The sequence below is a fragment of the Chenopodium quinoa genome, unplaced genomic scaffold (genome assembly GCF_001683475.1).
Source record: "Chenopodium quinoa cultivar QQ74 unplaced genomic scaffold, ASM168347v1, whole genome shotgun sequence".
Taxonomy (NCBI): domain Eukaryota; kingdom Viridiplantae; phylum Streptophyta; class Magnoliopsida; order Caryophyllales; family Amaranthaceae; genus Chenopodium; species Chenopodium quinoa.
In genome coordinates, this window is record NW_018745533.1 from 386,514 (window position 1) to 458,602 (window position 72,089).

At 34.4% G+C, this 72,089-nt stretch overlaps 4 protein-coding genes across 6 annotated transcripts; 3 read left to right on the forward strand and 1 right to left on the reverse strand.

Annotated features, from left to right (window-relative positions):
• The first annotated feature begins 10,696 nt into the window (after positions 1–10,696).
• On the forward strand, positions 10,697–19,178 carry LOC110715741 (protein Brevis radix-like 4). The gene is made up of 6 exons (XM_021894348.1): positions 10,697–11,128; positions 11,213–11,378; positions 11,465–11,904; positions 16,199–16,346; positions 17,062–17,471; positions 18,639–19,178. Exons 2-6 carry the CDS (start codon positions 11,244–11,246, stop codon positions 18,715–18,717), a joined length of 1,212 nt encoding a protein of 403 aa, XP_021750040.1. The 5' UTR covers positions 10,697–11,128; positions 11,213–11,243; the 3' UTR covers positions 18,718–19,178.
• A 6,671-nt stretch (positions 19,179–25,849) lies between these two features.
• Positions 25,850–33,605, forward strand: LOC110715761 (omega-amidase, chloroplastic-like). Of its 3 annotated transcripts, XM_021894369.1 has the most exons (10): positions 25,853–26,255; positions 27,757–27,873; positions 28,459–28,683; positions 28,786–28,879; positions 29,952–30,026; positions 30,976–31,054; positions 32,106–32,121; positions 32,516–32,596; positions 32,709–32,791; positions 33,025–33,605. In XM_021894369.1, exons 1-10 carry the CDS (start codon positions 26,016–26,018, stop codon positions 33,110–33,112), a joined length of 1,098 nt encoding a protein of 365 aa, XP_021750061.1. In that variant the 5' UTR covers positions 25,853–26,015; the 3' UTR covers positions 33,113–33,605. The 3 variants fall into 3 exon arrangements, 2 of the variants coding, with proteins under 2 accessions (XP_021750062.1, XP_021750061.1); XR_002510343.1 differs by lacking the exons at positions 32,709–32,791; positions 33,025–33,605 and having other exon boundaries at positions 25,850–26,255; positions 31,169–32,121; XM_021894370.1 differs by lacking the exons at positions 32,516–32,596; positions 32,709–32,791; positions 33,025–33,605 and having other exon boundaries at positions 25,850–26,255; positions 31,169–32,424.
• A 2,061-nt stretch (positions 33,606–35,666) lies between these two features.
• Positions 35,667–38,765, forward strand: LOC110715829 (protein BIG GRAIN 1-like B). Its single transcript, XM_021894442.1, has one exon. The coding sequence runs from the start codon at positions 37,011–37,013 to the stop codon at positions 38,274–38,276; it is 1,266 nt and encodes a 421-aa protein (XP_021750134.1). The 5' UTR covers positions 35,667–37,010; the 3' UTR covers positions 38,277–38,765.
• Positions 38,766–57,827: 19,062 nt separating this feature from the next.
• On the reverse strand, positions 57,828–58,781 carry LOC110715870. The gene has a single exon (XM_021894492.1). It carries the CDS (start codon positions 58,779–58,781, stop codon positions 57,828–57,830), a length of 954 nt encoding a protein of 317 aa, XP_021750184.1.
• Between the last annotated feature and the right edge of the window lie 13,308 nt (positions 58,782–72,089).

A 72,089-nucleotide genomic window follows, 5' to 3' on the forward strand; every position in this document is an offset into this window, starting at 1 on the left:
GGAAAGTCTAGTGTTGCGGATAAGTTTTAATTTCTTTTCTCTTCTCTCTGTTTTTGAAAACTTATTTTAAAGAAAACAGTCAATCCAGTTTGGTTGGTCCATGATATGGGTCCAATAATAATGTAGTTGGATGGGGCTTGCCAAGACCTTTCCAACGATATATTATAAGTCCAATTCCGATGAATATTGAGGAAGTTATGGCCAATTTACTAAACTAGGCCCGTTTTGAGCCTTATGTGCGGCCCAATGATCTTGAGGAGGGCCTAATATGATTTATCATTCCAATTAGGAATGGTTTTAGTTTTCTAGATTCTTCTAGAAGGTTCTTTTCATTCCTAATTCAATTAGCATTGATAAATTGACTTTTGTTGACTTTTTAGAGTTTTAATTAAAATCAAATAGCATTTTCGAGGAAATTATATGATTTTATCCTCCAGTACGGCAAACTTATCTGATTTTCGAAAACGCGTTAAAAACAGGCTTGGCGCCTGACTCCAGGCATTGGCGCCTGGCGCTAGTGTTGGTGGCAGGCGCTAGTTAGCCAAGGTTTGCGGCAGCTCTGTTTTTTATGCGTCAGACTCTGTTTTGTTTATTTTATCTTTTTTGGCTGATTTTCTCTATAAATAACGTATTAAAAACTCCGTTTTCATTCACCAATTCTCATCAACAATCAGTTTTAATTAATATTCACCTACAATCAGTTTTCATTCATCATCAATTCTCTCTCATTCTCTTCTATAATCATCCATCTCTTTCTTTCTCAAACCTTGCTTTTACATACAAAATTGCGCATCCACACGATCTAGAAACACCTAGCCATATTCGAAGTTGCCTTCACCCTAGACGTGAAAGGTTTAATTTCTGAGGGTTTGGTCCCAAATCTCTCTTTCAATTATTTAATTTAATTGTTTTGATTATTATTTTCCTTGAAGTTACTAACATGTGTATTTTGTTATTAGAAAGAGGTACGAGGCACCAAAGTAAGTACTTTAATGGTTTTAATTGATATTATGATGTAGAAACCATGTTTATATTGCTATTATGATATTCCTAGTATCATGTCTAAGGTAAATTTAATATTAAATATGATTGTTACGATGCTTTCTATTTTCTTCCTAATATTTATGATTGTTAGTATCATGTTAGGGTTAAAGATTTGACTTTTATTGCTTAGTGACATGCTAGGGTTTGTTATTAATCTTGTTAGTATCATGCCTAGGATCTTGCTGTTATTATGCTTTAATATTAACATGATTATGATTATAATTATTATAATTTATGATGATTATGAATATTATGAATATTATTATTTTGATGATTATTATTATTATTATTATTATGATTATTGTTATTATTATTCATGATATTGATTATTATTATGTTGCTTGATATTTATTGTTATTGTTAAAGGGAATTTGTACTTGTAATCACGCTTAATAAGATAATAAATAATCTTGTTTAGGGTTAATTGTGATTATAATTCAAGTGATCGCCAATAATAGATTTGTTTGTGCATTAATATTCAATCAACATAGATAAACAGGTTTAGGGTTAATCCTATTGATTGTATGTTAGTCAGAAAGCGCACATGAATATGATCTGAACAAAGTAGAGGCCTATTATTAGGGCAGGTTCAATCTCTTTTAGGTTGGATTTGTACCTTCATCCCTGAACCCTTATTTGGCTCTAGACCTTATGGAGTTGACAATCTCTTGGATCGTTAAGGGGTGTAACCTTCACCCTGTGAACGGTTTACAAGTTCCTAAAACTTGTTGGCGACTCTTTTGCTCTATCTTCTTCCCTTTTGGACGCCACCGTACTTTAGTGTATAATCACAGTGGGGTTCAAGCTAGGGGTTTAACGCTTGAAATCTATTCCCCACACCAACACAACTACACAAGTCACAACTCTATCACTTTCATTAATGGACCGATGACCGATTATACAGTATTACAGTATATTATATAGTTCACAGAGCTACCAGAAATTATCAGCATATAATAACAATAATGTCAAAAATAAAAAATAATAATAATATTTCAATCTTAAAAAATTATTATTATGATATTATCAAAAAATTATACTAAAAAAACATTTTGTGATGTTCAAATAGAATGATATCTTGTACATCTCTATACAAAGTATTCTATTCTTTTTTTTGTACTTATGATTTAGGTATCTTGGGTCTCCTGTGAATGACGTTGACAGGATTATCCTATTCTCTTTTACAGCCCTAAATATGTAGTGTGTAGAGTATATTGTTTCTTTGTAATTCTGGTACATATTTCTTGTGCCTCCAGAAAATCTGTAAAATATATACCGGGGAGTGTAGCATTACTACGGAACTTATCTAAATGTTGCAATTGAACAAAATCAAATCTATGCAAAGGAATTTTATTATTATCTGCAACGCCCTTGACAGTTGTATTTTGAAAAAATTGTATCATTATCTTGTTATCGCTCACAACACGATATTCATTCTTGTTAGGTACAACAGAAAAATATCGAATTGTGTAAACTTTGCCTTCAACCAGTTTAGAACGAAATTGTTGGACAAATTTTCCTTTGATTGAAGCATGGGCATATTCACCCTACATATGCAAAAAATATTGTAAGTTAAAATAATATGTAAGTTACACAATAAATTTTCAAAAAAGAATTATATATTATTATTAAAAATAAAATTAAAGGCATACCTCTTCGTCAATTAAAACCATGTCCAAACTAATCAAATTATTATGTTTCCGAAAGTTCAATATATCAAAAAGCCTTGATACACGTACTTTAATTTTCCAATCATTTTTGGAAGAATTAAGTTCTCGAATCAACGAAGTAGACCTAAGAAAACAATGCAATGAAAAAAAATACGGAATAGTTAAAAATAATATTATTTGTGAATACACCCATCTTGCACTGTATTGGTAATAAGAATGGTTTGAGAACACATTTTTACAATTATTTTAACTTTTTACTTTTAATCAAATAACATAGTTGACCCCAAAAGAAAAACACATAGGATGATAGGAATAAGGAAAGCACGCCTCTCTTTTTAAACTTCACTTTACAATGCATCTCTATTTTGATCTAGAAGTAATTGAAAAGGCAGCGGTACAACATTAATCAAACATTAGGTTGTGATCTATAGACTTAATTTACCATCAATTAGCATATAGGCAAGCTGGAAAACATTGATAAATAGCAAAATAGTAAATCTTGGATGACAACAACAATGATGATAAAAACAGAAGACTTGAAAAAGTGTAGTGATGCCTTTTTCATCCCACGTACTTCCCCATGCAACCTCATCATATTCATTGTTAATTCATAAAAAAACTTGAGTTTAAGGAATTAGAGTACATTTTCTTAAACCACAATGTAAAGTCGTAAATTGCTTTGTATGAAGTATTGTGTGATTCTTTGGTGGTGCGTGGATTAAATTAATGCCTATTTATAATAATAAAAAATTATAAGCTAATTAAAACAATTAATATCTTTTTCCTAACTTAAATTTTATCATTTTTTTAAAAAATTAATCATTATTATCTTTTTCCTAATTAGTTATAGAGACGCACAAAATAAGAAGTCCATAAACAATTTAACGAAAAAATTGTTTGTTGATGCACATTAATTTATCGACTTTGATGATGCAAATATGTGTCAATGTGTGTGTTATGCTTGATAATTTAAGTATATTTTTTTAAAATTATGATAAACATTAATATGCACGTAGGATCAATTTGATGAATTGGATTGTTATTTTTAATCTTGACTTTTATAATTTTAATATTTTAATATTTTTTAAACCTATTTAATTATGATAAACATTAATATGCACGTAGGATCAATTTGATGAATTGGATTATTATTTTTCATCTTGACTTTTATAATTTTAATATTTTAATATTTTTTAACCTATTTAATTATGATAAACATTAATATGCACGTAGGATCAATTTGATGAATTGGATTGTTATTTTTCATCTTGACTTTTATAATTTTAATATTTTAATATTTTTTAAACCTATGTGGCACACATTAAATATCAATCCTACATCGCACATTTATGTGGCGCTCTATAATTTTTTTTAAAATAACAAAATCCTATGTGGCTCTATAAAAACGCGGGGAAAAACTCCCCTTTATATATATATATTAGAATATTGTCAGATATTAAAATATTAGTGTCATGTATAAAAATATTATTGTCAGGTATTTGAATATTACTGTCATGTATTAGAATATTATTGTCAGATATTAAAACATTAGTGTTATGTATAAGAATATTATTGCCAGTTATTAGAATATTACTGTCATGTATTTGGTGTTGCGGGCCTCGCGATCGGGTTTAGTTAGCCCGCGCCTTTTTGTTGGACTTTTGTTATTGAGCCCGGTCTCACGTGAGTCCGGTCTCACACAAAACCTTTTGTTGTCAGGAATTAGAGATGAGAAGTATGAAAAAGAACTTCGAGGAGAGAGGAAAGAGGAAACTCAGAGAGTCAGAAGGGTGCTCACTACTCACTGAGTCACGGGTGAGAGTTAGCCACAAATTTGAAAAAAAAAGAAAAAAAAATAAAGTGCAACGTCAGCGTTTGCACGAGCCATTCCCACGTTGGACTATTGTTCATAAGGGGCATAGGTGAGACTTAATCTAAAAAATCCAATGCTTATATATACAATTTACCTTATGACATCTTGTAGCCATTGCTGAAAAGTTGTGATTTTGCTTATCAATTGCAGAAGGTGATTGCAGAAGGTGAGGAAGTCGGAGAAACCACATAGAAGATCGACACACAATCACTACTAGAAAACAGCCAAATAACGACGAAAAATTTCCGTCGGAAACACCCTGTTTTCCGTCGAAAAACTCATTTCCAACGGAAATTCCGTCGGAACTAGTTGTCGGAAAACCTTTTGTAGGAAAATGGGTCTTTTCGACGGAATTTTCGACGGAATTCAGTTCGCCGGAAAATATTTTCAGGCCCGAGAAAGTCTGTCGCAAGTTTTCGACGGACTGAATTCTGTCGGTATGTTGCGACGGAAATTCCGTCCGAAAATTATTTTAAAAAACAAAAAAAAAGCCTCACCAGCAACCACCCCGCAACACCAGACCCCACTGCACACCGACACCAACCACCACCACACAGTAGCCCCTATCCCACCTTCAAACACCACCATCGACACCCATACTAGCCCCTATCCCGCCATCAAACACCACCACCGACACCCAGACCATCCCCTATCCCACCATCAAACACCACCACCGACACCCAGACCAGCCCCTATCCCACCATCAAACACCACCACCAACACCCACACCAGCCACTAATCCACCTTTAAACACCGCCACCGACACCCACACTAGCCCCTTCCCACCTTCAAACACCACCACCGACATCACCACACCAAAAATAAACCCTAAAAACACAAAACTTAGCAAAAAACCGAAAATAACCCCAATAATCGAAAATCAACCCAAAAATACGAAAATTGAGACAATAAAATCGAAAAACACCACACAAATAAATCAAAACCAATAGATCTACATATTTAACAAGAATTTCATAAAGAAAATAAAAAAAAAACGATAATTAAACTACAAAAATTAAAGAAAATATATAATTATACAATTATCTAATAAAATTTATAAATTAGCATTACAATTACATAAAAAATTAACTAGATCTATGCGCATGTGGTCGTCGTTCTTCTTTGGTCGCCGGTGTTATTGTAGTCTTTGTTGTTGTTGCTTGGTGGTTATGGTGGTGTTGTTGCTTGGTGGTTATGGTGTTGTTGTTGGTGGCGGTGGTAGGGGTTGAAAGAGGAGAGGAGGGATGAGGAGAGGAAAAGAGGAGGGATGAGGAGAGAGAAAGAGAAAAAAGAGAAGACGAGAGAAGGGGCGGCTAGAGGGGATGAGGAGAGAGAAAGAGAAGAAAGGAAAGGAGGAAGGTTGAGGAGAGAGAAAGAAGAGGAAAGAAAAGTGAGGGAAAAAAGGGGAGGATAGAAGAGGGTTAGGGTTAGAAATTACATAAATATTTTTTTTTCCTTTTTTTTAAAGTACATGTTCTGACGGATTTATCCGTCGGAAATGACCTTCTCCGACGGAATATTCCGTCGGAATGTCCAATTATTCCAACGGATTTATTTTCCGTCGGAAATTTCCGACGAAATTTTTTAATTCGTCGGAATTATCAGACGGAAATTAAATCCGTCGAAAATATCTATTTTTCCGACGGATTTTCAGGTCCGTCGGAACTGATCCGTCGTTATTTGACCTGATTCTTGTAGTGAATGATGTGTCAACTTCATCATACGAGGAGAAGCAAAAATCTGAAAAAAAAAATTGGGGCAAAAAAATCAAGTCAGCATCATCATCGAGTGAAAAAGAAAAAAATTGGGGAAACAAAATTTGGGGAAAAAAAAGGGAAAGAAAATGAATTCAGAGGAGAAGAATGCATACAAAATTTGGGGGGAAAAAACAGAAAAGTAAATTCAGAGGAGAAGAATGCATGTCTCCATACCAAAGAAGTAATGCTGACGTTGACAAAGACAAACAACAAAACGGTACATGTCCCCTCCAATACGCAACATAAGCAAAGTAACAACTAACATTGCCACATCAAAAAGTCATCACACATGTCACTCATACATGTGAGCACTATTCATAAGGGGAACAAGTGAAACATTTTAAGGGTTGTAAATGTGTTAATTATGTGCAATATATATATAAATTCACGTAATTTGTTAATGAACTAATTTCATGTAATTTGTAATTGGTTGTTGTAATAAGTAGCTAAGGTCGAATTCACATTGAGATGTCTATTCAATCCGTTTATCTATCATAAATAATTCAATTAATCAATTAAATAGAGTAATTGGTAAGCTTACATTCGGGTGTTAATGCTTTTATTTCAGCTAAATGTTTGTTCAAATTCTTCATTCAACTTTCAAATCCTTAAAATAAACTACTTAATCATTAAATAAATAACTTAACTTAGATTTAAGAAAAATAAAACTCATAATTTATTGATTAATTGAATTGTTTATGATAAATCTAAGAATTTAACCCAAAAATCATATGGGTTGAGAAACTATATATAATTCAATAGAAAACTATGCTAATAATAATACAATGGAGTATTTATAATATTATTCTAAATTCTAATATCAAAATAAATTATTAAGATAAGACAATAAAATTAAAATTTCAATAGTCATCTAATGATTTGATTATACTCATCCATCACTTGATAGATTTTCAATGGCTAGATCATAAATCATACTCTACCAAAATAATTTTAGTACAAGTAAATAATAAAAAGATTAATTAGTGTTATAAAAAATAAAACTAAAATTTAAGGTCTCTTCACGGGCAAGCCCGACCCGTTTAATAAGCGGGCATGAAAAAAGTATCAAGGCCACATAAAAGGGTTCGGGTTTGCTACATAAAGCCCATTAAATATAAAAAATAAGCATAGGCTTAGCCCGCTACCAACTCAAGCTTGCAAATGATCACCTCTACCTTATACCAACCCCCTAAGGCCCTAAGTATAGAAATTAAGGGATAAGAGGAGTTTTAATTCTTGTCCCATTATCCTTTCTAATTCCAAAACCTATCCCTATAAACAAACATGGAATTATTATATCCATTTCCCAAAATCCCTATCCCTCTAAGGCTCTAAACAAATAGGTTTTCTATTTTCTTACTGTTGTGACCAATGATTCATTGATCCTATCCTATTTTTCATTCCCTATCTAACCTTATTTTTTTTATTCTTCATTCTCATATAATATCATGGGCCAATTCCTAATTATATGGGCCAAATCAATGAAGTATTGCAACCAACATAGGATGAAATTGGATCCTAAACTAAGTTAGAGCATTTACAATATATAGTTACATTCTTTGTAGTTTTGGGTTGCCACATCATTATTTTCCAAACTACATCATTTAAATTATAACATTCACAATAACAAACTACTCTGTACTACCTTTTGACAAAAAAGAAATGCAAAAAAGAAATCACATGATCTAGGATAAGTGAGGCTATATAGTTTCACTAATGCTAAAACCTTTGTACGTAGCTCCATAATGATGTACTACTAGCTCCAACTACATACTACCTCCATTAATAGTTATGTGCAACTTTGAGAGGGTTTGCGGTTCACGAAGCAAAATTTGATAATGGTGATTAATGTATTCTAGGGGTATGTAATTAAGGTGGAGAGAGAATGTTTAGATAATTAATCAACCATCCACTGCCACCACCAAGATCAGCCAACACCGTCCACTGCCACCACCAACACCAGCCAACATTCCAACACCACCAACACCGCCTTCACCAACACCACCATCGAGGCACCGCCTTCACCAACACCACCACTGCCTTCAATGCCGGCTTCACCACCACCACTACCAACCCCCACGAAACCACCACCACTACTAACCCCACGATTCCCATCTATGCAAAACCCACCAGTCCCACGACCCACCAGCCCATAGATCCGACGGAAACCACACCATCATTCTCACGAAATCACCCCCAGCCCCACGAAACCACCACAAAACCCCCCGCGAAACCACCACCAGCCCATCCGACGAAAACCACCACCACCATTCTCATGAAAACCCCACAAACCACCACAAAACCACCACCAGACCCACGAAACCCCCATGAAACCACCACCACTATTCTCACGAAACCACCACCAGCCCCACAAAACCCCCATGAAACCACCACCACCATTCTCACGAAACCCCCATGAAACCACCACCACCATTCTCACGAAACCCCCCTATAGATCCGACGGAAACCCACTAAGAAATCATCACCACGAATTCAAAAAACCCATCACGAATTCAATTTCTTGAAAGTTGAAGAGAGAGAGAGAGAAAATTTTAAAAGATAAAGAGAAATAATGATATGGAAAGAGGAGAGAGAAAGTATGGGGGAAGATGAAGATGAATGAAGATGAAGGTGGTTTTGGGTTTCTTGAGTTGAAGATGAAGAGTTGATGAATTAAATTGGGTTGGTTGGGGTAAAAATTGGGTGAGAAATTAGTGTATAATTAAATCTGATTATAGTTAGTAAATTGCGTTTTAATTTTTCGGCTATTTCACTAAATGCCACTGAACAATTTAAAAATTCACCAAATGTCATCGGACTTTTCAGAATTCACCAAATGCCACCCAGTTTTATAAAAATTCACAAAGTGCCATTATTGTCTAATGGAGTTAACTCCGTTAATAACTAGGGCTTAATCATGACACATGTGGACACGTGTCAGTCAGCTATTGGTTTTAAAAAAAGTAAATAAAATTAAAAAAAAATTAAAAAAAACTCTAAATCTTAACCCAAACCAGCCCCCACTACCATAACCACCACCCAAAGCCAACCAACAACCCAAAGACAACCGCCGGAATCCCCTAACCTCCCGTCGAAATCCGCTGGAACCCCCTAACCTCCCTCTTGAACCCATTGACCCCACCAAAGCCACTAACTCCACTTAATCCCCCTTTCCTCCTCCCGATAAATCACCCCATCCACCGCAAGTCTGCAACCGTCTCACGCAATGTCCAGTTTCCCACAATTCCGCACTGCCCGACGACTCTAGCACCTTGACGACGACCTACAGAACTTTGCCTTCCCGACACCCCCGCTGTGATCCCCACCCCAGCCCCGAACCACCTCACGCACCAACACGACGCATCACCATAGCCACCGAAATCGACCAATGGAAACCCAAAATTGAACTCGACTATGGAAACCCTTCACCCTCAAACGGTCGAAATCGACCATGGAAATCCAGAATGGTCGATTTCGTCGTTTCAAGAGTGGAGGATATGAGTGGTTTTGCGCGGTGGTCATGCTGTTGTCAAAGCTCGTGCTCGCTGTTGGTTTTTAGGGTTGAGGCAGTTTGTGTGGGTGGTTTTGGGGGTCGGCGGTGGGTTCGGTGGGGGTGTTAAAGGGCCGACCGGCCGGTATTTGGTGGTTAATGTGGTGGCCGGCCATTTTCCGGCAAGATAAGGGGAGTAACTAGGGTTTGGCGGTGGTGGGGGTGGCTAGGAAAATTTTGGGGTTTTTGTTTTTAATTTTTTGTTTTTTTTTTTAATTTTTATGAATTAAGATAAATTGACCAATTATATCATGACATGTGTCATGATTAACCCCTAATGACTAACGGAGTTAACGGCCGTTGGTCATTAATGGCACTAAGTGAATTTTTATAAAACTGGGTGGCATTTGGTGAATTTTGAAAAGTCCGATGGCATTTGGTGAATTTTTAAAGTGCTCAGTAGCATTTGGTGAAATAGCCGTTAATTTTTAAAATGAGGATAAAATTGACATTTGACTATTTTTTTTTAATAAAAGAGGAAAGAAATTTTTTAGTTGCACGTAATGTTTAGCGGACAAAAATAGTAAAAGTTGCACAAAATAATTAACGGAGGTAGTATTATATTTAAAAATTACAAACAAGGACTTATCATAATTATTGTGGATGCTTTTAGCATAACCCAATTTCAAACTCAAACAACACAAAACTAAACCAACCAAAAAGTCCATGAAGGACCATGACCATGAGTCCATGACCCTTTATGATAGAGGATTGGGCCTTTCTTACATAAACAAAATTAAGAGTATCAAATCCATAAATCCATTAAATTGTCACTACTCCCTACTTCATGATTGAAATTGCTACAAATCTAGTCAAATTATATGGACCCAAAAATAAAATAAAAAAAAAAGTACCCGCCAACAAAAATTCCTATTCACATTCACACCTATTCATCCTCGTGGTAAAGGTAAAAATTAAAAAAAAGAAAATCATATAAATAAATAAAAAAAGGCGCAAAAGAAAAAAAATAAAAATAATTAAAGAATAAAAAGAGTGGGAGCCAAAATTAAAGAAGATGCGAACTCCATTAAACCAACGTGCCCTGCACTGTCCACTTCTTCTCCTTCTTTCTTTTATTTTCATCTCTTTTTTCTTCTTCTTCCTTAATTATTGTTCTTAATCTTAATTAATTTATGTTTTTTGGGTTAATTAATTTCATTCTTTACTCAATCATCCTCATCATTATCATTTTAGTTGCCAAAATAAATTCAATAACCAATTGAATTTCACAAAGGTATATTTTCTTCATTTTCCTTTTTTTTTTTTTGATTTTTTTGTGTTTGATGAAGAAATTAAACCCCATAATTTAATTTTACAGAATAGAGAAAACCCAGAAAAAAAAAACGAAAATGTTGACGTGCATAGCTCGTCCAAAGCATCAACAAGGTCATCATAACTCAGTTAGTCATCATCATCAACACGACGATCCTGACTCAATTCACACTCCTAACAGTAAACAAGCCATTAAAACCTTAACTTCTCAGGTAATTCCAAACATATTATTTTTCCCATTTTTAATGTAATTTTATTTTGACATAATAATAATTTGATTTTTTTATTATTCATGTAGATCAAAGGAATAGCATTGAAGGCATCAGGAGCATACAAATGCAACCCATGTTCACACCCGAACTCAACCGGTGCACCCGGGTCAGGTCCGGGTCAACTCAAGAAATACGCCGAATCAGAAACCGGGTCGGGTTCCGGGTCTGGGTCAGAGAAGTTAAAGCCACCAAGGGCGTTTAAGAGGACATTGAGTGCAAACTCGTCGTCTTCGGCGGCGACGCCGAGGTGGGGGAAAGAGATGGAAGCTCGGTTGAAGGGGTTGTCGGTTGGCGGCGAGGTAACGCCGGTAATGTCGGTGTCAGCGAGTGGGCGGCGGGTTGACCCGGTTGTGTTGGTCGAGGAAGATGAACCCAAAGAGTGGGTGGCTCAGGTGGAGCCTGGGGTGTTGATCACATTTGTTTCTTTGCCACGTGGCGGGAATGATCTTAAGCGTATTCGATTCAAGTGAGTTTAATTTCTTCTTTAATTTACTACCTCCATTTTATAATATTTGCAAAGATTACACATTTACATTACATCTTTACAAATAATATAAAACGGAGGTAGTACTTTTTATTGTTTTGATTGCATTTTTGTGACGGTCGTGTTTGATTTTGAATACAAGTTACAAATGGGGGTGGTGGAGTTGGGGATATTTGAACCTGTGACCTATTCGTATTATACACGGGTTTATGTGTTGAGCTATTAACCACTCAGTCAAGATATCATTAGTTTATTAGTTTTGGTGATTTTCATTACGGAGTATTTATATATACCACGTACATTTGCTTTGATTAAGAATTTGTTAAATAAAGTGGAGAATGTATCTTATTTGGCTGATATAAATACAACAAACATAAGTTAGTTGGTTGTTGCTGAAATTGGATAAAGAGAGGAAACAAAAGTCTTATTAGAATTGTCTTTGAATTAAAAAAAGTCTTAAATAATTATGTTTCAATTATAGTATTAATTCGGGGCATTTTTAAATTCAAACATGATACATCATCGAGTGATTCAAGTCTTGTGAAAAGGACTAATCTCCATTTCAACCATTGGAGTTTCGCTCTCTCTCTCTCTCTTTTTTTTTTTTTTATATATATATTTTATTATTATGGAGTATAAGAAATTTGATTGTCGCTTATTTGAACTTTGTTTTTTTATTTCTCCTTACAAAAATAAGGTGTGTAGAACAAACCCAGGTGTCGATTAAAATATTTACAGAACAATAGTCTTGAACAATGAAACCTTTACATTAATGACTGATACGAGCATTGATTAATGTTTTGTTAAGATTACTTAAGTAAGTAATTAAAGTCCATAATGGATTTTGATTTTACCTAGAAATTGGTTGGTAAAATAGGCTGTGTTTGGTTTCACTGATTGTTGGTACACTATTATACTCCCATATATTGCGGGTTCCTTAATGTGAAATGGACCGTTGCTATGATTTTTATATGAAAAAGCTTAGTACTGTAATACTCTTACATTTGATGATTAGTTTGATCATAGAGTATCTACATTTAGCATATAAAGCTTATAGAATAAAGAATTGGTATTGGTTGCTTGTACACTAAACTACTAAAGCGATTGTGTTTCTTTGATCATTGATGAGATCATAGAAAAAAAAATGTTTGGTGTAGACTATGCATATTTTAATAATGTATAATACTTATCTATTACCTAATTCATGGTCAATAATGTTGTACTGTTCTTTAATGAAATTTATTATCTTGAGCAAATCTTACGGAGATATAATAGAGAATTCCGGTGATACAAGATAGGTAGTACTCTGATCCATATATTTAGCGTTACAATTGATAACGACACTTGTTAAAAAAACCAAGATATGAGGTAATGAGACTAATGACTTTGTTATGGTTGCCTTGCAATAGGAAATAATTGTAAGTAACCATAACCATAACAATAACCATAACCATAACTTCAAAGTTTGCGGTTGCATTGTCTTTAGAATCTTATGTCTCACTTTTTTGTGCTATGATTTGTTACTCTTAGCTTGCTTTTAAATGTTGACTTATGATTATGATTTTTTTTTTTTTTTTTCTATAACACTATTTGATCTAAAGGGGTAAAAATAGGAAAATTTTGCCCTCCAATTGAGAAAAGCTTGGGAATTTGTTGATAAAAGAGGGGGAAATGGATAATCCTTTTCCATTTAGATGAACAAATTACGCTTAGTTTCTAAAAGGAGTAAACTATGTTTCTTAGTTTCAAAAGGGAGGAAAAAAATGTCAAATCACTTTCATTCATAATGTCATTTAGATTATACAAAGTATGTTATTTAGGTTGAAAAGAAGAAAAGTTGAAATTGACGGATATTCGGAACATTTTTGGTCATGTCCTCTTTACTAGTGCACTACGGTATACAATTGAGTTGCAACTATGGGGTATTCTTTGTATTGATTATTGAGTATAAGGTTTAAGGATTCATTGTGCTTTTGTGTCTTATCATTAATCATTCACAAAGTGTTATAGTTAATTCAAAAGGGTAATTCACATTATCCACATATATTAATTCCTTGCTCTTTGATCAAAATGAAGTAAAAACATAGAGAAAGTGAAGATGCTTTATTTAGAAGAAATTAGAGTTCTTTATTTGGGTTAGTGTACCCATTTACCCTTTAATAACAAAACTTGCTTGATTACAATTCTTTATTTGGGTTAGTGTACCCATTTACCCTTTAATAACAAAACTTGTTTGATTACAAGAGAGATTAAAATTTAAAATCACTTTTTTGACTAATGGTATTCCTGTCCCAAACAAAGCCTTAAGATTTAGGAGACAATTCTGTCTTGTATAAATGATTAATGACAACTTACAGTAAAATCTACTCTTTTGCCCTATAATAAAGTTAAAATAAAAAATAGTAATTCAACAACAAAATTAAAAAAAAAAAAATAGGTCCAAAAAGATGAATTAATTGTAGGACTGTTTGCTTAGTGGGCCAATTTGATTTTGTGTTGCATGAACTTTTATTATGCACAATGTCGATATGTCGGATGTGGGGTCACTCTCTTTTCTTTCTTTCTTTTTTTTTTTGGGTTTTCAAAGCTTCTTTCACGCCAAGGTTGAGTTTATCTTTGTCAGTTTGTACTAATTTTTCTGTCCTTTTATCATGCAAAGTACCATAAAATAAAGCCATGAAAATATGACATATAACACCCCTAAAATCCATTTTCTTGTAAATCATGGGTGCGCATGGTCATGGTTACATTGGACGTATGTTATAGAATTTGTCATGAATATATGATTGAGGGATATATAATTGGCATTATGTTCTATTCTTGGCTTTGACTATTATTGTTCTACACATGTACGTGTTTAAGTGTTGGGTCCCGACCGACCGTCTTGTTGTTGTCATTAGTATAATTTTCAATTTTGTGTGTGAATCAAATGTCTTTTGTGACTATTATTGTCTATACGGCTTACGTTAAGAGTGTTAAGTGGTGTGGCATTGTATTTAAATAAAATAAAAGGATAATAGAAAGAAGTTGGGGTGATAGAGTAGTGACATACTGACATCTTTCTCCACCTCATAATTCAAAAAAACATCACGGGGCACATTTGCCCCTTTCTTCCCTCCGTAGGTGGTCCTTAAGCCTTACCAAATAAAAATTGTTGCCTTACATCTTTATTCATTGACTCAGTTAATTTATGTTGTTCATACTCCTTTCCATTCATATTACAATTATGGTAAAAGATAATTAGCGGGTGGCTATGGGCCCGAGACAAATTATGGAGCAAAATTTTTTAAAAGAATGTGGATATCATAACTTCATAACCTAGTCTGGTAGCCATCAATCATCCCAATTATCAAGTTGAGAAAACCATTTAACTCTTATAATCACAACAAATTAACTACTGTAGATGGCCAAAGCAAAATATTGTAAAAAGTTGTCATATTTAGAAGACTTGATTAGATTTGTTTGGCATCTATTGATTAAAAAAATTATCAATGTTATCACTATTGGGAAATTATATTGTTTCCCATGCCCAGATGTCATGGCTGGGGCCATTAATCCCTTGAAATAAGGACAATATGACTTTGTCAAAAGTTGTTAGGTGATCATTTTAGTGGACTAAACCATTACTAGTGAAAAGATTATATTCATGATTGCTTCTAAATTATGGCACTAAGCATGTGTAAAAAGTGATGTAAAATTGTAATAATTTACTTAACAGTTACTTGTAACTATATTACTGTAGTAGAATATTTTCCAACCTGTGGTGCAGGGTTCAATTCTCACTAAAGAAAGAAAGGGATTGGGGCTTTGGGCTTGCGATTTATGTTACTCAGTCTTGGGTACTCGTGTTAGATATGAGTAGTGTCATAATATGCTACTTCATGGAAAAAAAAAAAACCCGCGTTTTGTGTCTGAAGTGAAGAGTTTAGTGTCCATACGTGTAACAGTGTCAAGGGTCTGATACAAGTATTGAAGTATGTCCCTAAGGTGAATAGAACAGTCCAAGTAAATGAGTACCATTGCTTGCTATAGGCTTTGCTCCATGCTCATTTCACCAAATAAATAATGTATTATGAAACTTTAATCCTTGCATTTGGGTAAGCCACTACTTACCGTGGAATGAATGGTGGGGATTCATCGGTGTAATTCCAGAAGTCATAGTAACATTATTAGTTACCTGAGCCAATCCAATATTATTGTTTTTGTTTATGCTTTCATATTTCACGGTTTCTAACTATGAACTCATGAATTCTTATTCTTTGTGTTCTTTGATTAGCCGAGATATGTTCAACAAATGGCAAGCCCAAAAATGGTGGACAGATAACTACGAGAAGATCATGGAACTGTACAATGTCCAAAGACTTAGTCGTAATGCATTTCCACTTCCAACTCCCCCAAGATCAGAAGATGAGAATAGCTCTATGGTATGCCATCCCACTCTCTGCTGTTATAGTATAATATCATGTCATTGTTGCTATACAAAGTATTAGGAGTTGCATGATTTCAGATGTTTACGAGCTGTTGGTACAAAGATGGGGAAAATTGAATAACAAGTGATGTATGTTTTCTTAGATGCATTATGGACTTATATTAACCACATCCTTGATTTATGGCTATACTTATATATGGAAACAGCATTTTAGAGAAACATAATTGCAAAGGTACTTTTAAGCAAAAGAAACCCCTAAAGTAGAAAAGTAAGGTTACTATAGCTAATTATCCCCCCCCCCCCTTTCCCCAAAATTTGACAAACTTGTAGCTCCCAATTTCCTTTTGCTTGGCATTCTTGTCTTTTTTGTTTCCGCGACTCTTTTTTTTCTCCATTTCTCACCTCCCACACACACACACACACATAAATAAATAAATAAATAAATAAAATTGTTCATCAAATCAGTGATTTGAATTGAAATATATATTACAATTGTCTTCTTCTTCTTTGATCATCACCTTTTATAAAAGTACTATACTACTATGAGCCTAAATGTCACAAATAAATTAACAAGGTGGTTTAATTTTGCTATGGCACTTTTTTCAAACAAAGTGAACATCAGTTAGCAAAAACACTTGACATAGTAAATGATAAGTAGATATTAATATGTTCACTTGCCAATATTTTGACATCTACTTTTATTTTAACAGAACTCAAAAATGATGGAGTCATCAATTGGGGACAGTCCTGTTACACCACCGTTAAGCAAAGAAAGCCTACCACGCAACCTATACCGTGGAATGAACATGGGTATGGGATACTCATCCTCAGATTCTTTCGAGCAACACTCAAAGCAATCACGCCAATACGAATCAAGTGGCCTCGCCTCAACACCTAAACACTCCAACATCAGTGGAGTTACAGCTAAGACAGAACTATCTTCTATGGATGAGTCATTAAGATCGACCTCTTCCAGAGAAGGAGATCGATCTGGAGAATTGTCAATCAGCAATGCCAGTGACATGGAGTCTGAGTGGGTAGAAGAGGATGAGCCAGGAGTTTACATCACTATTAGAGCGTTGCCTGGGGGGCGAAGGGAGCTTAGACGCGTTAGATTCAGGTAAACATTTTCAACTTGCATTATATGCTTCCTAATTTATTAAAAATTTATACAGTAATTTTACTTCTAGGGAAAATGAGTAAAGTTATAGCATAAACACCAAGCTCTTCATTTTAGTTCTCCATGCTTAGTAGCAATACTTTTTCGTGGTTACTTAAGTCTGAACCCAAAACAATTTTGATCAGCGGATTATTTTATTGTGAAATTGGCTAAAAGGCTGAAGCATAACTAATCATTCAACCTTGTTACAAATGAGATGAGTTTCTTGGAAGTCCCCTTATTTTTTCTTTTTTTTTTTTAAACATACTCCAAGAATGCTAGAATGTGAGTGTAGTTTGTCTCTTCCGAAACACTGATTGTTTCTAAAGTTTGCAGTCACTAAATCATTGAGATGGTGTTATAAATCGGGTGACCTCCTTATTTCCTGAGGTAGTTGAGAGCCATGAATTTAGTGTCATTGGATAGGCACTTATATCTTGTGTTTTTAGTTGACATTGAAAGAAAATGATAGTACACATAAACATGGCAGTCCCACATTATAAATGCGATGTCCAAATAAATATAAGCCTCAACGGAAATGGAAAAAGACGATAGAAGAAAACTTAAGCTCACATGGACCACATCATATATGTCTGATATCTGCCTCTTACTTTGGAAAGTTCAAGTTAAAACTCATTGGTGCAATCAATCTATGGATGTCTAAAGCTGGAAAGTGAGTTTTCATTAGGAAAGTGAGGATTTCTTCTTGCGAAATTCTCCCATTAGTGTTTAACCATTGAAAAGGAAATGCTAGATCTACCCATCCAAGATCTTAAAGATGGCTTGTGGATCATAATGGACGAAATGCAAATGTCATAAACTATATGGGTTTCTGATTTATTGTGAAGTAGCTTATATAGTGTGATTCAACATGATATCGAATTGGGTGAGTGTCTTTTTAAAGGCATTTACACATTAGGGTAATAGTGCTATACATTTATCCCTGAAATTATTGAAACAAACCCTTTCATTCGTTTTATCTACATTTTGGCATAGAAGTAGCGATATTTTGTTTTGTAGGATCGGATTTGTGTAGATTCTGCTTAATTCTAGCTTTTCTGTGCACTCCAATTCTTGGAATATATTTATGTGAATTTGTGATTAAACTGAATTTTTCATGCAATGCAGTCGAGAAAAATTTGGAGAGATGCATGCTAGAGTTTGGTGGGAAGAAAATAGAGCTCGTATACACGAACAATACTTGTGATCAGAAAGAACAAGTGGGAGGAACTGTGAGTATTGATGGATGAATTGAAGAAGCAAGTCGTGTCTAGAGTACATTCTTTATATGTTACTACCTCAGTATAAATACCTAAAGGATGCCTTACTGCCTTATTAGATAAATTGCTATGAAGATCAAGGTGTATGCTGCATTTATTTAAATTCAGAAGTTCAGAAGGCATTCCATTCGCCGTTTTTTCAATTTTTGGTTCTTTTTGTTTCTTCTTGTTTTGGTGACATATGATGTATCAACTGGTATAAGGTAATACTAGTGAGTAAAGTTTAGAGGGCTTAGACCTTGAGTGTTGACAAGCTGATGTGAAAAACAGGCAAAATCATGTCAATGGCAAGTTCTTCCAAGGCATAAAGGGAAGGAGATGTAATTTCAATTTGGTATATCAAATTTTACAAGGAAACCCAGTAAATAGAAAGTTTGCTCCCTTTCAATTCCTACACACTTGATATCAAGGAAAAATTCACCAGAGGAATTCTTGTTATGTTTCAACTCGGAAAAAACAAGTTCAAGTCAAGATTGTTTTAAATAAGGGCTACTCAAGTATAATTCAATCATTTGAAATTTCAACGAGTTCGTAAAATTTCAATTAGGCGTGGAGCAACACTAGTTCCAAATTATCGGAGTAATCGGACAATGTATAAGAGGTGCCAAAGTGATCATTTATTCACCACAACATATATTGTACATAGTTATGAAGTCTTAATCAGGTGTCAATAATGTCACCACAACATTCAGCATGTAGCAAATTAAAATGTGGAGTTGAGAGATTATTGGCAAAAAGACAAATGCATTAGCCACGAGTAAATAAATTGATCAGAAGCCATAAGTTGGAAAAAGGCCTAATGTTTAATAACGGGAAAAAAAAAAAAAAACATGTATACTCCATGCATGACTAAGATTTCGAATGAGTTGTGGGTTGATGCAGAGGTTGACATAGTAGTACATGGTTTACTACGTATGAATGAATCAAGTCAAGAAGTGAAGTGTTGATAAGATCATCATATTTATCGACAAAGGAGAACTACGTAACATCCACATTGGAGGGAAAAAATAAGCTCCCCATTTGACAAAATATGAAAATGGGGACCTTTCCACCAATGTTACTGCTTTGCGAAGCCAGGAATTGAAATATGGGGAGACCAAGATTTATTAAGTAAAATAGCATAGGTCTTTGCCTTAATGGTTAAAGTGAAGGATTAACACCACACCTGTTGTGACAAGAGGTTACTTTTATCCACTCTAACCACTAAGCCATACACTAAAAAGTTAGATTTAAATCCACCTTTATTGTATATATCTATGTGCCAGCATTTAACATAAAAAGGCCACTAGTAGGGCCAGGGGAGGCCGGGCCTCCACCAGCCCTCCCTTGGCTCCGCCCTTGCACCAAAAGTTGAAAAAATCCACTCACTGCATGTATCTTTTTCAATTTTTTTAAAAAATAAAAAATTGAACAATGCAAAGCATTTCAATGGCACTTGCAATGGTAACATGATTCTTTTTGTCAAACAATAGTAATTAAAGCGGAATAGAACATACACTTGGTTACAGACCTAATGACACTTCTTGGAGACCGCAACAATGAGAAATAATTAGAACATATACTTGGTTACAGACATGTAGTTTTACTTACAACCAAGTTTGTTTTATTATGTTTCTTGTAAAAAAAGCACAAACTCATTGAATAAAAGCACATAACATTTGATTTAAAGCACAAAAATTACGAGTATTATATATATAGAAGTACATTAATAATAAATGATGCACAGAGACAACAATTGGAAACAAAAAATAGTACGGAGTAGTACTATAAAAAACATAAACATCATTATTATAAGGATCATGCTAATGAGCTGTCGAGGCGTTGAATAAATATTTCCTAAAATGGTATTAATTTAGGAGTGCATGCCAAAATCACTCGTTGATCGGTATAGTTAATATTCATTTTAATTTGATAATTCTACTTTTATTTATTTTATCCCATGCTTTCGAAACATTCGTTAGCTTTTGTGGATTCGTTATTTGATAATTCTACTTTGCTACTAGCTGTTAGGCTCGCTCGAAGATTTGGTTTCAAGAAGGTGATCTTAGAATCAGATAATCTATCTCTCATTTCTAAGCTTTCGAAAGCTGCCATCCACTTGACTGAGTTGGACTCTTTATTGGAAGATATTTTCTCTATCACCTCTTCTTTTGGGGATTTGTTAAACATCGCCCACAAATTACTACATAAAGCCCACAAAATTCACTTGGTTTCCCAAAATTGCCCCTGACCTTAAAAAAAAAAACACTCACACTCTCATCACTCACACTCTCATTGCTCATCTTCTTTCAACCTCTCTAAAAAAAAAAAATTCAAAATAACGGCAATGTCGAGGCGGCAAGGCAAGGAAGTGGCGGCGGCGGCGGAGGGAAGGATGTCCCAAGGTGGAAAGGTATATTTTGTTTAAAAAAAAAAAAAGGGGAAAACCGCCGTGAACGCGGTGGGGCGCCCTAGCTGGACGCCCAGCCGGCGGTGGTGGCGCCAGATGCAGACGCCGCCACCAGTTGGCTGGCGCCTGGGCTGGACGCCACCGCCACGGTTGTGGCGTTTAGTCTAAGCGCCGCAACCGTGGCAGTGGCGTCCAGCCCAAACGCCAGCCAACTGGTGGCGGCGTCTGCATCTGGCGCCACCACCGCCGGCTGGGCGTCCAGCCAGGGCGCCCCCCCCATTTTTTTTTTTTTTTTTTTAATTTTTTTAAAAAATTGTTTTTAATTTTTTTTTTTTTTTTTTTTTTTTGTAATATAATTTTGAATTGTTTTTATATTTTGTTGTTTATTTTTATAAATTTTTTCAATTTCGTTGTATTTTTTCTACGTTTATATTTTGTTTACTATTATTTGTTTGTTTTTAGTGTATTTGATTTGCGATGATGATTATTTATCGTATAAATTTTTGTATGTTTATATATTTTAAAATTTTGTGTAGGGTCGTCATGGTGGGGGAAGAATATAGAGCTTCTTAGTAGAAGTTATTCAGTGGAGAGGTCGGGGCATAGACATGTCACATCCCGTGGTATTTCGGCCTCAGTTCGTAGAGAACGGGTCCACCGTCGGGATGAGGATGACGATGACGATGATGATGCTGAGGAGGGTGACCAGGAGGAGGAGCAGGAGGAGGGCGCAGATGAGGATGAGGATGTGGACGATGGCAGTGGACCGTATGATGATTACGGTCCATTCAGTCAGAGGGTTGATGACATGTACGAGACGCATATGGTGGAGGTGCGTAAGGGTAGGGGTGGTAGGTTTGTTAGTAGATCTGGCACATCATCTGCGTCCACTGTCTCTGGGGCAAGCAGGAAACGGTCGAAGGCGGGTAATGATTCTTGGGTTGTTAGGAGTGAGGTGCCCGGTGGGCCTGTTGACGGGAGTGTGATTCCTAGCTTTCTAGGACACATAGCTGCCCGTATTTGGGAGGACCAGGAGAGGCCTTCAGTTACGGGGTTGTTGAAATGTCATACCCGGGAAAAGACTTGTAGTTTTTTGCGTACATGGGCTGAGGCCTGGCCGGCGGAGAGCGAGATGTTCGAGCGACTGGAGGGCACTGGGGTGAAGCACGTTCCTGCCACCATGCACGATAAGATTGACAGTACGATAAGAAACTCTCTCTTGAGAAGGACAGCATGAGTGCAACAGGGAGAGCTGTTGTTGATAGTCTGGAACAGACCCTTGCGCAGTGGGAGTCGTCGTCGAGGAGGGATTACTGATGGTTATTGTATTTTATTTATAGAGCATTATGTTGGACATTATGTTGTAAAATTGTAACATTTTAGATTGTTCTTTTAGCTTCCAACTTAAACATATTATCAGTGCTGTTTTTAAATTTTGATATAACCGTTCGTGGATCCGCGCAACTTACCCATGCAACATATAGAATGCAGTAAGCAATACAATATAAAATATTAATGTTCTCATTAAAAGAGCAACGTACAAATAAGATTACAAATAAAGAATGTAAACAAGAAAAACTAAAATGCAGCTAGGGTGTTCCATTCGTGGATCCGGTCATTATATAGCGCATCCCAACCCTCTACGCTCGCTGTGCGAATGTTGTACCACCGAGGTATAATCGGTGGCACCGGAAAATCGGTTGACATGTCTAGTCGGATGAAATGTCTGTATGACGACCCAAGAAACGCAATAGCTAGCTCTCTGACCGGTGTGGTGACAGTATCACGCGACCGCCAAGGGAGAACCGTGGTACAAGGATAATAAGCTTGACTATGCACTCCCAGGCCGAAATGCATGACTGCGCATTTGTAAATGTTTGCAACGGCAAACAGATCTAGGGGCGCGTCAAAATAATGATTTTCGCCGCAAGGTCCACCTCCCCACCGGATACGCCGGAGAGCGCCATCCAAGTCATCCTGGTACACATGACGATAAACATTTCGGTTAGAGGCAATTTCGCTGTACATCAACTCACGCACCAAACCGTAGTTCTCTTCGCCCATTTGAAAAACATCAGCCACGACCCGGAATCCGCAGTTACCATCTCCGATTACATCCCTGATGATTGCATGACCAATCAGAAAGTTCTGGTTCGTTGGAGCCATCCCAACCATCTCAACCAGAGGGAACTTGTACTTGTTTGTCTTGTACGTTGAGTCGATCAAAATCACAAATGGCCAAGACTTGATCATATCAGCACAATCAGGATGCACAAGGAAAAGATGAGCCACCTCTGCTGTATCTTCATCAGAATCAAACCAGAACAGGTAACCACGTGATTGTGCCTGGTGTAGCAGCTGCTGTATAGGGTTCCTTCCCTCTGACCGTTCAAACCTGAGTTGCTGTCTGACGTTGTAGATGTGTCTTCGGTTTGGATGGTCTTCTGGAAATTTCTCTAACACAGATGCTAATATTTTAGCAGGCTTCACTTGAGCATCACTCATTTCTTTCACAACTAGTTTCACAGCAGGACTTAAGCCGCTCAGTTGTCGATGACCCTCTTCATATACTATCATCTCATGGTTGTGATACCCCCATTTAGAGTAACCTATCACTTCCCAACCGTCACGACTCCGTAGTTGTCGAACCTTTACTCTGAACTCACACCCACAACCTTTCCGCTTTGTGTCAAACCGAGTGGCTGTACGAAAATCTCTTTCTTCTCTTTTGCGATAACGGTCACATCTCAAAATGCGATCCATTCTACCATCCCGTTGAGATTTATGAGTTGCTACTACCAAGCAAAATCCAGCTGCAATTGCAACCTGTTTTGCCCAATCAATCGCCTGTTGAGCTTCTTCGAATGGACCATCATGTCCAAATATCTCACTGTAATCATTTCCGTCTCCACCATATTCCTGCATCAATTATATATTACAATAAATACATTTAACGGATAATACATTTAATTTCTATATTTCCACATAATTAACACAAAAAAAAACATAATTATATATAATCAAACTTAATTTTTATAAAAACCCAATTCGAATTTTCAAACTAAATTTAAAAATATACCATTTCGAATTTTCAAATTTAATTTTAAAAAAACCTATTTCGAATTTTCAAATTTAATTTACAAAAAACCCATTTCGAATTTTTTTAAAAAATCATTTTCGATTTTTTATTTTCACAAAAAAATTAAATAAAAAACAACAACAAAATCAAAAAGGAAAAAATAAAATTTAATTATTAAAGGTGGTGTCTGCCAGGGCTGCCACACCCACTGGACTGGCGCCTGGCAGGGCCGCCTCACCCAGTGGAGTGGCGTTTGCCCAGGACGCCAGTCTGGTGGTCTGGGCGTCTGGGCTGGACGCCACTCTGGTGGTCTGGGCGTCTAGCCTGGACGCCACTCTGGTGGTTCTGGCGTCCGGCTTGGACGTCCAGGCTACGGTTTGGGCGTCCACCCTAGGCGCCGTAGCCACTACGACGGTAAACCGTGAATTTTAGCGGTCACTTACCTCGTTTTCCGTCGACGACGAGGTACCTCCGGCGTCCCCCGCATCTCCGGCCTGCCATCCGGTCTCCCCCGACGAGCCAATACGGCTCCACATTTTTTACACCGAGATTATCTCAATTTTAGCAAAAGGGCATAATGGTCAAATCATAACATATTTGTGGGCTTTATATGGTAATTTGTGGGCGATGTTTAGCGTTTCACTTCTTTTGACCTTGTGATTTGGAATTATGTAAAAATGGATGGTAATTTTGTTGTACATCACCTTGCTAAGTTAATTTCGTTTGGTGTGGAGCAAGTGTGGGTTAACTATTGTCAGGTTAATCCGTATGTTTTGTCGGATGTTTAATCCCTTGATTAATTAATATAATGTTCAGTTGGTTTAAAAAAAATTAAAAATAAATAAAAATAAAGTGGATTGCTAAACATTTATAAAAATAAATAATAATAATAATAATAATAATAATAATAATGATAATAATAATAAGACTTACCGTTGTGTTCTTTGCTATCGATTGGGTGTTCCATTGTTCTCCGTTTCAACACCGTGTTCTACTTGCTCAAGGGTTTTTGATGGAGATATTTATGGGGATCATGCAGTATCTTGTGCTGGGATAGTAGGTATTAAACATCGGCACAACGTTGTTTGTGACACCCTTGTTGATATTTGTTTTCGGTCTGGGATTTCTGCTCGAAAGGAGGTCAACGTTGGGTTGACTGGTGGGAACGAGGGGGCGCTACGACCAGCATATATGTTGCTTTATTCCTGGGATAGAGGACGTGATGTATGTGTCGACTTGACAGGGTCTTCACCTTTGACACATTCGGGGTTGTCTAACTTCGTTCCTGGTCGTGTTGTGTCGGCGGCGGCTCAGCGGAAGCGGGACAAGTATGGGGCACGTTGCAGGGCTAATGGCTATGGTTTTCTTCCTTTCTCCTTTTCTTCATTAGGGGAATTAGACAAGGATGCTATTGCATTGCTGAAGCGGGTTCAGGCGTTCGCTAAGACTCAGGATATTGGTGCTCGTGCAGCTGCTCACATCTTTAGTAGGATCGGGTTCGCTATAGCTAGAGGGGTGGGAGCCCAGATTGTATCTCGGTTCCTTACCAATTTCTTGTAAATTGATTGAATTTGTAGGTTTTTTAATTTTGTAATAATAATAATAATAATAAGTATTACCGGTGCATGATAAAAGCAAAATACGATGTTGTTTAACTTAACTCTTGTCTGCTTGTCAACAACTCAATCACTTTCTCAGTTGTAATATCTAAACATCAAACTCAATCACTTCCCTAACATTCAGAAGAAAAAAAAAACATGGCTAATTATTCCCAAATTCAACCATTAACAAAAACTCCAAATTCACTGCAAAATCTGAAGCACAATTCCAGAAATCTCTCATTTTTATCATCTCAAACTATTGCTGTCAAATTTCGCAATCCCAATTACTCAAACATCACTAATTCACCTTTTTCCACCACAATTTCCGCCATTTCCACTGCTCACCAATCTAGGGTTCCTCCCGCACTTCCATTGCCACCTCCTCCGATCACCAAGGTCACTTATTCTCTCTCTCTCTCTCTCTTTCGAATATTATCAATTAATCTATTTTTTTTTAAGAATTGTGGTTTGATTAATCATTAATTTATACTTGTAATTTTGTTTTGTTTTTCTTGCATTGTTCAATTTTTAATTTAGATGTAATGATGACTTCTTTATGTTGTGATTAGGGTTTGGAGTTGGCAATTTATTTATTATTTCAACTCTTAAATTCTACATTTTTTTGGGTAACATTTTAAATTTAATACATTGATGTTCTACATTTTCATTGCGAAAGGATAGCAATATTTAGCTGGTGTTGAGCTACTTGATTAGCTTGGTGTGGTTCTTTTATGAGTTGAAAGTAATCATGCTTTTAGATTCATTGCTACTCGGTTAGATTGGTGTGATTCTTATGCGAGTTGAAAGTAATCGTGCTTTTTAATTCAGTATTAGTCCATTGTTTGGTGTGGTTCTTATGCTATCCTTGTAACTCATTAAATAGTTAGATATACTATTTTCCCTTGAACTTGATATTGTTGCTGTTGGATGTTATAAGGAAAGGTTTTTTTTTTTTTTTTTTTTTTTATTAATCCTCTTAGTAGTTGAAGACTAAAACAAATAAAACAGTACAAAGATAATTCTGTTGAGAATAAGGGATCGTCAATAGTACTATACGACTCATTAGTAGTACCTTTGATATTGTTAGTATTACCATTGAGGTCTTTAGTATTACCATTTATGAGTAAGTCGTTAGTAGTACCACTTAGGTATGAATTTGTTTAAAAACTAGTTGTTTGAGATTAGGGTATTATATTACCTTTTATCCTCGAGGTCAATATCAGGGATAGTTTGGTAATCTAACAATGGCATATAATGGGTTGATTTGTCAACGATTGTGTTTATGCTATTTAAGGACTTTTGTAATCCTTATTAGCCCATGAATAATATCTTGAGAAGCCTGTCCATTATTTGGTTTGTCCTTAGGGACGAAAGGTGATATAGCTTGAGCCAAGCGTGGTTTTATGATGGTTAAACTAATCAAAATTTGAAGTTCATCAACAGCTAATTGAATGAAGCTAAAGTAAGATGGGGTTTTATGTAGTGGCTCAAAGTAGCACAAATATTTTGTTGTACGTTGTCCTTGAAAATTCCTACGGAGTAGTTTATAACTTTGCAATGGCCAGTGCTAAGGTGCATAGACATTATACCTCTTGAGCAACTTCCAAAACCCATCCAATGAAATGGTCACTCTCCATGTACCTATTAGTGTCTTTTCTTTTTCTTTCGGGTTTCTATAATTGGAGACATTCAGACCTCTAAGTTTGGCCTGATAAACAATTTTTCTTTCTAGTTAATTTTTGACCCCCTTTCATTGGTGTTGATATTCAAGGCATCTTGTATCAATCATTTTATTTTTTTTTATTTTTTATTTTATTTTATAGTATTTTATATTTTGTTTTGGTGGCATTTTGGCACTATTTACTGTGTTCTTGAATCACTATTTCCATGTGTGCAGTTCAAGATTGCTCTTTGCCAATTGTCAGTTACATCTGACAAATTGAGGAATATATCACATGCTCGTGAAGCAATTGAGGAGGCTGCAAACAAGGGTGCTCAGCTTGTTCTTCTGCCTGTAAGCATACATGTTATAATTGCCTAATTGGGTACTTGGGTTTGGATGGTTGGTCTTGTTATTGTATTTTTTTTCTCTTTTAATGGGTCTTAGTTTCCTTGACAACCATGCATGGGATTGTCATTTTATGGAGCTGTTTCTATGTTGTCTTTGTGTGAGTGCATATTTGCTTTAGTCATGTTGTTCACTTATCCAAGTAGTAGTATAATTGGAGTCTTGATTATGTATTAGTTGGCTAAGTTATGGTTTTTGTCTAGTTCTATACTTCTATGTATTAATAATAGTAAAACTGTAAAAGGATTATCTCCCTTGCAACATAATCTATGTAATTTGGTAAGGTTTTCAGTATGCTTGGGTTGGACTTGCATACCTTATGCTTAATTGTTTGTGAATGTAGTTTAGGGTGAAATCTGGTGAGGTTTTCAGTATGCTTGTCTTGGACTTGCATAATTTTGATTATGCTTGATTGTTTGTGGGTGCAGTTATGGGCGATATCGTCCTGATGCTTATTAGACTCTCGTCTATTAAAATTTACGTGGATAATTTTATAAAACACGTTTTGCTTTCTTTATGCAATCATCTCAGGAAATATGGAACAGTCCCTATTCAAATGACAGCTTTCCAGTTTATGCCGAAGATATTGAATTAGGTGGTGATGCATCTCCCTCCGCAGCAATGCTTTCTGAAGTTTCGAGAAACCTTAAAATTACGATAGTTGGTGGTTCCATACCAGAGAGAAGAGGTGATCGGCTTTATAATACATGCTGTATTTTTGGGACTGATGGGAAGCTAAAAGCTAAACACAGGAAGGCATGTGTCTAATCTACTGTAGGTGTGGAGACTCTCTTTGCATTGTACTATATGATGGTTTTTATATTAGGTTTCCTAACATCACTGTGATCACTTTTGCAGATACATCTTTTTGACATTGACATTCCAGGGAAGATGACTTTTAAAGAATCAAAGACACTTACCGCTGGAGAGAATCCTACCATAGTTGACACAGGTTTCTGTCTTTTTTGTTCTTCGATGACTAGGCCATCTAGATATTTATTGCTCTTTAGTTGCTTGTAAAATATTGGGGTTGTTGATAGCTGGGCATAGTAATATGATCAAGAAAATTTTCTTGTAAATTCAGTAATGTGATCAACCCTTTTCATTGTAAAATTTATTTTCCCCTTCACTATATTGTTTTTTTTTTTTTTTTTTAAATTTATTTATTTATTTATTTATTTACTTTGAAGGTAATGGTCTATCAAGATTTGGACATCCCTTTTCCTCTTATTTTTAGTTCCCTTCACATTTTGGTTCCTTTTAATGTTTTTGGGACAGCTTTTGTGAATTTATTCATTTACTACTGATTCAAGTCTAGTGTATTTTTCTTCAAAGGGCCGGTTTTTCATTGTCAATTTTCTTAATAAAACTATTTTCTGGAATTGCTCAAATCAATAATAGTTTTCTGTGTGAGTATTGCTTTAGGAGTCAGATTTTTCTGCTAGATCACTGTGGTTGCAGATGATTTGGGTTCTTTCACCATGTTTTCTTATCATAATATAGCATCACTCTGTGTATGCAAAATGCTGAAATTCCATATGACTTCTGAATACACTCATGCTTGATGCGTTATAGCCTTTTAGGAAATTCAATTTGTCAAAAGCTTCAATTTGAAATACTCTGAATTCATGAATCTACTTTGTTTAAAGACACTCGTGTATCTTTTCCTTTCAAGCCACGTCTTCCAGAGTCTTAAGACAGATAATTGGGTTTTCTGAATACCTCTTACTTGCTATGTTAGTTTAATACTGCATTGTTGTTCTACGTATATCTGTTGATTTAAAGAAGTCAACCCCCTGCGGGCACACACACACACAAATAAACAGAGACTTTAGTATGGCTAAGGACTGCTTCATGTCATAAACTATTAGAGGTGCTTGGTATACTTTTGTTATGATTGATCAATGATTTAGTAGAATACTAATAATAGTCCGATCTTATATGTGAAAGAAATTACTTGTAATCCACTTTTTGGTTCTTTGTTAATGTTTTGTTTTAGGCTGATAAGTAAATTTTCTGTACAGATGTTGGGCGCATCGGCATTGGTATCTGTTATGATATCCGCTTTCAAGAATTAGCGGCAATTTATGCAGCAAGAGGTTTGTTTTTACTTTTGTTTTATCATTTGTTAATTCTTAATGTGTATAAAACTTATCAAAGAATGTAATGGAACTTTAGCTTTTGAAAAATCATGATTTTTGGGAAGTCCAAATAATATTCAGTATATATAAATGTATAACGGAGTATTCCTTAGAATTTTCAATTTTTTAATTGGGGATTCCAGTGAGTGCAGTCATCTTTTTTAATGCCATTGCAAGTTAGCAATGTGCAGCTTAGAAGGATTTTGTGTAGTATTTGTGGGGATCAGTGTGACTGGGTAGCCTTTAGATGTAATCAATGGAGAGAAGCGCCAGAATATTTCGTAATACAAGCACTAATAAGAAGCTTATGGTACATTATTTTATACCTTGCAACATTTAACTGCCCGTCAATTTTTTTTAGGATTTCATGAAGTGTTTGTGGGGATTCCTTGGTGCGAGTTAGCAGTGTGCACTTTGTAAGGATGTAATGAAGTGTTTTTGCGGATCATTATGATTGGGTATCCTTTAGGTATAATTAATTAAGAGAAGCCAGAACATTTTGTAATATGAGCACTAGCTAAGAAGCTTATGGGATAACTTTTTTTCTACCTTGCATTATTTTACTGTCATTAAATGTTTCTCTTTAGAGGATTCCTTGGCAGCTTGACGTCTCTTGATGTTGTTTTTACTCCTACTATAATAGAATAAACAAAAACGGTGTCCATCATACTTACCTGGTTTCTTTTAAAATTATTTGGTGTCTCTTGTTTGTCACACTCGCGCATGCCACATCTGTTGAGCATGGACTTTTGGACTTCTGGTATTATTGTTTTTTGGTACTTTATTGATTTCTCATTTCTGCTCTTGTATTGTTGAAAAATCCCCTTATTGGTAGAGTGTAAATTGTATGTTAGGTTTGCTCTCTAGACTTTGATTATAATGGTGAGTTTGTTTTACTGGATGTTAGGTGCTCATTTGCTCTGCTATCCTGGAGCATTTAATATGACCACTGGTCCATTACATTGGGAACTTCTACAGAGAGCTAGGTAAGAGGTTTAATGCTTTTAGTTGAATCAATTTTCTCTACCTTTGGAAAACGGAAACTACCAGACTCACCCAGCAGGACTAAACCTTCATCTTTGCTATGCTTCTTTTGACAGAATTTGGCAATGTACAGCTAAAATCTATTGCTTCTCAGTTGAACCTAGGGCTCGTTCACTCTGTAAATGTTGCTGTCGTGCTGAGTCTGCAGGAGTATTAGTGTTTGCAAATTCACAAAGATCTATGAGCAGGCAATTAGGCATGCTGCATTTTCTGTCGAACTATGACAATGCTTTCCCTTGTAGGATTTCAAGAATTGCCAAATATAGGGAGACTGGGAGAGTGATATAAATAAATAAATAAATAAATAAAAAGAATAAGTAGAGAAGCTATTTTACAGCAATCTGTTTTATGTGTTTGATCTGGAGAGTGGATACTATTATTTGTGCCATTATAATACGACAAGACTAGAATGAAATGATGATGTGGGGAAGGTGCTGAATATAATTAGTTGGGGTCTAGGAGGAAGGGTCTGGCACAATTTTATTTTTTATTTTTTATTTATTTATTTATTTATTTTATTTATAGATTTTCCTTCCACAATTTTCTTCCCTACCTCAACCCTTGCCTCTACCCCCATAATAAACAAAAATAAGAAAAATGAAGGGATTACTGGTTTAGGATGAGGTGTGGCTTCTGGAGGAGCTCTCTATGAAATTAAGTTGCCATCAAGTTTCGGTATTATTATATAGGGTGAACATATTGTAACTAGTATTAAACAATGTCACGATGATGTTCCCGTCTTGTATAATTACGTCTTTACTCAATTCCATAAATTGATGATAAAATATCATCATCTCAGAACATAGTTAATACATCTTGAAAATTGGCTGAAATTGTTTTGAAACTATACATATCAAAGTGTATGTATTTCACCTTGAAAAAAAGTGTATTTTGCATTTTAGGACAAGGATTATACTGTATTTCTGTACCTCAAAGTGAAGTTCCTGTTTCTAATGAACTCCTTTTATATTTTTTTATCCGTGGATTATGCAGGGCAGCAGATAATCAGGTACTCCACTGACCTTGTTTATTGTGAAGTATTCCCATTGGATATTACATGATGAAGTCTGTATATGACACTACATTATGACTACCGTGTTATAGCGATTTGCTGGTGAAGGGGATGTATGATAATACATTATTACTACCATGTTATAGTGAAGGTGGTTCTTATTGTAATTTTTAACCAAGTTTAATGAACTAGACATTTAAAATTTGAATAAACTTGCTCAATCTTAGGGCTTCACAATTAGAGGGCCTGTATTTTCTACATGTTTCATGTTATTGTGAAAGTGTCTATGTATCTTCTTTATATTAGCTACAAGTCATGAATTCATGATGTTATTGCCTGCATTTGAGAACTTAATAGTCAGGTAGATGACGTTCTATATATTTCTCTTCAGTTGTATGTAGCAACGTGTGCACCAGCTCGTGATACTGAGTCAGGGTATGTGGCATGGGGACACTCTACCTTGGTTGGACCTGTAAGTTTGTTGTCTCTGTACGTCATCTTCAAGTTTTAGGCTATTACTTGATTAGGAAAGTTGTGAAACCTAGGCAAATGAATAATTTATGCAAGTCATTTTCTTATGGCAGTTCGGGGAAGTGCTTGCGACAACCGATCATGATGAGACAACTCTTATAGCAGAAATCGACTACTCACTGGTTGAGCAAAGAAGGTGACATTTTCTGTACTTTATGATACTATATGTTAGTTCTTTTTTATTGTATTTTATTTTTTAATTTTATTTTTAACTGTCATTTTAAGAAGGATCCATCGGTCCACATTCTTTTATTTAAATGTTCTAAGAAGAAAATTTGGAGCTGTTTTCTCAGTCTGAAGGTTTTGTTTAAATCCGATCCAAGCATTATATTCTGTTTACCAAATTCTCGTATGAAATGGAATCTGCAGGGCATACCTACCCATCATCAACCAAAGGAGAGGTGACTTATATCAATTAGTTGATGTTCAGAGGCTGCACGCTGAGTCTACCAAGTAACAGCACAGAACCAGCTTACCGTCATCAGCAATAATCAATCTTTAGCAATTCGTGCGTGGTGTCAACTCTGATACAGCACATTCAAAGAGCCCATCTCTTAATGTTTTCTAATTATGATGAGTAGATAAGGTTTTGTTGGTGAGATGACCATCCCAGTTCCCTCAAGATTTTGATTTCCTTCCTCTTGTGAAGAATGATAGCATAATATATTTATTTTGTAATTTATTTTCTACGTACTCATGACTCGACGAATTTGGAATCTAGCAGTATGGTACAACTCATTAATACAGAAAATTTGCTCATCAGTGCCAGTATATTCTAATAATAGTAGTGTCATTAGTAGAGTTAACTTGTGGGCTCTAAATGAGCTGTAGTCTATAAATGGATTGTGTTAGTACTGTACTACTGTAATACATTAGTGTTCTTGGCCCATGAGTGTACCTGTTATTAATGGACATTTATTTCAGCTGGTTTAAGGATATTGCTCATTTCAGTACGTTTTTCTTCTTTACAGGTTATGACCTTTTTTTGTTAGCTGTAATAATTTAAATTAACAATACATTTTCAGTAGACCCGACCAGAAAATTACCGTATGAGAGTACTCAGAACCTCCATTCATTTCTCACAGCAATGGATGGAATTATAATCTCGGGTCTTAGGTACCACCTTACCACCACCAAGACATTGCCGAAAGCTAGTTGGCAACCTAGCTCCGAGAACTATACTTGATCATACACTCGTTATACTATATCTTCATTGAAACCATCACGAGGTCTCCATGTCTTGCTTGGATTTGAAATACGGTATAGTTCAAAATTGTATTGATAAGGTATATTTGAGTCCTTTGGTTTTTCAATCATTGCTATTTTGACTCAAACCTATTATAAAAGTTGATGTATCAGTTATCACTAATTAGTTGTTGATAGTAATAATAAAGAAATTAAAATTAAAAAATAAAAAATCACTTTGCCAATGAATTTTTTTTACAACCTTAAATTTATCTTTTTAAACAGTGGCATTTTTTAAGGGCACTTTACTAAGTCAATGAAGCATTTGTAAACAATATATTATCGAATTGACACAAAATTAATAAAAGAGATCATAGAGCTGACAAATTTTTATAGTAACTCAACTCTCATTGTTACCGCTGTTTTTTTTTTTTTTCTATTTTAATTTATCATTTAACAACCTAAATCTATCAATAGTACACATTGTTATTATTTTTAAAAAAAAAATGTGGAAGTAATGTTTTTGTTGACAGGATTAGTTTGTAATTAAGTAGTTAAGTGGGTTGCCATGTGCAACGTGAAAAAGGCAGCTTAAATTACAATCACAACCAAACAATTACTGTAGAAACTTACCTAACATTGGAGTATTGGACCATCCAAATATAGAGCCTAAAGGGTCCGCTAATCACCCCACCCAACCCAATAAAAAACCTTCTTTGTGTGTTGGTTGGGACACTATACAACTAGGGTTTCTTTTGGCAACACGTACTATACAACTAGGCGATCATCGAACTTATACTCGAATTTTTTATAATTAATGTGTATTCCCTAATGAATAGGGAGTGAGTGAATAGTGATAAACATATAAACAGAAAAAGTATTATACGAGCTTAATTAAGGTAGTATAGAAATTATAATTACGTATTCATGTTATAATTTATTTTCAGCTATCAAAATCTCTACTTGTACATAATTAATGTGGGTTCAAATATTGCTGTAAGCCTGTAAATTAATTTTTTAAGAGCTAACACTTGCTTTAACTTCTGAATTTGTGTATAGCAAGGGTTTAGATGAATTATATAGATGTAAAAAAACAATTAAAGGTTTCACATATACATTGGGGGTCTTAAAATTAGAGTGGTATATCCACAATGGCTAGCTCATATACATGTAGCTAAGGGTTGCCATATACTCATATCATTATTTCTCACACTACATGATTTAAGCTACAAATTTTACAATGACAAACTATTTCTTTTGTAATTTTATTATGTCCCACGTGATAATATAAAATACATAAAATATATTAACAAACACATAAAATATATTAAATAAATAAATATAATAGCATTGGACGAAGTGAAAACTACATAACTCTATAGAGCTATGTAAATTGCTTAGCTATAAGAGGTTGTAATTTCACAATGACAAGTATGTAGCTAGCAATTACTTAAAAATTGCTAGCAGCTCCTTGTGCACAACCAATGTGAATGTTCTAAGGAGTAAATATATACTTACACTTGAATGATCGACAAAACATATGTACATTTGTCCATTCATGCACATATACTGATACACACACAATTTAAATTAGACTTGTTTTAATATATGTGATTACAATTCTAAACAAAACTATACAACATAAGACCGTATATGTTCAAACTCATTGTAATCCACCTATACTTGTTCCACTTTATAATGTAGAGGAGTTAGGACCTATTCTCATAGACTGAACTGAGCTGAAATGAACTGAATATTTTATAAGAGAAGGAAATTAGGAGCTGAATTGAAAATAAACGTATGAGAACAGACCCTTACTCCTATTTATCAGTTGGTTTTAGTATGGAATTTCCTTAGCCTTATTTGTGGACCAAACTCTTCTAAATAATCATAATAACTTGATAATCTTAAAATAATAATTGATATAAAGAAGACCACACAAGTCTATTTTTTTCTTCATACGCAATATTGGTGGTATAACTAGAAAACTTAAATAATTGTAAAGATTCTAATGAGGGACTATATAATTAGGATTGTCTTCTCTACTTAAAATGATCTCAAATTAAATGTAGTGAATAATATAGAAGGAGAAGAAATATCCACCATAGATTAGCTCTTGTCTTTTGCATCCTTTTTATTGCAATGTTGCTAGTACAATTATTTCCTCAGTTGAAAATCAGCAAATTTGAAAAAAACAACTTTACATTATTCCATTAAAACATCCAAAAATAAAAAAGCAATACCACTTTGACTGTCAATGATTTAGGTTGATTTTTCCACCAATCAAATAGTCAAGGAATATGAATACTGTATATTTTTTTTTATAAAACAAAATTTGGCTTATTATATGAATATGAACATCCAACAAATTTTCAAGCACATAAACCCAAAATAAAAAAGACAAATAAAAAAATAAAGTATTCCTCACACGTACGTGTAAACAAAGTCACATAAACAAAAGCAAAAAAACAGAGCAATCAAAATAAACAGTAATCTGACTAATAGTAAAAAAAGTTTTAAAAAAAGTTAACCGACCTTATTATTCATTTCACTAGCCTAGCTGTCAGCTTTTTGCTCCCCCCTTTCCACCTTTCTTCTTCCCACCCGCACGCGCGGGAGTTTTCTCTCTCCTCCCGCACAACTATTTACACTATTTTTCCTTTTCTCTTTAAGTACTATCCTCTGTTCATATATACGAACACAGGATAGTACTTACCAATATCTTCCCGTCTTTAAACCCCAATTCTCTCTTATAGACGTCTTCATAACAACTTGCAAATAAAATAACCCGTGATCGTACCCTTACCCTGAAGGGTGCGAGCAAGGGTGTTGGTTCTTAAATTGGGACGAAGGTACAATAAGGTGTTAACAGTGTGTTACACTTATTTTATATGTTCAACTCTTTGATCATATCACATGGTGGTGTTTTTTTTTTTCTCTCACTAATTGCGCCTAAGCCTTTGCAGCTTTTGACATTCTCTTAGCAGACAACTGCTCCAATTCCTTCTTTCACATGCTCTCTTTGTCACTCCTAAATTTGAGTATTTAGCATGAGAATCTCCCATCCTACATTCATCATACTTCACTACTATAGCTAAAATTCTACCAATAACATCTTCATTGTTGTTGTTTTGGTAACAACATTGTTATTGTTATTGTGTGTTACTAAAATGTCTAAATTTGAAACAATTACTATTCCTTTTCATAATACTACCCACAAAAGAAGGGCTAAGAACCCTTCATTTTCTTCCATCCTTCTCGACGCCATTTATCGATCGATCGATGAAGACGACGACCTCCACCATTACCCTCGTACCACCCCTACCTCTCCTACTAGAAGCATTATTACTAAACAAAGTGATTGCAACACTATACAATTATCATCATCGTCTAAACAGCGAAGAACTAAAATGAGAAGCGATAGTACCTTAGAGACGGTCGATCTTCGCCGCGCCATCATGATCGAGTCATGGATGGAGCGGCAACCACCACAACAACCACCGCAACAACCACCGTATCGGAAGCATTTTCATCTTGGTGATGTACTCGATCAAAAAATCAGGATTGTTCGTCAGAAATCTGTCCCAAGTTTACCTAGGGCATCAGATAATTCTTCCACGACTGATTTTTCATCGTCATCTTCGTCGTGTTTTACGAATCTCACTCCTCGATCAACCACCTCGCGCGATCAATCGTCTTCGCGAATCTTCACCAAGACGAAATCGCGCGCGCTGAAGATCTACGGCGATTTGAAGCGTTCGAAACAGCAGAACACTGCTCCGATTTCTCCAGGTAGAAGAATCGCCGCGTTTCTGAATTCTATTTTCAGAAACTCCGGCGGATCTCCAGCGAGAAATTCGCCGGAGATCAAATCACCGCCGCCGACAACGACGGCAATGACGGCGGCGATGGAGACGGCGACGGACTCAACGTGTTCGTCGGCGTCGTCATTCTCAAGATCATGCTTGAGCAATAAAACGACGTCGTCCACAAAATCATCCAAAAGATCAGTGAGATTTTATCCAGTGAGTGTAATAGTAGACGAAGATTCTAGACCGTGCGGTCATAAGTCGTTACAAAAGAATGAAGTTCAAGAGCCGAAGAAGCTCGCATCGCCGCCGAATGAACACGCATTCGGCGGCGAGAGCGACGAGAAGGAAAGGAGACGGAGGAGGGAGAAAGAGATTGATGCGTTAATGATGATGATCAAGACAAATTGCGGGAACATTCAACAACGTCATGTATCGAATTTAAAAGATGGTTTCGTCGACGACGACGAAATGGAGGAGGATGATGACGAAGATGATGATGGAGGTGGAAGTTGTGCGAGTTCGGATCTTTTTGAGTTGGAAAATTTGAGCTCAATTGGTGTAAGTCGGTACTATGAGGAGTTGCCGGTGTATGGTACTACTAGTTTGAAGAACATAACGGCTTAATTATTTTTTTTTAATTATTTTCTTAATTATGGTTTTTTGTTTTTTTTTTTTTTTGTTTGGTTTAATATTAGGATGTGATGTGAATGTAATTATATGGTGCTTGGAAGTTGATTAATCCATTAACTTTGGTTTTAAGTTTACGAGGAAGCACAAATTTACTACGTTAATTAGTTGTAATGCATTTGATTTTGAATGTGGTATGATTGCTAAGCTAGATAGCTAGTAGGGGATAGGCGGATAGCTAGTAGGGGATAGGCGGATAGCTAGTAGGGAATATATGTTCGTCATAAAAAAAAAAGGAATATATGTTCGTCATAAAAAAAAAGGAATATATGTTCGTCATAAAAAAAAAAAAGGAATATATGAGATTAAGGTTTCTAATTATTTTTATAATTATCTTTAATTAATTATGTTTATGTACTCTTGTTGAGTTATTGGCACCCTTATTTATATCCTTTAAAATGAATATTAAGTATATAACACATTGGATTCTTAAGTTAGTTAGTTTTTTTTTTTTTTTTTTTTTTTTTTTTTTTTTTTTTGAACAGAAGTTAGTGTAGATTGTATCTCAGTATTGCATAATCTCTAACATAAGGCTTTAACTTACTTTTTCTATACTTAATTTTATGGAGTATTTTTGTTCTTCAACAAAAAATATGTATAATATGTATTTTTTTATTTTAAGTTTATTTTATTTTAATTTTATGGAGTAAAAAATAAAATTAACTTAAAATAACCTTTACGAGTATTAAAAAGTTAAACTATGGACTAAAAAATCCCTTAATTAACATTAACCTATTGCGAGTCTCCAAAATAAAAAGCTTCACCATTTTTCTATATATATATATATATATATATATATATATATATATATATATATATATATATATATATATATATATATATATATATATATATATATATATAATTTCCTCACCCATAAAAAAGAGGTTAAAATATGCCTACAATTATTTGAATTTATCATATTTTATTGACTTTTACTTAAACCTATTTTTTAGGTGAAAATTTAAACTTAATTTTTGTTTGCCTTTATGGTTTATTCTATTTTTTTTTTTTAATGAAACCTTTCTCTAAACTTATTAACGTATGGTTACTTTCAAAAAAATGTCTAATTATGACTAGTAGGTGAGCTTGCAAGTACAACATAACATAAAGGATCAATATTACAAACAAGCCCTAAGTCTTTCATTAATTATATATAATGAAACAAACGGACACTAAATTTTTCATTAATGGTGTAATCACGTGTCATATTCTAATTGAGAGTACGTGGTGATTCTCAAAGAAATATATTTATTTCGTGAGAGAAAATTTATGATGGCTTGCTTAACGAACTAGGTATGAAGTTGCTTATGCTACTTTGCTGCTTAAGGGGCGTAGTGTAGCTTCAAAGTCCGATTCTATATTTCTTGTTGTATACGCAGTATATTCTAGCTTTTTACACTTTACAACTTTTGATTTGCTTAACATTAATTCAATTGGGGTAGTTGTTGGATTCAATTGAGTTTATATTTTATTACGCTTGATTTCGTCGGTCCTTTAACATGGTATCAGGACCAACTTGACAAAAATTCATAGATATGGGCTCTCATTTGTCAAGGCATGATAGAATATACAAAGTAAAAATTAATCATGGGATTCAACCACCATTAGTTTAATGTTTTGTTTGAATTGGTTCTTTAATACTACGTATTTAATAATAAGTTTCCAAACTTCAATTAAATTAGTGACAAATCAATTTACAATTTGTTATAAAAACCTTTACGTAACTTCAAAAACTATATAAACAATCACCTTTATTTCAAAATTGAACTTTCATCCCTAAATCTACATGTTTTGCTATGATAAAGTGTAGGTACTATATATATATATATATATATATATAGGGGAGGGATCCGGTGAGAATAAGTTCATATGTGAGAATTCATACTTATATGAGAATTGATTTTAAATTTAGAACATGTGAGTAAAAGTTTAGAACATACGAATAAAAATTTAGAACATGTGTCTGAAATTAAAATTTAGAACATCTGAGTAATAATTTAGAACATCTATGTGAGTAATATGTTTAGAACATTTGATTTAAGAATTAGAACAAGTGATTAAAAATTTATAAAATATGCTTTATGAAATTTTAAACATATGAGTAAAATTTAGAACATCTAATTTAAGATTATGTGAATAAAAATTTAGAACAAACTGATATAGAATATAAAAAGTGTGAGTAAAAAATTTAGAACATATGAGTAAAAAAATAGAACATATGCTTTAAAATCTGGAACATATAATTAAAAATCTTAGAACACACATTTTAAAATTTAGAACAAGTTAAAATTTTGGAACAAGTTATTTAAAATTTATGATATTAAACTTAACTAATTTATGGTTTAGAACATGTGAGTACTAAATTAGAACATTTGATTTAATTTAGAACACCTAAGAAAAAGTTTAGAATATTAGATTTAAAATTTAGAACATACGAGTAAAAATTTAGAACATAAAGAGTGTTCTCACATAAGAAAAATTCTCACGAGTCCCCCCCCCCCCTATATATATATATATATATATATATATATTACACCGAAATAAAAGTACACTAGTAATCAAACAAGTCTTTCATGTAAAAGGACTTTGTTTGAGGACAACGAGATAGTTCATGTAAGACACATAAAATAGTATGAAAGGAGCACACAATTTGGGACCAATGCAATACAAGTTTCCTAGTTGAATGGTGGCCTAAACAATTACTACTAGTTTAGTTCCACGCTACAAATCATATAAAGTGCAAACGGCTAACCAATATTATTTTACATAAATAATTTTTAAAAAAATGAATAAAATGAGAATAATTGTAAAAAGTTAATTATAAAGTAAGAAGCTTTTTGACAAATCTAGCAGAAAAGGAAGGGGGGAGAACTACCAAATTGATGATTACACTAAAGTTGATTGCACACGCGAAAACGACGGGTTTAGTGATAATGTAATGGCAAAATTGATCGTTTTGAAGAGGTGTTAGATTGTGAGAACATTATTGTGCTTCATAACCACATTTGCCCCAAATCATTATAATTGACCCCATCAACGAAACTTCATACTAACTTATTGATTATAGTTTGTACTCTCTTACAATTCTACCACCACATGCAACATAGTTATATTTAGATTCTTTGCTAGGTTGTTTTGGATTTTAATATGGATTATCTATCTTTTTTTATTTTCTATTCCATGAGTTTGTTACACCGTACATAATTTGTTATGTTTTTATCGGATATGTTTATAAAGTTATGTTATTGGAGTAGTTTATTTATTTGTTTGAAATTAGATGTCAGTATATCACAGTATCACTTTAACTTACTTTATTAATGAGTTATTGAATTTAGATGGGTATGGAGGAAATAAACAAGCTTATAAGAAATGTTATGAATGCTATATGATGTTATGATCCAAGGTTCAACGCGACGTTGTTAAATCACTTCCCTTCAATATTACCGTACATGTCAACATCGAGTGAGGCTACCAAAATGGCTATTGATGTAACGATGGTTTGTATTGGCGAGGGGTCCAAGTAAGTTCCAAGGCTTTGAAGATAGATGGAATTGTTTTTGCAATATGCAATATGCAATATTGTACATATTTTTTTAAAAAAAGTAGGATGAAAAACCTTACAGAATTGACAGCTCTCACAGGTTAAGTCAACTCAGTTCTGCAAGTCAACGCTTGAGAGTAAAGGGGGGAGGTAAAGGAATCCTCTTACATCTAAACAAATATAGTTGGTGGGGCTCAAAATCGTGACCTCAAACTCACAAGTAAACAAGGAATCTTAAAAGTCATCACTACACATAATTATTTCCAGTGATTACTAAACTCATTTTTAAAATTCTATTACTTAAATCAACAATGCCGGGGCTAAAATTGCAAATTATTTATGGGGTCCTGTTCAACTTTTTAAAATGGGGTCTTAAATTTGAAAGAGTAAATAAAATTTATATATAGGAAAAATTGGGAGATTAACAACGGTTTAATAATTAATTTCATCTTCAAATTGAAGATTTAACTGTTGAAATATGAACTAATATTGGGAAAATTAATTTTGGGAGATGAAAATTTTGAAAATTAATTGAATAATTGTAGAAAATGAAGAAGATAAAAAAAGAAAGTAAATGAAAAATATAAAGTTTAGAAGATGTAGAGTTTTTTTTGGAATTGAAATAATAGATTGAAATTTTTTGGGGAAAAACCGAAAAAGGAAATCAGATTTTTTTGGGCGGAGTTTCTGAGACTATTGAATACATGTCTACATTCAATGTATCAAGCCAGCTGTCAGCTACCCAAAAATTTAGAAAATTGATTGATGCATGTCTTGAACCCAAGACCTTGGATACACAAGACAATTGCTCTAACCACTACACCAACTACAATTTTAAGATATTATGCCAAACTTAATTGTATATATCCAAATTATGGGGCCCTCAAATTTGGGGGCCCTGTTCCGTCGACCACCTTGCTCCGGCCCAGAACCGCCACTGTAAATCAATATAACCTTCTAACCTAAGTTATCACGGTACATCTCCTTGCAACCATAAAAGTATTAGCAAATTTATTAGCATTAGGTGCTTAAACTTAATGGACCTTGAGCACTTTACACAATTACATTACCTATAGAAACTCCATTCTTCTAAACTTATTTTGATGTTGATTGAAAAAAAAAAAAAATTATTAAGTTGAAGTAGTTAATTGATGTAACAGTTTACAGTACTAGGGCATAACTTGATCATGTGTAATTTTCTTTTATTTCCAACGATTGATCTGCTATCCAATAACTAAAAATTCAGGAGAAAGGTTAAGCCAGTAATCTTGTGTAATTCTCACGATGAGCTTCACACAATTAACCAATATTGTCCAATAATACTAGTGATATTACATGGCACATACATTTTCAAATGCAGCAAATATGGATTAGAATTCGAAGCGGACTTACAATAATTTATGATCGGAAATTATAAAAAGGTAGTTAAGTCCTTATTATACAAGAATTCTCCACTGTAAGAAGGCGCCAATAATTGTATTGTAGGATACTAGTGTAATTAGCATGGCAATAAGTAAGTACGTATAATTATTGCTTTAAGTGAGCCATGGGCTTTAGCTAATACGAAGTACGAGTATATATTAGGCTGGTATATACTCCCTCGGTCATTTTTTGATTGCTCTAGACATGGTCCACTTATTTGTGAGAGCTTTATGACTTATTATATGGGGCAAAAATAAGGAATAAAAGGAGTATATGCCTAATCTCTAGCTTGTACAATGCAAATCATTCACCCTAAAACTTGACATGGTAGCGGAGCCAAACAATCTAGCAAATTCCACCATTAAAATCTTTTGTATTTATATTCCTTTACTTTTTTCGATTTTCTCCACCAAACCCTAACCCCCACTATGATCATCATGCCAACTCATCCCCAACATATATCAATTTAATTTTCTAATCACTTTCCTCATTTGTTATTTAGAATCTTCTTAATTGATTTTTATACTCATATAGTTATTTTAATTAATAAACTCATTTTATTTTCTACAACATAATAGCCACTCACAATATTAGCTAAGTTTAGAATAACATATTGTAATTATAATAATTTGTAATTCTCTAAACCCTAATTATTATTTTTTTTTGGGCTAAATTGGGTGATGAAAAATACTGTAATGCCCCTCATGATTACTTTAAAAAGATTTGACATATATACTACTCATATCAACAAGATGCATTTTTTTTAGGGAGCTCACATATTAAGATACTGTATAGTTAAGCGTGTTTGGCTGGGAGTTGAGCAGTCTTGGGACGGGTGACCTCCAAGGAAGCTTTTTCGGGGTGCGCATAAGTGAGGACAAAATGCGCCGGAAGGGCTCGTGTTGGTCGTCTGTGAGGACAGTTGTTGGCCCTTGACGTGCATTTCGTGACAATAGGCCCCTCCCTAATTTATTTGAGGTCGGGGTGTTACAAATACCATTCTTAATATAGATTTTTTGAGTAATTAGGTTATTGGTGACTATCAATTTTGAACAAAGGGAGTAATATTATATATCCATTCATCTTAAAATTTTAAGATTCAGATGTTGGTAGTCCTACACACCCACATGCTAATTCTATATCTGTATATTGGTTTTCTTTTAAGGTCTTGAGGTGATTTGATAAGAAATGGAATCCTCTAGTCAACTTCCTCCTCATTTCCTTTTCAAATTATATATAAAAAAAAAGGGGAAATAAATGAGTTGGCATACACAAAACTTGTGCATGTCATTCCTTTCGTCTCAAACACAAGTAGACATTACATTTAAGGGTAATGAAAGAACAATAATAATCAATGCACAAACATTTGGTCAGGATGAGTGAGCCCTATGATATATATACAAGCTAAGATAAGATAAGACATTATTAGACATTTCATTTGGTGGATGATAGATCATCATACTCCCTTTGTAAGAAATTAATCATTTTACTATCGTTTCAACCTCTTAATAAACTTAAGTATGTATTTAATTTATGTATCAATTTGTTATTAAACCATCCGTAATAACAATAAGAACAATATTCAGTTTAAACGTGTAATTTTTCTCAATACATTTTAATATACTACGTATATACTATGCTATACATATACATCTTTAATTTTTTACATATTCAGACGGTGATCAAGTATTAATAAAATAACACGAACATATATAGCAAAACATATATGTCTAGGCACCACAAAATAATGTTTCTTGCCAACCTAGCACTACCACTGTAGTACTACATATGTACAAAATCCTAAGAGAGCAAATAGCCAACAATTGATACGGATGCACTTACAATTTTGTCCTTGATATGGTACAATTTTTCAATTTTCATATATATTATTGTCTTTTGGAAGGGGTGCATGGATTGATCTTGTGCTATACTCTCATTCTAACTATGTGGGGTTACCTTTGTTCTCCAACCACAGATTTTTGCTATCTACTTCATATCAAATAATTTGAAGAAAAACATTTTAAACTCAAGAAATTTGTATCTAGCCAGCCTAATTTTGGTCCTTAGTCACTCATATAATGTTGATACAATAATTTTGAGTGTTCACTTTCAAAGTAGGAGGAGCATTATGCATGTGCAATAAGTGTCTATGATGAATCCAATAGATTTTTGTAGTTGAATAATGTAGAGTAATTAATTATGGTAAATAATATATAAATAATAAATTAACTACTTTTATGTGGTTGTAATGGACTAATGGAGCTATATACATTGAAACCTACCCCTCAAAAAGATATTCACTCAATAATTTTAATTGAGTGAATAATTTAGAAAATAAGGACTAGGGTTTTATATAGGGTATGTTCTCATTGACTGAACTCAGCTGAACTGAACTGAACTCAACTTAATTGAATTAAACTGAACTGAAATGAATATTTTATAAGAGAAGGAAATTAGGAGCTGAGCTGAACTGAACTGAACTGAGCTGAGTTGAACTGAACTGAACTGAATAGAACTGAATTTCAACGTAGGAGAACAGACCCTTAACAGTTCTTATTTTTCTTTTATACAAAAAGTAACTTCGTTTAAGGGCCTGTTCCGATTGACTGAACTTAGCTGAACTGAACTGAACTGAACTGAACTGAACTGAACCGAACTGAACTGAACTGAACTGAACTTATTAATTAGTGATTTTTAACTACGGATTAGTGATCTTTGATTATTTATTAATATGTATTACTATACATATGTGTATATACAAATGTACATATTAAAATATTTACGAAAAATATACTATATAATTATAATTATAAAATGTATGGAAAATATATTATAAAATGTATGGAAAATATATTAAAAACTTGAAACCTCTAATTTTCTCAATGAGATTAACATTAGAAATATGTTTCAAAAAAATAGAACTATTTTAACAATGAATTGTATCAATATTATTATTGTTATTATTATTATTATTAATTATTGATAATAATTATTATTATTTATTGATTATTATTATTAGTATTATTATAGTATTATTATTATTATTATTGTTATTATTATTATTATTATTATTTATTGATGATTATTATTATTTATTGATTATTATTGTTAGTATTATTATTATTATTTCAATTATTATTAGTAGTATTATTATTATTGTTAATATTATTATTATTATTATTATTATTATTATTATTATTATTATTATATACTAATTATTATTATTATTTTTGCTGTTGTTGTCGTTGTAATAAGATCTTAAAAGAATGAAATTTGGCTTTATATCATTAGCAATATCATTAGACATAAATTAAGAGTTGAACTGAACTGAGCTGAACTGAGCTGAACTGAACTGAACTGAAATGAACTAAACTGAACTGAACTGAACTGAACTGAGCTGAACTGAACTGAACTGAACTGAACTGAACTGAATTTCAACGGAACAGAACAGGCCCTAAGAGTTAATAAGTTTAGCTTTGATAAGTTTTATAAAAATGTGTATAAATAAGGGTTAATAATAATAACAACTATTCAAATAAAGTCAATCAAATAAGATATTACAATTTTGATTATTTTAATTCAATTCAAATTAGTGAAAATCACATGAGTAAACTATATCCTAAGAAAAAGTAATTTTTAAATTTCAATCTATAGGAGTTTGAACATATTTTCCTATTACTTATTAATTCATATTGTGTAAGAAGGTATATTACTCATATTGTGTAAGAAGATACTCCTCATATTCTTACCTCAAAAAAAAAAAAAAAAAAAAAAAAAAAAAAAAAAAAAAAAAAAAGGGTGTACTCCTCAATTCCTCATATTCAATGATTGCACTATCGCTTATAATAAGAAGAAGAGAAAAAAAAAATTATTAAGAATTATAATAATTTTGCATTAGTGTTATAATGTATTTGTTATACTTTTTTCAAAAAAAAAATATGTATATGTTATACAGCTTATACTATATGGACTATGGAGGTTGAGTAGTTAAAGTATTGATCAAGGTGTTGACCATTGAGGGTTGACATTTTACATTATGTGGTATATTTGAGTGAGTTTTTAATTTGTAAGGCATGACTTATTTTGTACAATTGTTGTAGGGTTTGAATTGCTTAACATAGTAGAGTACATTCTTTTTCTTTTTCTTTTTTTTTTGGTGAGAGAGAGAGAAGCACACTGCACACTTTTGTTTGATTTAGTTTTCACAATGTACTCACCTTTCTATTATTATACATTCTTACTCTTCCCTCACAACAATCAATCATATTTTCATTCATTATCCCTTATTTTATTCACATTTCTGTTCACCGGTCCACCTTATTTACTCCATCTCGCTTGCTCTAATTATCCATCCTTTATAAATTTGTCTTTATTATTCTAACTCTTCTATATTATTGAAAACTTGAAAAGAATATAATAATATATAGGAAAAAAAAAAGAAATTAAAAAATTATACAAAAACGGGCTATACCCAGTTAATTCCCCAAATAAACAAAATTTGTTTATTTGGGGGTATAATTGTCTTTTTAAGTACCAATGGAGGGGTATATGCGTCTTTTCATGTACTAATTGAGGGGTACATGTGTAATTTCCTCACCAAGCAGTAAAAGTAAAAAAGCAAACAATAATCGGACAACTCACCAAAAATACTGAATAAATGACCCTATTTTTTCAATATATTTACAAAAATGTCATTAGATTAACAAAAATTCGTTTATCTGTCAGATTAACTTGAGTAAAAAATATAATAAATATCATACACTATGTAATGAGTAAAAAACACCAAGCTACATGTTTACAACATTAACAAGTATAGGAGAGCGTAAGTATAACTTTTTTAAAAACTATCCATGGTAAATATGTTCTTTTTAATTTCTCATAAATTCCCATTACCATTACTGTAACACTCTACTCAAGTAATAAACTAAGGGTAATGTTATATGTAGCCCTAAGGGCTATATATAAGTATTAAATATACTCTTGGAAATTATATAAAATTAGGAATTCATGACAAAAACACGGGTAAATCAGTGTTATTAGTGTTTATATTTTAATGATTTCTTAATTTTTACGATTTTCAAGTGTAAATTTAATGCTTATATGTAGCCCTCGGGGCTATATAAAACATTTTCCATAAACTAATACATGCATGTTCACCAAACAAAAAAACTTATACAAAATGAAAGAAAAATGTACACTCTCTGTTTTCTTTCCATGCACTCATGTATGTACTCATATGTTTTCTCACACTTTTTAATTTACATCGCGATTATTTTAAAGTTATTTAACTGAAAATTAAGGAAAAAGAAAATTAAACTTGCATGTCAAGATGATTTTAATAACTTTGATTCTTATATAGTTATATGACCAACTATTATGGAGTTATACTTCTATTTTTTAAATAGATTACTTCATCATTATTATACATATATAGTGTTTAATTAGTGTTATATGGATTATTCCGTTATATAATGAGATAAAGCTAAAATACGGTCCCTAAACTATACCATTAATTGCACATTTGGTCCCTCATTTTTGAAATGAGGCAAATTAGTCCCTCTGCCACCCTTGGCTCACCAATTCTGGTGGAGGAAAATCTGAGTCAGCAAAGTTGAGGGATGTTTACTGCCAACTAAGCCAAAGTTTAGGGACTTCTCTCGTTGAGTCGGCATTAATTTAGGAGTGCACTTCTTTTTGCCAAAAGATTAAGGAGTTGCATGCTTACATGATTATTTTTAGTTGAAAAAATTAGTAGTTTGAAGATTAGAGGCTCTACATTTAATTCTAAAGGATTATAACAGCAAAAAATAACCAAATTCCAAAATAGTTACAAAAAACTAGCCGTTACACACAAAAGTGGCTATATATATTGATGTTGGTAGCCATTAAAACCATCAAACTATTAAGCAAAAATTCTTCCAAAAGAAAAAAAAAATTGCTGCAGTGAAGAAGAAAGCTCCTGCCATTCTGCCAAGGTATCTGCTCTGCAATAAAATTAGTAATTAAGGTATTTAGGAGTTGATCAAAATTAGAAGATTTAAGCAATATTAATATGTTTATTGATGACATGCAATGTCTAAATGTAGCAACGGATCAAGTGGAAGTGGTCAAAGGTGTCATTGTGGGCTGATAGTGTCAAAGACAAGGTCATGGACCAAAGATAACCGAGGAAGAAGGTCACTAAACTTTACCACTTCATTAATTAAATAATGCCAACTCATACCAAGGTCCTAAACTTTGATTAATTTTTTTTTTCTTTTGCCACATAGGCACTATAGTCCCAAACTATGGTGACTCATCATTTTTTCATCGGAAAAAATCATGTAAGGGTGGTAGAGAGACCAATTTTCTTCATTAAAAAGATGAGGAACCAAAATACTACAAATATAATAGTTGAGGAACCGTATTTATACTTAACCCGATATATAATAAACAGACACACGATGTGGCCAACTAATCAGCTATACAAAAGTACATAATACGCTCTACAATAGAAGTAGTATCAAAACTTCAAAAGTGGTCAATTATGGAAATTGGGCCAAAGAAAGAAGTTGGGCTAAAGAAGAAAAAAGGTAAGAAAGGTAAGTGGTCCAAATCCTTGCTTTGGTAAATGAAGAAATGAACAGTATCTTATTAATGAAAGATGGGCCGCGTGCAAAAAACGAAAAAGATAAGGACAGAGACACAACCGCACGTGACCACCTGGTGAGTGTCGTTGTCAGTCCCACTTCTACAGTTGGAGGTACCACGTGCGCATGTGTACGTGTACACCTCTGACTGCGTCAGTAAATAAACACGATGCCGATTTACGCATACGTTTCTGGATGGACATTAGACATGTTCTCTTTTATGGCGTGACAATTTTTCTCTATTTTGTTTTTTTTAAATTACTGTTTTTTTCATTTCTAAAATGCCTCCAATCGGCTCCAATGGTCTGTTCTTATTTATTGAATTGAATTGAACCTTCTGGATTAAACTGAAATGTATTATTTGAGGAAATTAAAAAGTGAACTAAAATTAAGCTGAAGAGAAAATACCCTAAATATCTTTAATTTTAATTTAGTTTACCTTAAAAAACTTAATCTTATGAAAATGTACATTGACTAATTTAGTTTGTCATTGATTTTAATAGTCCGTGATATTTGATTTTTATATATTACTCACTTTATTTTATAATAGTCGACAGTACTATTAAAATTAATGTGATTGTCAATGCACTAGTTTAATTAAATACTAATATATATAGTTAAACATTATAGGAAGTAGAATTTATTAGAAAGTTAATATTATAATTCTTTATATTAATATCTATTTAATAACACTTTATATAATATAATTTATTTTTTAATATATTAGTCAAAGGTTATGAAAGTATGTAAGTAGCGCAAAACTAAATAATACAAAGTAATGTGTAAAACTGTTCCCAAAAATAAAATAAAAAATAAAAAAAGAAGTAATGTGTAAAACTATATGTGTATATTTTTAAAAATAGTCTCTAAATATATATATAGAGGAAGTATAGAGTAATTTTTCACAATGCTTGATCGGGTTCTAAACATCATTCATAGTACCCTCTTCTTTTTCAAAAAATAAATAAATATTGACTTGTTTATTTTTGCAGAATTTTCAATGCAATATTATAATTTAAATATAATAAATATCATGTGTTACTCTACTCCAAAAAATATATATATATAAAAATAAAATAAAAACAACAAAATAATTCTATGTTTCTGAAATTTTTAAAATTATATACTACCTCTGTTTTTTATTACGGATATTTCATCAAATGCCACTGAGTAATTTAAAAATTCACCAAATGCCATCGGACTTTTCAGAATTCACCAAATGCCACTGAGTTTTTAAAAAATTCACCGAGTGCCATTAATGACTAACGGCAGTTAACTCCGTTAGTCATTAAGGCTAATTATGCCACGTGGTGGCTTATGAGTGGTTGCTTATTAAATTAGTAAATTAATTACTTAATAAAAAACTTTTTTAAAAAAAAAACAGCCACCATGACCCAGCCCCAACCACCGTCTGTCACTGCCACCACCATATCTCCGCCTCCAGCCAGTCCCCACCGCGGCGCAACCCAGCCTAGCTAACCCACGCCGACGACCGCACCTGCGACGACGCAACCCAGCCTATCTAACCCGCGCCAACAACGCAACCCAGCCTAGCCAACCCACGCCGACGACGCAACCTAGCCTAGCCAACCCACGCCGACGACGCAACCCAACCGCGATTCACAAACTCTCTTTCTCCCTCGACAATCCCTCCCCTCCCCACCGCCGATGACCAAACTCCCCCCCCCCCCACCGCCGGATCCCTTAATTAAAAACCCCAAAATCGAAATCTAGGGTTTCGACACCTTAAACCCCTAATATCGATTTCCCATAATTCGAAACCCCTTCCCCGCTCCGGCGAACCCAAACCAGCCCTTCCCCTCCCATCTCCACCCCCCTGAACCACCTCACTTAAAACCCAAAATCGAAAACCTTAAAATCGAAATTTAGGGTTTCGATTTTGGAGATTTCAATTTTGGGGTTTTAGGGTGTCGAGGATGGTGGTTTAAGGGGGGGAAGTGGATGGAGATGGTAGGGGTAGGGGGAAGGGTGGCCGCCGACACCAAAGAGGATGTTGGTCGTCGGTGGGGGTGGGGGCAAGGGGTTGGGCTGGCGTAGGGGCGGTTGTGCCGTGGTGCGGTGGGAAGAGTGGCTAGGGTTTTTTTTTTTTGTTTCTGATTTAATTTTTTTTTTTTTTTTTTTTTGAAAACTTCTGATTTTAATTTTTTTTGATAAATAAAATAATAATAATAAAGTGAACCAATTAGAATACACCACGTGGCATAATTAGCCTTAATGACTCGGAGTTAACTGTCGTTAGTCATTAATGGCACTCGGTGAATTTTTTAAAAACTCAGTGGCATTTGGTGAATTCTGAAAAGTCCGATGGCATTTGGTGAATTTTTAAATTACTCAGTGGCATTTGATGAAATATCCGTTTTTATTATGTATAACAAGGATATATTTTATGTCTCACGATTAATATCATCCATGTGTTACACATGTTAAGAAACGGAGGTGGTATTTAAAACTAATATCAAGATAAATCTAGCAAGAAAGGCTTAAAGAACCATTAAGATTTTATTGCACCGTTTTTCTTTTATTGCACCATAAGGACTTTTACATTATTCACTTAATCTTCTTTGACCATCTTTTGTGATTTATCCATTAGGAAAAATATAGTCATGTGGGATCTAGTTACATTCGTCTCGAAATCTACTTTTCAAATATCAATTTTTTTTTTTTATAATTTTTACAAAAGTATAATTAAAGATATTAATAGTCAAAGTAACGCATTGACAAGCGTGAAACCTCTTATGGTGCAATAAAAAAAGAACGGAGGAAGTATCATTTTTATGAGGATGTCTCTAGATTTTAAGTAAGATAAATAAAAGAAGACAGAAATAAATACCTAAGTATTATAATGATGTACCAAGTACATTATATATTTATACTCTATAACCAACAATTCAATTAGTATTTTTTAATTTAACCAAGCAAGTTTAGTGGATTTGAAAAACTTACTTTGTAACTTTGAGGTCACGAGTTCGAGTTTTATCAACTTTGATTTCCCTTACCTCCTCCCTCTACTCTTAAACGTTACCTCTAAGCAAGTGAGATCCCTAATTCCCTTCTATTTGCAAGGAGATTCTCCTTACCTAAAGAAAGAAAAAGAAAAGAAAAGAAAAAAAATTCCAACTACCACTTTTACATAGAACTTTAGGAGAGCTTAATAGTACTAAGCTAGTTCATAATCAATATAGATCAAATGAAAGAGACCTAGTGCAGTGGTACAAGAGGTTGCCTCGCATCCTCGAGGTGTGAGATTCAATCCTCATCAGCGTCAAATCCCACCCCAACACCTTTAAAGTATTGCCAGCTAGGTCTTTTGTGATAGGAGCCAGCAAGAGGCCCAGTTGACCATTTGTTTTTTTGGTGCAAACGAGGGGCTAAGCCCCGGGAACCTTATCAAGTAATTTAAAAAAGAAAAAAAAAAATACCAAATTTGCTATTAGATGGACTTCTAGCTTAGGTCCATCATAAAATAGACGGAAAAACCTCATTGTATTAAGCTTAGCAAGTTAGCATGGATAAAGCCCAACTTCGGTTACAGGCTTGATATTCAACTCAAAACTTAGCCCATCAAGCCATCATTCACGAATTCACCACCGAATGACGAATGTGATATAGAGTAATTTTTCTTTTCACTAATACTTCCGTTGTTTTCCCAATTGGAAAAAAAAAAGAATTAACATTTTCTTTGGATAAAAAAAATAAATAAATAAATTTCTACATTAGAAAAACTAGAATAAATCAGAATTAAAGTATACTCAATAATTACAATGGTGTTAAATATAGAAGAGAAATATATATAGAGAGAGAAATATATTGTTCGTTGTTATATTCTGCCATCCAGCACGGGATATATATACATGAATAATATCTAGAGTTCCATCAACGGATAATATCAAATACCCAACTCTAGAGTATTCTAGATGGTACATGGGATAATAGTCATCCACATTTAGATATTTCATAATACTCCCCCTTGGATGACTATATATTAAATAAAACAATAACTAACATTCACTTAAAAAAAAAACCATACAAAATAATACATTATAATGTGCATAAGATGCTGCCTCGTTAAAAACCTTACCAGGAAAACCCAGTGGGAAAAAACCATGGTTAAGGGAAAAAGAGTGCAACGCGCATTAACTCCCCCTCATGACTACATCACTTGAGGTCTTTAAGACGACGCAATCCAATGCCATAAGCTAACTTTTTGACTGTGGCTGTTGGGAGCGCTTTAGTAAACAAATCTGCCAAGTTTTCACTTGAGCGGATCTTAAGGACTTTTATATCACCATTTTTCTGGAGATCATAAGTGTAGAAGAATTTTGGTAAAATGTGCTTCGTTCTATCACCTTTGATATACCCTTTCTTAAGATGCGTGATGCATGCTGCATTATCCTCATATAAAATTGTTGGAACTTCTTTCTCGGAGTTTATGCCACAATATGTCTGAATATGTTGAATTACAGATCTTAACCATACACATTCTCGACTAGCCTCATGGATTGCCAAAATTTCTGCATGGTTAGAAGAAGTAGCTGCAATTGATTGTTTCATAGAACACCAAGAAATAGAAGTACCTCCACACATAAACTTATATCCAGTTTGTGATCTAGCATTATGAGGATCAGACATGTACCCTGCATCTGCAAAACCAATCAAACCTTCTTTGGATATATTAGAGAAAAACAAACCCATATCTTTCGTACCTTGAAGGTAACGAAGTACATGCTTAACCCCATTCCAATGCCTTCGGGTAGGGCATGAGCTAAATCTTGCCAACAAATTTACTGAAAATGATATGTCAGGTCGTGTATGACTAGCAAGATACATTAATGCCCCTATTGCACTTAAATATGGTACTTCAGGACCAAGAATTTTTTCATCATTCTCCCGGGGTCGGAAGGGATCTTTTTCTACATCAAGTGCTCTAACAACCATAGGGCTACTCAACGGATATGATGTATCCATAGAAAATCTTTTAAGAACCTTTTCTATGTATGTTGACTGGTGCACAAGGATTCCATTCTTAAGGTGTTCAATTTGTAACCCTAGGCAAAACTTAGTTTTTCCAAGATCTTTCATTTCAAATTCTTTCTTTAAGCACTCTACTGTTATTGAAATCTCTTCAGGAGTTCCAATAATATTCAAATCATCAACATATACTGCAATTATGACATATCCTGAAACAAATCTCTTTATAAAAATACATGGGCATATAGGGTCATTCTTATACCCTTCCTTCAACAAGTACTCACTTAGTCGATTATACCACATGCGCCCTGATTGTTGCAATCCATATAGAGATCTATTCAACTTTATTGAGTATTGTTCTCGAGAACCTAAATTTGCTGCTTCTGGCAGTTTAAATCCTTCTAGGAGTTTCATGTAAATGTCATTATCCAATGGGCCATATAAGTAAGATGTGACTACATCCATCAAGCGTAAATCAAGTCCTTCTCTTATTTCCAGACTAATTAGAAATCTAAAAGTAGTTGCATCCACCACAGGAGAGTATGTCTCCTCATAATCAATACCGGGTCTTTGTGAGAATCCTTGTGCAACTAATCGGGCCTTATATCTTACAATAATAACATTTTCATTTCTTTTTCGTAAAAAGATCCATTTATATCCCACTGGTATTACACCTTCAGGTGTACGGACTACATGTCCGAATACTCCTCTTTTTTCGAGAGATTTCAATTCAGTTTCAATTGCTTCTTTCCATTTTGGCCAATCGCTTCTTTGTCTACATTCATCAATGGATTTTGGCTCATGATCCTCATCATCATTCATGTCATCTAATGCTACATTGCATGCAAAAACATCATCGACGTCGATTTGGTTTCGGTTCCATGTAATTCCAGACATGATAAAATTTGTTGAAATTTCTTCATTGTTAGGTAATTGAATATCCTTTTCCATCATGTCTAAGGTCTCTTCTGGAGATCCTTTAAAATTAATAGCTTCCTCAGTCTGGCCATTGTCAATTGTTGCTCCTTTTCTCTTCCGAGGATTTTTATCTTTGGAACCGATGGGTCTACCACGCTTCAGGCGTGCTTTAGAATCATTTGCAACTTGGGCTTGTCCTTCTGGGACATCAATTTTAATAGGAGCATTTTTAGATGGTAAATGTGACTTTGTCACTTTCTTTGGGTCAGTAAATGAGTCTGGCAATTGATTTGCTAAGTTCTGTAAATGAATTATCTTTTGGACTTCCAACTCACATTGTTTAGTACGAGGATCTAGATGAGATAACGATAATTCATTCCAACTAATTTCCTTTTCCAGCTGTTTGTTTTCTCCCCCTAATGTTGGAAAACTGATTCATCAAAATGGCAGTTTGCATAACGAGTCGTAAATAAATCTCCTGTAGTTGGCTCTAAGTACTTAATTATCGATGGAGATTCATATCCAACATATATCCCTAGTCTTCTTTGAGGGCCTATTTTAGTGCGTGGTGGTGGAGCAATTGGAACATATACTGCACATCCAAATATTCTTAAATGGGATACATTTGGTTCCTGACCAAAAACCAATTGTGATGGGGAGAACTTATGATGACTTGTCGGCCTGATGCGAATTAGTGCTGCTGCATGTAATATAGCATGCCCCTAAGCAGAAATTAGGAGCTTAGATTTCATAAGTAATGGTCTAGCAATCAATTGCAGACGTTTAATTAATGATTCCTCAAGACCATTTTGTGTGTGAACATGTGCTACAGGATGTTCAACACTGATCCCAATTGACATGCAATATTCATGAAATGCTTGGGATGTGAATTCACCAGCGTTATCAAGACGAATAGCCTTAATAGGAAAATCTGGAAAATGTGCTCGTAATCTGATCAACTGAGCAAGTAGTCTCACAAACGCCAGGTTGCGAGTTGATAACAATGATACGTGTGACCATCTAGTTGATGCATCTATTAAAACCATGAAATATCTAAATGACCCACACGGGGGATGAATTGGTCCACATATATCCCCTTGTATACGTTCTAGGAAAGTAATAGACTCGGAATTTATTTTGGCTGGTGATGGCCGAAGTATTAACTTGCCTATTGAGCAAGCAGCACATGAAAAACTATTATGAAGAATCTGCTGGCTCTTCAATGAGTGTCCACATGAATTTTCAATTATCTTTCGCATCATTATTGAACCGGGATGGCCTAACCGGTCATGCCAAACTTTAAAGTCATCAGTAAACTTTTGGTTTACTATAGCATGTGATTCAATTGTATTGATTTTTGTATAGTACAAACCAGTGGAGAATGTAGGTAATTTCTCCAGAATAAGTTTATTTGCTTGAGTTACACTCGTGATTTGAAGGAACTCATTATTTCCTTCACTAATTGTCTCAATATGGTTTTTATTTTTTCGAATATCTTTAAAACTTAGTAAATTTCTTTGAGACTTAGGGGAGTATAATGCATCAATAATTTCCAATTTTGTTCCCATAGGCAATAAAACATTTGCTCTTCCGGAGCCTTCTATAATTTTTGTACTACCTGATATAGTATTCACATTTTTTCTTTCATCATCAATTGCGAAAAATATTTCTTATTCTTAAGTATGGTGTGAGTAGTAGCACTATCAACTAGACATAAATCTTCACCATTGATTGATGATTGAGCTCCAAAGGGATTCATATTCTAATAGAATTAAAGGAATTAAAATAAGATTAAAAAAATCAAATCAAATAACTTAAATCAATAAATGACTAAATAATGATAATATGAAATATCCGGAAACATAAAATTTTCCAAAACATGAAATGTCCCATAAAGCATAAAGTCATAGTATTACGATAAAATTATAAAATAAAATAAATGCAAACTAATTAATAGAGTTTATTCGCCAGTGGATCATAATTTATTCAATTGTTTTCTTCAGGAATAGGTAAGAAATCAGCTGCTTCTAGGTGAGTTGTATCACCGCAATCAAAATCACCTTCGCCATCTTCATACACTAAATTTGTTTCCACTTTCTTTCCAATCTGTTTGATCGATTGTTGATAAAGGTCTACTAGATGTTTTGGTGTGCGCCACACACGTGACCAATGACCTTTTCCTCCACAACGGTAGCATATATTTTTATTTTTATCCTTTTCATTCTTACTTCCATCTTTATTGTCCCACTTCTGGTGAGGGTATGAGTTCCTAAAATGACCACCTCGACCACGACCATATCCACTTCCGCGGCCGCGACCACGACCTTGACCACGGCCTCGACCACGACTGCTGGCGTGATCTCTAGCCTTTTGCTCTTTCCCACTATGGGATGTCGCATTCGCTTCAGGGAATGGAGTAGAGTCAGTTGGGCGTGATTCATGATTTTTCATTAATAGTTCATTATTTTGCTCAGCCACAAGGAGACAAGATATCAATTCTGAATATTTTGTAAAACCCTTTTCATGGTATTGTGTCTGCAGGACAACATTGTTTGCATGAAAAGTGGAGTATGTTTTTTCTAACATTTCTGCATCCGTGATTTTCTCTCCACATAATTTCAATTGTGACGTAATTCTAAACATGGTTGAGTTGTATTCACTCACAGACTTAAAGTCTTGTAATCTTAAATGTAACCAATCATAACGAGCTTTTGGTAATACCACTGTTTTCTGGTGGTCATACCTTTCCTTAAGATTACTCCAAAGGATTTGTGGTTCTTTAACAGTCAAGTACTCAGCCTTAAGGCCTTCATGAAGGTGATGGCGAAGGAATATCATGGCTTTAGCTTTGTCTTGGCTTGTTGCTGTATTATTTTCTTTGATAGTGTTACCAAGTCCTTTTGCATCTAAATGTATTTCAGCATCTAACACCCAAGACATGTAGTTGTTTCCAGTAATATCAAGAGCAACAAATTCGAGTTTTGCAAGGTTTGGCCATGATTCACTGATGTATGAAACAATATTATAAATTAGGAAATATGATGGAATTAAAAATGTTGTACAGTATAACAAAATAGGCATAAAATATCTCAAATTTTTCAACTTAATATTTGACAGTATATAGCTATATATATGTGTGTGTATTATCAAGAATATAGCTATTGAATTCTATGTTGAGGAGGCTATAAATTCAACTAATATTATGTCAATTGGTCTTGTATGGACCCGGTCTACAATAAATTATTGTAGACCCAAAATTTGACACTTTTAAATAATATAATCACATTCTGGATGATATAATCACTTTTTTAGATGATATAATTATCTTTTTGTGAGTCATTTTGATTTCATATTAAACCATTTAATGAGATTATATAATTATCTTTAGGATGATAAAATTTAAAAATCATCTTTTGAATGATGTAATTTACTATTTGATACTTTTTATAATGATAAATTCACTTTTTGAGTGATACATTTACATAGTAGTTTCAAGATGACATAATCACTTTTGTAATAATATAATCACATTTCGTATGATATAATCACATTCGTATGATACACTAGAAGGTTGGGTCTACAATAAGTTATTGTAGACCGGGTCTATTCTAGTCTTAATAATATTATGTAGGTAGTATTATCAATCAAGTTGCCTAATTTATCAAAATAGAACATGACGAGCATTGTGAATATTTGACTTTATAACGTGACCTAATAAAGTAGTATTGCAGGACCTATTTCACTACTGTATCAAATTTTAATACCAAACTAAAAAATTCATGATTAGTGTTAGCTACTGTTACGGTATATGGCACAAAATAATGGTTTGTAGTGATAATTCAAGGCATATGTAAAGAGTCATTAATTAAAACAGAGAACGGCCGCATACTTCTTAATGATACAATTATAAACTATAAAAATTATTAATAGAATATATACATTAATTAAGATTAATAAGAGTTTGAATAGCATGTTAATTCATAATAAAGCAAACCAAAGATTAACGTGTAATTAATAAGAATAAGGATTTAATTTGTTATATGACCGGGTCCAACAATGACAGAGAATATAATAGATTTTACAAAAGATAATAATGGGTTAATCGGTGAAAGATATGCAACAAAATATATGGTAATCACATGCAAGTATAGTTGAATTCAAATACGTACATGCATGACCACACTTGGTATATGATCAGATTAATGGAATTGCAAAATAAGTAAAGGGACAAGTAGCTATGAATGATCAAAAGTAAATCCTATGAGTATGAGGTTATGACGCAAGCATTCAGTGGATTATGAGTTAAACAATCCACCAAGTAACAATATATAAGGCCTAATAATTATGTCATTGATTTGATTAATCACAAAAGTAAGCAGCATAGTTCAAAATCATAAATTTAATCAATTAAATTAACCAAATAAATGATATATATTCCATCTTGCATACAATATCTACACCGATTGGAGAAAATTAATTAATAACAAAGCATGGAGTATATGTGTACCTGGTTTTCTGATCTTGATTGTTTTAGAGAGTGGTGCTGATAACGTGTTAAATATAGAAGAGAAATAGAGAGAGAGAGAGAAATATAATGTTCGTTGTTATATTCTGCCATCCAGTACGGGATATATATACATGAATAATATCTATAGTTCCATCAACGAATAAATACCCAACTCTAGAGTAATTTTCGAGCAATAACTTCCATACAAATAACAAAGAGAACCGGGGATAAAGGATCCCCTGACGTAGACCTCGAGTGGGAGTGATTAATTCTGTAGAGTTTTTATTTACAGAAATCGAGTAAGAAACCGTAGTGACACAAGACGTAACCCATGTAATCATAGTTTTATTAAATCCAAAAGCTTTTAAAGTAGCCCATAGGAAATCTCATTCAACCCGATCATAGGCTTTTTCAATATCTAATTTTAAGGCTAACCATCTTGACTTATTTTTGGAATTATTAAACATATTTAAGATTTCTTGGACTAACAAGACGTTATCTTAGATTGCTCTTTCCGGGTCAAAAGCATTTTGATATGATCCTATAACTTTCTTTAAGAATGGTTTAATTCTATTTACTAGGAGTTTAGCTATTGCTTTATAAATTGTATTACAAAGACTAATAGGGCGAAATTGATGTGCCTTATTTGGATTGTCAGTTTTTGGAATTAGTGTAATAATCGTATGATTAAGTTGTCTTAATAATATACCATTGTGAAAAAAAATCTTTTATTGCTTTACAAATATTCATTCTAATAATAGGCCAATAATATTGGAAAAATTTAGGCCCAAAACCATCCAAACCTGGAGCTTTATACGGAGACATATCGAAGAAAACTTGTTTGATTTCTTCATCTGAAAAAGGTTGTGTCAAGGTTAGATTGTCTTCGCTAGTAATACATGGTTGTATCCAAGGAATGGAAATTTTAGAGCAAGTATGATTTGACTTGAATCTATTTGAAAATTCCTTAAAAAGTAAATAAGAAATATATGTTGGGTTCTCTCCATTGATCAACTTCATTACATAGCCTAAAGATTTGAGTTTTTCTTTTTCTTATTGTCATTGTTTCGTGAAAAAATCTTGTATTTCGATCACCTTGTGTTAACCAATTTTTCCTGGCATATTTACCCCAGTATTTTTGGGCAAAAAGGAGTGGGTTTTCACGTTGTTTAATTAGACGATTTAGATGTTGTTCAATATGATGATTTTCGGGAAATTGTTGAAGTTGTAGTTCCACCTTTTGTAATTTTTCTTGGTTAATAGTCAATTTATTTTGAATGTTCCCATACTTATGGAAATTCCAATATTTTAAATCAATTTTTAGCCGTGATAATTTATGCATGATACCGTAAAAGCGAGAGCCTGAATATTTGTGTTTCCAATTCTTTATAGTCAAATTCTTAGCCATCGATCAATGGGTTCGTATCTATCTGCTTCCTCTTAAATTCTGTTCTTTTGATTGCTTAGCTACTATCTTGAAGCCTGTTGGTAATCTCATCAAGTTAGATGATTTTACTCTCTCCCAAACCAAAGTGCATTTTGCTCGTGTTTGTGTCACATCTCTACTAAAAGACCTCTTCCAGGCTCTTTGTGGATGTCCTTGTGATGGGCGTTAGAACGGTCGCACATTCAACACTCAATCAAACTCACTTATAAACAAACATCCTACAAACCAAGCATAATGACAAATAAGAGTTCGGTCCACAAGGAACATGATATGGTTGTGTAGACACCCATTTGTGTCTCCCCAACACCAAACCCAATGATGAGTACCTTTCACGTCGAATCATAATCGAATGAAGTGAAAGTGTGGAAAGTTTAGTGTTGCGGATAGTTTTAATTTCTTTTCTCTTCTCTCTGTTTTTGAAAACTTATTTTAAGAAAACAGCCAATCCAGTTTGGTTGGTCCATGATATGGGTCCAATAGTAGAGTAGTTGGATGGGGCTTGACAAGAGCTTTCCAACGATATATTATAAGCCCAATTCCGATGAATATTGAGGAAGTTATGACCAATTTACTAAACTGAGCCCGGTTTGAGCTTTATATGCGGCCCAATGATCTAGGGGAGGGCCTAATATAGATTTACCATTCCTAATGCAATTAGGAATGATTTTAGTCTTCTATATTCTTCTAGAAGGTTCTTTTCATCCTAATTCAATTAGCATTGATAAATTGGCTTTTGTTGACTTTTCAGAGTTTTAATTAAAATCAAAGAGCATTTTTGAGGGAAATACGATTTATCCTCCTATACGACAATTTTTATCTGATTTTAAGAAAACGCGTGGATTTCTGAAATCAGCGCCAAACGCCAGCTGTAGCGCCTGGCGCTAGTGTTGGCGCCTGGCGCCAACAGCCAGCGTTGGTGCTGGTTCTATTTTTTGTGCGCCAGACTCTGTTTTGATATTTTATCTTTTTGGCTGATTTTCTCTATAAATAACGTATTAAAAACTCCGTTTTCGATAACCAGTTTTAACGAATATTCACCTACAACCAGTTTTCAATTCTCTCTCATTCTCTTCAATAATCATTCATCAACTCTCAATATTCTCTTGATTACTTTCTCTCTCTCTCTCTCTCTCTCTCTCTCTCTTTTTCTCTCTCTTTCTTTCTCTCTCTCTCTCTCTCTCTCTCTTTCTCTCTCTTTTTCTTAACTAGATTTTTACATACAAAATTCCGCATTCATTAGATCTAGAAACACCTAGCCATATTCGAAATTGCCTTCGCCCTAGACGTGAAAGGTTTAATTTCTGAGGGTTTGGTCTCAAATTTCCATTATTTAATTTGATTGTTTGTTTATTATTTTTCTTGAAATTACTAACGTGTGTATTTTGTTATTAGAAAGAGGTATGAGGCATCAAAGTAAGTGCTTTAATGGTTTTATTGATATTATGATGTAGAAATCATGTTTAGATTATTATTTTGATTCCTAGTATCATGTCTAGGGTAAATTTAATATCAAATATGATTAAAAGTATGATGCCTTTTATGTTCTTCCTAATATTTATGATTGTTAGTATCATGTTAGGGTTAAAGTTTTGATTTTTATTGTTTAGTGACATGCTAGGGTTTGTTATTAATCTTGTTAGTATCATGCCTAGGATCTTGCTATTATTATGCTTTAACATGATTATTTTAATCATGATTATTATTATTATTAATTATGATTGTTATTATGATGATTATTATTATGATTATTCTTTATGATTTATGATTATAATTGTTATAATTATCATGATTATTATTATTTTTAATTATGATTGTTATAATTTTATTTTTATGATTATTATTATGTTGCTTGATATTTATTGTTATTGCTTGATCACGCCTTTTATGCATGTTTAAAGGAAATTTGTACTTGTAATCACGCTTAATAAGATATTAATAATCTTGTTTAGGGTTAATATGATTATAATTACAAGTGATCGCAAATAATAGATTTATTTGTGCATTAAATTCAACCAACATAGATAAACAAGTTTAGGGTTAATCCTATTGATTGCATGTTAGTCAAAAAGCGCACATGAATACGATCAGAATAAAGTAGAGGCCTATTGTAGACACCCAATTGTGTCTCCCCAAAACCAAACCCAGAGATGAGTGCCTTTCACGTCGAATTATAATCGAATGAAACGAAAGTGTGGAAAGGTCTAGTGTTGCGGAAAGTTTTATTTCTTTTCTTTTCTCTTCTCTCTGTTTTTGAAAACTTTATTTTAAGAAAACAGCCAATCCAGTTTTGTTGGTCCATGATATGGGTACAATAGTGGTGTAGTTGGATGGGGCTTGCAAAGACCTTTCCAACGATATATTATAAGCCCAATTCCGATGAATATTGAGGAAGTTATGACCAATTTACTAAACTGGGCCCGGTTTGAGCTTTAAGTACGGCCCAATGATCTAGGGGAGGGCCTAATATAATTTATCATTCCTAATGTAATTAGGAATGATTTTAGTCTTCTAGAACATTCTAGAAGGTCTTATCATTCTTAATTCAATTAGGATTCTTCAGAGTTTTAATCAAGATCAAATAGCATTTTCGACCGAAATTATATTATTTTATCTTCCAGTACAATAAAATTATCAGATTTTCGAAAACGTGTTAAAATCCGGTTTGGCGTCCAACCCCAGGCCTTGGCGCCTGGAACCAGGATTGGCACCAGACACTAGCCATTGGCGCCTGGCGCTAATGAGCCAGGGCTGGCGCCAAGTTAGTTTTGTGATCTCCAGACTCTGTTTTGATAAATTATCTTTTTTGGATGTTTTTCTCTATAAATATCGTATCAAAAACTCCGTTTTCGATAATCATCTACATCTATCAATCACCAATTCTTTTATTCTTAAGTTTTAATAAACTCCGTTTTCATCTACAATCAACAATCGTCAACAATTACTTTATGAATTATTAATCTTCAATCCTCTTCATTCATCTTCATCATTCATTCATTAATTTTCGATAACATTGATCTTCCAACATTCTTTCTAAACTTTACTTTTTAATACAAAATTCCGCATTCACAAGATCTAGAAACACCTAGCCATATTCGAAGTTGCCTTCGCCCTAGACGTGAAAGGTTTTAATTTCTGAGGGTTTGGTCCCAAATTTCTATTTCAATTATTTAATTTAATTGTTTTGATTATTATTTTTCCTTGAAGTTACTAACGTGTGTATTTTGTAATTAGAAAGAGGTACGAGGCATCCAAGTAAGTACTTTAATGGTTTAATTGATTTATGATGTAGATATCATGCTTAGATTGTTATTTATGATTCCTAGTATCATGTCTAGGGTATCTTTAATATTAAGTATGATAAAGTATGATGCTTCCTATGTTCTTTCTAATATTTATGATTATTATGATTATTTATAACTATTATGATTATTTATTATGTTGCTTGATATGCATATTATTTTGTATTGTTATTGCTTGATCACCTTTATTGCAGGTTAAAGGGAATTGATATTTGCAACCACGCTTAATAAGATAATTAATAATCTTGTTAGGCTAATTGTGATTATAATTCAAGTGATCGCCAATAATAGATTTGTTTGTGCATTAAATTCAACCAACATAGATTAAACAGGTTTAGGGTTAAACCTATTGATTGCATGTTAATCAGAAAGCGCACATGAATACGAGCAGAATAAAGTAGAGGCCTATTATTAGGGCAGGTTCAATCTCTTTTAGGTTGGATTTGTACCATCATCCCCGGACCCTTATTTGGTTCATGACCTTATGGAGTTGACGATCTCTTGGATCGTTAAGGGGTGTAACCTTCACCTCGTGAACGGTTTACAAGTTCCTTAAAAACTTGTTGGCGACTCTTTTGCTCTATCTTCTTCCCTTTTGGACGCCACCGTACTTTAGTGTATGATCACAGTGGGGTTCAAGCTAGTGGGATTTTTAAAGGCTTGAAACTATTCCCTACAGTTTTTGGCGACTCCACTGAGGAAGATTTCTGTTTTAATTCCTGAATTTGTTTCGGCAATGATTTAGAATGAGTGGATGAGACTCGAAAAGTTCTAAGTATTTCATGTGCGTAATTTTGATTAACATTATTGTCATATGCATAAAAAGGTTCTCATTGGAAATACCATCCGTAATGAGTAAAAAACATAGGATTTTACACGTAGGAAATTTGAGAAATGTCTTTCACAACTAGGAATGAAATAACACCGCGCGAAACTGGATGATTTTATTGAGCACAGAAAGCTGCTGAGGCATGTGGGAAGTAGCGTCAGGGGCCAGAGCTTGGCGCCAAACTTTTAGCCGTAGCGCCAGATGCCAGTATTGGCGCCAGGCGCTACAGTTAAAAGTTGGCGCCAGTCTCTGTTTGCTGGCGCCAATTTCCCCCAATACTGAGCCAGAAATATGCGTTCTAATTTCGACCGGTTTTTCACATTGTTTGCTTGATCCTGCTTCCTGATTGAATTTTTTCTCACTTTTCTGAAACCCATATGTGTTCTACATATGGACATAACCTTCTGGGAATTCATGCTCTATCTACCCGATTGAACGCTCCTGGCAACAAAGGGTACATCTGAGATGTTGAATTCACCAAACCATGGAAGTGAGTTTTTTCTAAAAACTCGCGGTGTCCCATCCACACGCGCTAACCCTTCACGGTTAGGCTTCTGCGCGGTGCATCCGGACAATTAACCATGGACCCTATTTGACTAAACCATATCCCTAACTTTAGAGAACTAGAGCCATGGTTAGGTTGCAAACTCATTGCATCATATTGTGCCTACTTGACTAATTGTGCATTATTTGTTGTGCATACTCTATGTGATTTTTCCTAACCGTTTGTTTGACTTGTGTTAAGACTAAATAAACTGATTAATGACTAAAGGACTTTGTTTAATTAATTAATTAATTAATTAATTTGAGCTAATAAATAAACATAAAATCGAGTCATAGTTCCTTTAAGTCAACCCGGATTTTTATTCCCGTATACTGCACAAACGTCAACTTGTTTTGGTCATAGCTGGAGTTCTAGAAAGAACTACGAGTCTTACAACCTATGGATCTGTAGCCCCGAGTTTTATCTTTAATTTGGCGTTGTTTTAATCCCAATCAGAGTCGCAGATCAAAAGTTATGACTAAAATACCACAGTCTGTCTAGTTTAATGCATATACGTGAAGTCTTAACTTAGTCTTTGCTTGAGTCTTGGTCACATAGTGTAGCCACATGGTCGTGACACGAGTCTTAACGCACCATCTACACTCACTAGTATTAGCACACACTTTGAGTATACATCACCATGGCCATGTCTTAGGTCCATGCATGAGTCGGTCTTTCCGTCATTTGAGTTGGGGGTACATTCTATTCCTAATTCTTCATATCCCTCCACCTCCATCTAAATCTTCTTCACATTCTTCCATCTTTCTTCACCTCCTCCATCCATTGCATGTTGAATAAAGTTTGAGTCAAATAATTAACAATAAGTATCTCCAAATTCCTTTCCCACAGTACTTGGTCGAGGAGAGAAGGCCGATTAATCAAGGACAACTTCTTTATTCAAGTCCCCTGGAGCGCCCTCTCCATTCTCTAATTTCCTTGCCTTGAACAAAAACCATGCATTGAATGCTTGACAAATTGAGTCAATAGATCTGCAAAACATGGACAAACACAAACCAAGAGGGGACAAGGCCGAGACAAAACATTTTCATTCAAAAACGGGTTAGAAAGAAGGGAAATGAATGCAAAATCGGGTCTAAATTGACACAATAAGTGGTCAAATAAACCACTTATCAAATCCCCCCAAGCTAGCCAAATGCTTGTCCTCAAGCAATTCACATTGCTCAAAAACAAACCAAAAGATCAATTTGCTCAAAGAAAAGCACATGCATAGATACAAGAATCCTTAAGCAATAAACCTCGAGCATGAGGTATATGCCTAAGGTCAACCACGGTCATGACTAGCCAAGGCCTAGCTAACCTTCTCGAAAATACTCAACTCAAGCCTATTCAACATATCTTACTGCGTCCCTATTAAAAAGTTCAAATCCCCCCTAATGGTAGTGTCTCGTGACTCCTCGAAGGAGCCGGGAAAACATAGATAAAGCGGGTTTCAAACACTCGACATCTCAATGAAAGAGTACCCTCTCCATATGCTTGTGAATCAACTCCCTCCACCGAGAAAGGCTTCCACTACTCTCCTAATCATTACAAGACTCAAGGACTACGACACAAACTTAAGGCACATATATAAAACTAGAAGTGTTTCACAATTTGAGCCAACTAAAATGTATCATTAATAGCAAACCCCAAGAGGCTTCTAACCTTAACCCAAGTTGCAACTATGAATTTTAAGAGCACACCCCCAAGCTTATTTGGTTGCTGGGGAGGTGACAATACATTCCTTCTTCGCATTATCTCCCTTTTCTTTTTATTCTTCATTCATTTTTTTTGGGGTATTTACATCACTAACTACTAATTATAAAGAACTAGAAGTTAAATTATGGAAATAGTAAAAATAGAAATAAGGAAAAATAATATGCCTTAACCCTTTTGTGAATAAAACAATACATGACACCTTTTATCAATACTAAGAGTAGTTTAGGCCACGGTCTTGGGAGTTGAGACTCAAGTTCTCGATCTAGGTACCAAATCAAAGAGGATTCCTTGCCACTCATGCAAAATGTAGTAGGCTTGAAAAATAATAAAACCTCGCTTTTTGGGAACAATGTGGGATCAAATACTACCTTTTGGGGATCAAATTCCTTTGAGATAGGCGACTCCATCTTACCACAAACCTAGACTTTAAGTCTCGTACATTCGGGAAAGTTATCCTCACTCTAGCCTAAAACTAGCCAATTCTATGTTCAACCAAGGGCATCTAAACCATGCTCGAAATTTTATTATGAAAAGAAAACAAACATCCACCACATACAATCCAATATCATCATTGCAAACCGATCAAAGGCAAACAAACTCTTTTTTTTAGAAGCTCATTTTTTTTAGAAAGCTGAAAATGGGGGAAAGGAAAACTAATTAAAGAATTTGGATATTAGAGTTTTGGATATTAGGGAATTTGGATGTTAGAGATATTAGGGAATTTGGATGTTAGAGGGGTTAGAGGATAAGAAAAAGAAATTTGGATATTAGGGAAAACCATCATCATAAATCCACACAAATCATCATAAAAAATCATCATCAAGAAAGACCAAGGACAATGCCAATCAACCCATGATACCAACCAACAAGCAAACCAACCAAAGCATAATCACATCAAAGCCATAGATAAGATGCTCCATATAGCCCACACATAAGGAGAAGTGAGACAAAAACAGCAATATGCAATTGTTCTAGCCTAGGCATGCCATAAAATCGAGAAAAGAGCACAACCAATCCTAAAATAGGCATGCAATCTAGAACATAATAACACATGAATCCTACCACAAGTCCCAAAGGCTAATCTAAACCTTTCATGCCAAACATTCCACATACAAACTCAAACTTCTCCATACATTGCACAAAATAGCATCACATGAAAGCACATTTCCTATCAAAACCGAAAACTACCCTAGACACAAAGACCCCAAGACTTCCCCCAAGCTAGACATTTGATTACCGTTCCCACGATAGATGGAAACAATGAGAAACATCTCCCCCCCAAGCTAGAACTCGACACCGGCCTCGGTGTTACACATGATAGGGAAAGTAGAGAAGGGAACGGTAAAAACAAATGTCTAAAGGCTACTCCCGATCATCCTCCCTAGGCGGCGATGGCATGTAGTTATAATTGAGGTCTACATCGCCGGAAAAGGAGGGTTGATCCACGTACGGAGGAAGATCATAGTTGGGGCAACTACGATAGTGACCGTAGTCCGGTGCATTACTAGTGCCCCAACCACCATCATACCCGGGTGGAAACCCAAAGTATCCCCTTAAGAGGTGGTTATCGATCTCCTCGGGAGCCATATTACCACATGTCTCGGGGACGTGGTAATAAGAAGGGCCCCCCCTAAAATCACAACCCCCGGGTTGTGTATAATCATAGGGAGGGAAGGATTGTAACTCCGAAATGGAGCTACGAGGTCCTTGCCAATAAGAGTAGATGGGTTGGTTGTTGTTCCAACCCAGAACCGACCCCTCTTGAACGGGGCGGTGAGGATAGTTGATATAGGGGAGAAAGTCTCCCCTCTCAACTTGGTTTTGATAGGACATTTGAGACACATAGCTTTGATATTCATTTTCCTGCATAATTCTTTGGTTGGTTAGATTGAGATGGTGAAAGGCTGATTCAAGGTCGAAGGAGGAAGAAAAAGAGGAGGAGCCGCCCAAAAACCTAGGAACGGTAGAAATACTATGGCGGCGAGGTTGAGAAGGTTGGTCAAGGTCGGGAACATTCACAGGGAGAGGCTCAATTGGCACTTGCCAAGTGTTCCCCACGATGTTCATTACCGCCGCATTAGGGAGAATGCAACGGTGCTTACCCTTGACCAACCAAGAGTATGTGGTCACATTACCACGGAGTTCCACAAGCATATGCATTGAGGCAAGTCCGGGAATTTCAAGGAAATTGGACCCGTTCACCGAGGTCAATTGCTCAACCCAATTAGTGAAACCCAAAGCCTTGGCAATTATTGTGATCATCCCACCACATTTTATCTCCCCTCTCAACTCCGTACTCCTCTTAATATCAAGGCACCTTTGGACAAACAAGTATCCCATATTCACATTACCCTCAAGGTCTCCCTCAAATCGGGAAGCTATAAAGAGGCATTTGATCTCCTCTTTTGTTAGCTTCCCGAGATCTTGCTTCGAGAAACAAGCGTACCCTATAATTCTCATGAATATACGGAGTACGGGGTGGACAATGTGGCTAGCATGGCTAGACCGGGTGGTGAAATTAGGATACCATGCAATAGTATTCCACTAATTTTGCTCTTCGTAGCTAGAAAGGTAGAACTATCGGGGTTGTCTATTTGATTAAATACGGGCCACTCAAATATTTAATTGAGGCTAGTTAAGGTTAAAGTTTTTTCTTGATTGAAAAGTTTAAACTTAATTTCGCACTGAAGAGGCTCTCCTTCACCATTGATTCGGCGAATGGTTAGGGTTGAAAGGAACTCGAGAGTGATTGATTCGTAGGTTAGCTCCCTCTTCTTGAGGAATTATAACCATCCGAAATTATCGGCCACTCGCCGAATTCCTTCATCTACACCTAAGAGATGGCAAGCTTCTTGGTCATAAAATCTCGTAGGAAGGATTTTTCGTTTTGAAAGCTCGGAGTGATACTTTTTGAATTTTTCGGGAATCCTAATGGGAGGAGGACCATTGTCTTGGTTTTGTGTTTGTGTTTGGCTTTGGTTTTGGTTTTCGGTTATTTGGATTCCGGAAGTCATTCTCTTCTTTCCTGCCACACCTCCAAATAATCTTAGTACCAATTTGACAAATGCGGGATAAGGATTAAAAGGGTCACTCAATACACCTCACACAAACACCAAAATGCACCAAACACAACCTCCTTAACTTCAAACCCCCAAATTAATCCAAGTACCTGTTTCAAGAACTCAATATATATATACCAACACAACCAACAAGGATTTTCCAACACACAATTTCACAATCAACAATGAACTTCAAGTTCACACTTATAACATGCACAAATTCACCACACTCATGCAATTTTTCATTCACAATTTCACTACTCCAACAATCAATCACAATTTTCCACCAACAATTTTCAATTAGCAACCATATTTGTCTGAAATCACCTAATCATGCAACTAATTATACAATGTTTATGAAATAAACAAATTTGAAAAGCTTGAAGAGGGAAAGTGAATTAGGGAAGTAGAATATACCAACTAGAGTATGAAAATACTCTAGAACTTCCAAGTTTTTCTCGATTCTTGCTTCCTTTGCTCCAATTCCTTGAAAAATCCAAAATTTCCTTCGATTTTCAATGGTGGTGCTCTAGGGTTTGAAATTTTCGTGCTTGAATTAGTGTAAATTTTGTGTTGTTGGATAGAGAATTTAGTGGAGAAGAGGATTTTGTGAATTTTTAGTGAAAAATATTGAGATTTGATGATGAAATTGAAGAGAGAAGTTGGAGAATATGAAGCTTTTAGAGAGAGAAGAAGATGGGAAGGAGGAGAGAGAGTATGAAGGTTTAAATGAGTGGTGAAGAATGAGGGGAAAAGGGTAAAAAAAGATAAAAAATTCTCCTTTTTTTTTTTACCCGGACAGGTAGGAGCGGGCGTGCAGAGAGGAAGGAGCGCCCGCTCCTAACTG

What these genes read in the sequence shown, in the direction of transcription:
- LOC110715741 (XM_021894348.1), top strand. Translation starts at nt 11,244, where the DNA reads ATGTTGACGTGCATAGCTCGTCCAAAGCATCAACAAGGTCATCATAAC. An exon ending in TTAAAACCTTAACTTCTCAG is followed by an intron (nt 11,379 to 11,464) that starts GTAATTCCAAAC and finishes TTATTCATGTAG; the next exon opens with ATCAAAGGAATAGCATTGAA. An exon ending in CTTAAGCGTATTCGATTCAA is followed by an intron (nt 11,905 to 16,198) that starts GTGAGTTTAATT and finishes TTCTTTGATTAG; the next exon opens with CCGAGATATGTTCAACAAAT.
- LOC110715761 (XM_021894369.1), top strand. Translation starts at nt 26,016, where the DNA reads ATGGCTAATTATTCCCAAATTCAACCATTAACAAAAACTCCAAATTCA. An exon ending in CTCAGCTTGTTCTTCTGCCT is followed by an intron (nt 27,874 to 28,458) that starts GTAAGCATACAT and finishes CAATCATCTCAG; the next exon opens with GAAATATGGAACAGTCCCTA. An exon ending in TAAAAGCTAAACACAGGAAG is followed by an intron (nt 28,684 to 28,785) that starts GCATGTGTCTAA and finishes TCACTTTTGCAG; the next exon opens with ATACATCTTTTTGACATTGA.
- LOC110715829 (XM_021894442.1), top strand. Translation starts at nt 37,011, where the DNA reads ATGTCTAAATTTGAAACAATTACTATTCCTTTTCATAATACTACCCAC.
- LOC110715870 (XM_021894492.1), bottom strand. Translation starts at nt 58,781, where the DNA reads ATGTCTTGGGTGTTAGATGCTGAAATACATTTAGATGCAAAAGGACTT.